Raw genomic sequence first — 71,523 nt, forward strand, 5'->3', positions numbered from 1 at the left:
GCTGAGCAGAGCTTTGTGTGGTAAGGCGGTAGGGAGCGGGAGGATCTGTGGAAGCCTCGACTTCAGCAGGGCCACTTTCTAGCCTGTGGAGCAACTAAGGTCAAATTATTTTGCTTCTGCTTGGCTGAGTGCTGTCCCCTGTAAAACAAGCCCAGTGACACTGTGGGGTGAAGAACTTTGAAAGTTATTGAAATACACTGTAACGACAGTCACTCTTCACCTTTTTTCCCAATCAGATTCCTGTTGATTTAGCTTTTATATGGCCACAGTGCTTCAGGCTGCTGTTCAATATTTGCATGTTGCAGTCACTGCTTTGATAACTTTGTTGTTTTTATGCTGAATATTTGATCATAGACCAGAGGAGGCTTAACTGGGTGAGGTCTGTTTTGACAAGGTTAACTGTAATGAAGGAAAATAACTAGGTTTGTCCAGGAGAAAGTCGGATGCAGGTCATGCAGCTAAAAGGTCAGTCAGTGACTTGACTCGGTTACCTGGAAGAATATTCCACCGGGCAGCTGCAGTCTTCCCCAGCCTTACTTTGTCCATAACGTAGGTAGGTCACCGCCAGCTTTGCTGGAGGCGGCTGGAGAAGAGCCACGTCTGGGAGCACAGAGCTTGCGGGAAGCAGGGACTGAGCTACGGCGGGAACAGCCCCAGCCCGTCGCGCTGGGGAACGGCAGCCGGGGCCGCCTCACCCACGGCCGCTTTGTTCCCGGCTCCAACGCGCTCCCGGGCGCCGCGGCCCTGCAGGCCCCGGCTGCCGCCCGCCCAGGCCCGGCCCAGCGCTGCCGGGCGCGGTTGTCCTCCCGCCGCCGCTCGCCCCGCCTTCCCCCCGCCCCGGCCGCTGCCCGAATCAGTGGGAGGAAGATGGCGGCGCTCATCCCCCTCAGCCAGCAGGTAACCGGCCCGGCCCGACGGAGCCTGTCGGGGCAAGGTGGGAGGGAGCGGCTGAGGGGAGATGCGGGTTTCCAGCCCCCGGTGGGTGAAAGCCCAGCGGGGAAGGGACAGCGGGGCCCCCCTCTCGGTGCGGGGCCCCCCTCCCGCAGGCGGGTGCATCCGGGGCCGGGTCGGCGCTGGGGCATTAGGCCCTGCCTCTCCCCGCGGCCGGGGGGTGGCTGGGCCCGCCGGGGGGAGAGGGGCGATGCGGGGCGGGGAGCAGGCCCCGGAGGTGGGGGGGGCGAGCAGCTCCCAGCTGGTCCCCGCTGCCGGGCCGGGGCTGAGCCTGCTGGGACAGGCGCCGGCCGCTTCTCTGGGGGCACAAAAGGCGCTGGCGCCCTCCTCTCATGGAGGCCCTGGAGCTGCCCACCTGGGGAAAGGGCAGGGCAGCACTGGAGCTTTCTGAACGCTTTCCCTTCCCGAGCTGCAGCGCCTGGGTTTGAGCTGCCGGCATTTGTGCGGTCCGGGGGTTCGAGGTCCAGGGCTGGGCTGCAGGATGGATGGGGCTCGTTCGGGACACTGACTTTGGACCCGTCACCCTGTTTTTCTCTTTGTAATAGGAGTAAACGCCGCCTTTAGCTGTTGGGGTGTCATGACTGTGCTTAATATTTGGGAGGTGCATGAGTAGCATAGCCATAGGCGCGGGTACACCAGCAAGGGACTCAGTAGATAGGAATGAAAAGGAGATTTTCACCCATCGACTGGAGAATGAGGCTTCTGCGGGAGAGTAGAAGACCCTGAACCTTGCAGCTTGTCTAGCACAAGGAGAGCGGCATGCCTCTGGGAAGCGGCTGTGTTTCGAGCTCTTGTTTAATGTTTGGTATCCTAGGGTATATTTTTGTGGTTATTGTTGTTACCAGTTTTTGATTAATTTCTCACTCAAATAATTTAAATCTGAACACTGTGATCACTGCTTATTCTTTTCCATATTCCTGTGAAGACAGTCGGTTTACTTATTTCCTTTAAAACAAAAGCAACACCACCGCACCACCCCCCAATGCCTTGAAATTAAAACTGTTTTCTACGCTGTAGTTAGGCCAGTCAGAAATTGAGAACTGCTATTGGTGGTTCAATTTATTTAAATATATTGATTTCTTTTTAATAATGGACTTTTGCTTGTGATACTCTGAAAATTTATCTTTCAGTGGAGTTATATGATGCTTGGGTAATATGAGAGCGCACTGCTTTTTAGCTTCTGAATAGCAGTAGGAGTCCTGATTAACATCTGTTTAATTAAATGAACATGTTTAGAAACATCTGAAAACATCCATGCACATACAAACTGTTATAAAAAGTTTTAAAGTGAAGTAATGTGATGCAAAATATATATGTAAAAGAAGCTATGGACTTGAAAGAGTTTGTTATTGTGGAACTTCTATAATACATTGGTAAAAATGTATCAAATATTTATTTTACTAGAAATCCTGCTTCTGTCTTCTTTAAAATCTAATTGGGAAGGGACTGGCATCAATGGTATTTTCTTTTGTATAACGTTTTATGTTGAGGGAAAAGGGCCATGTTCTGTGAACATACCAGTTTGACATTTTTCAACTCATTCAATGGAAGCATCCTATTTTTAAAACTTCTTTTTCTTATTGAACTGTCAAGAGTAATCTAGCTGTAATCAGGGCAGTAAACAGAATTTCCCTGGACGTGAATGAACTTCCTCTTTTAATAGCCTCAATTTCGTGATTACTGTAGAGATACATGCTAGTTATAATAAATGCCAGAAATGCTATTAAAAGGAATAGGAGAGGTTACATGTGCTGTAATGTTGAATCATGTTCACACAGAAACATATAAGAATATTGACATCAACATATAAGGAAGTATAAACAACATGAGTAATTTAAGTGTGTAAAAGTGTTTAATCATATTTGTTTTCATAAATTAATTTTATTACAGTTCTATTGTTCTATGAAGTTGTGGTTTATGAAAGAGAAGTGAGATGTCTCAGAGTATGCAAACTATTTAACATTTCAGCTCTCTTTGTTTCAACTGACTGTGCATAAAAACAGTTGAAGAGCAAGTATGTAAACTTGGAGTTAAGTCAAATCCACTTTCAGTTGTGGTTTATCTTTGATAACTTTCTTTTCTTGATTGTTTGACCACCTTATCAGTGGTCTTTCCACTGTGCCAGGCATGTTCAACCTACAGCCTCTGGAGGTTACAGAGAGTTATGTTAGAGATATTGGGACAGTGCAGATCATTTTGTAGCTCAGTCTTGTGAGACAACTCAGGATACTCGGCAAGTAGAGTAAGGGCAAAGGTAATCTTTCTAGGGCAGCAGCAACCTTTTGGCTCTCATCTTTGTGGAACACCTTATTTTCTTCCCCTTTCACAGTACCTATTTTCATCCATCATATGATGTGACAAGAGTGGCTGAAAAAAAATTGTGAAACAGGAGGACACCAAGGAGAGTAATTCATCTGATCCAGAGTTGTTTGCGGCCCTGAGATGACCTCAGGAAAGAGGCTGCTAGGACTGGCTTTATTAATTGTTCTGGTGGCAGCAGCTTATGGCTGCCTTTTTCCTAGACCTGCATTAAGGGACATGGAGACGTATCCGTGTGCATGTACTGTGTGTACCACAAATGCAGTGTAGCAGATCTGCTGTGAGAGTGCAAGTTTGAGACTTGAACTTCAGATTTGTACAGGAAATCAACTTAGAGGTCGGACAAGAAGGTGCCAGGGTTCTGGAGGGTGTTTAGGAGATGGTGTCAAGTGTTGATCATAGATGACATTTTGGGGAATATGGAGTAGACATAAAAACCAGAGGGTTGTTAAACTGTAAGTCAAACAACTGCTATGTAACAGGTTATATCCTTTGACCACTCATCAACTGTAAACTCTTCAAAATTATTTTCTCTGATTGCCAGCATTGACACTGTCTTGTGTAGGTTCTTTATCAGTAGATGTCATGAAAATACAGAATCTTCTTGAATGATAGTGTTGGAGTCACATGTGGTGATGGGTAGATAGGCAGCTGTGCTATTTTCATCACTTGAGACCATTTTGTCTGGTCTGCTTCATCACAGAGATACAGTCATTTAGGTAAATCAGTCAGAGAGGCTTTATCTTTGTAAAATTCTGCAAGTGAGATTGAGTGATGAAGTGCTTTCCAGCAGCACTTGGATGAATATATTGCTGTAGAAGAAACTTCACAGCATTTAAGCACATTACCCTGGATTCTTGCCACCTCGGTCAGGTAAGTCAGCTGTATGTCATAGCTGACAATATCAAATGAGGATGACAGGAATGTCTGGTGATGGGATGAGATCATTCAGTACTGCTGCTGGAGCGGTTTGCTCTGTATCTTGGTATGAATCCAGTCTCCATGTGCTCGAGGATACTCGGCCAAATTAGAGGAGCTTGTAGTTGGTCCTTGGCTAGTTTCTTTGAGCCTTCTGATAAACGAGAGGTATATAATTGGATGATAGTTGGCTGTAACATGCTAAATCTTATTCAGAGTTGGACAGACTATTTCCTACTTCCACCTTTTCTCTGAATGATTTGTTTCCTACTTTGGACAGGAACACAGTGCTTATCTATGCTGATCGTTTACCAGCCAGCAAAAATATGAGTCAGATATGTGAGTTATGGTTGCAGCTTTCTTCTGAACAACTGTCCAGCTTCTGAAGAGCAAGAGCTTCTAGAGTGCACTGGTGGAGAATGCGGTGGCTTATTTTGTTGATGGATATAAGTGAAGTACATTTAAGATGTTTAGGAAGATCTCCTGAAAATGCGTGCTCTTCTAGCCATGTAGAACAATTGATCTTGAAAGAGCTTGGTGTTCACTTGCTTTTGATTAATAGGGTTTAGTTATTTTTAATGTCTCGTTAAGTTAAGATTTTGCATGTTTATTGTAAACTTACAGGAAGATTCTCTTTGTGTAAAATAAAATTTCATGCTCTTCATTAATCTTTCTTTTTGATCATATTTCTGTATCCCTTCCCCTCAGTGTAGGCAGAACATCCAGAAGGCCATGTGGATTACAAGGAAGAAGGTAGCATTTGTGAGGTGACATACCAGTGATCAGTTAGTGCAAAATAATCATTCATCAGATGTCTGACTCGTGTCCTGGAGGTGGAGAGCAGTTGTCCCAAGCAGGCTTTGGGATGTTTTGACATCTCTGTGTCTCTGTCATTAAACTGTGTTTATTGGGTTGTTTTGTTGCTTGTTTTTTAAGGCCTTTGACTGCTCTAAGGGGTGACTTGAGACTGGATTGTAACATTATTGAGGCTAGAGAACCATGTGGGGGTATAATTGCATGTGGCTAGAACTCCTGTGGCAATTGTAGGAGGCAACTGAGAAGATGGGTGTTGGGGCTTCTGCATCTTGTGGCATTTTAGTTCCCATTTGCTTGGAATGTCAGCAAGAGGGAGGAGGAGTCTGCTTGTTTAGTATTCCAAAAAAGGCAGGGCTTACCTTTGTGCCTGCTGCTTTTGTGGAATGCAGTGATAACACCAAGCTGAAATCCTCAGTCAACATTGTCAGGGAATTGTGACATTTGTTAATTAACTATTCATTCTATTTATTAACTCTGTTTCAGTTTAAGATCCTAGACCTGAAAATGCATAAACGCAGGCATGTTTTCATACCAGGGCTCTGTGTCTGTGTGTATGTGTATATAATTGTCTGCTGAAAATATTCCGTAAGTATATTCACAGTGCAGGAGATAGTCAGGTCAGTGTTATGTTGAAAATTCTGCCTTTGATATCAGTAGTTCTCGAACTGATCTGAAATACCTTGGCAAATAGTACAAAGCTGTTTTACAAAACCTTAGTACCATGTAGTGTTGTTAATTAAAAGTGTGAGTATGAATGCTGGTGAATAAGAAGTTTTAAGAGGTGACAGTAGTCTCTCGGCTGCAAGTTTTGGGGTATCTCTGTAATCCACACTTAGGTTTCAAGTATCCAGTTTGAAACACAGCAAATAAAACATATTTTATATTTATGTTAGAAGAAATACACAAAGTACTATAGGCTTTTTTTTTTCCCCTGTCAATCCCTAAAGGTGCGCTATCTGTGATTGCAGTTAATTCTTTGTTTTCTTTAACATCTTTCTTGTTTTTCAGTTTTCTACTGGAAATCCATTATACGAAACTTATTATAAACAGGTAGGTTCTTGAAAAAGAACTTAAAACTAAAGGGCAATTTCATATTCCCCAAGATTTCCCTCTGTTTGCTTTCCCACTGCAGTGCTAAACTTCTGTAAATTTTCTCTGCTGAGCGATAATGCATGCTTGTATAACTCCTTTTGACCTAGAGACAAGAGACTTTTAATTTCTTACCTCTGCTTTCATGACAGACATGCCTCAATTGAATGTGAATTTGTTATCTTTCAGGTAGATCCAACATATACGGGGAGAGTTGGGGCAAGTGAAGCTGCACTATTTCTTAAAAAATCTGGTCTCTCTGATATTATCCTTGGAAAAGTAAGTTGAAGGAAAATTAGATAATGCAGTAATTATTTGTACACGTGCTTGACTGTAGCTGATGTTGAGCAGAAGGGGTTTGCAAGAAGGAATTTGGCGGAATGCAAATCAGATCCATAGAACATTAGGTTAACCACAGATTGGTAATAGCTCCAAGGTATTGTTCTGAGTTTCATAGGAATCTAAAAGGAAAAATTATATTTTGTGTAACATTTTGTTGCTAACTTGAGAATTAAATAACGTTGTATATCATAACTTGAAAGCTGCAACAAACAGTTCGAGAAGACATGCAACAGCCACTGTCGAGCTGAGTTAAATTTTATTTTAAAATTACAATGGCTTTTATTTTATATTGCCACAGATATGGGATTTGGCTGACCCGGAGGGTAAAGGATACTTGGATAAACAGGTAAATGAGATATGCCTATAGACCTCTTACATTACCTTCAACAGATTAGCCTTGTTTCAAGAAAACTGATATCAGTTGTAGTTATTCTTAGCTTTTTTTTTTTTTTTTTTAAGTTTTCATTTACAAGACGAGGCTTTTTTTCTAGCACTGCTTATATCCCGGTATATTACTTGGTGAAGCTGCTGGAGAAGTTTGAATCTAATTTTTCTGTCTCTTTTGTTTTGTAAATAATCAGTGTATGTGATTATATAGATACATAGTCATTGAGTCTTTCACAAATACAAACTATGATTTTATGGTTTATTTTAGAAGTCTTTCTTGCATGAAAAAATATAAACATTACTAAAAATGGCTTGGAATATCAAATATCAAGTTACTTGTAGGTATGGAGGGGTTTTTTATAACACTGTTGATTTTTAAGAAAAATTATCAAAATTTACTTGATTATGGGAGTGTCCTTAAAAATTAGCTTTGGGGTTTTCTGCTCTTTGTTCCATGTTATTGTAAAGTTTTTCCTGATTCATCTTTAAAAACAGTGGAGTAGTCACAATGCAGTAACTGAATGGGGCTATACATCTGTTGTTTCCATACTTTACTGAGTTGCACATGTACAGTGTTAGTAAAAATCATAAATGCGTTATTGGAGACTGATTTATACTGGTTGCTTTTTTTAATAGAAAACACGATTGTTTGTAGGGTTTCTATGTTGCGTTGCGCCTTGTAGCATGTGCACAGAATGGCCACGATGTTAACCTGAGCAGTCTGAACTTGACTGTGCCACCTCCTAAATTTGTAAGTAATAAGTATGTATGTATCTAAATGTATGTATGTATATATGTGTTATAGAGGTCAGGCTTTAGTTGGAATGCTGGAATAATCTTCTGTTTCGTAAATGTCATGGTTCTGAGACCTCAGGCTGCTGTCAAACTGTTCCTTAGAACAACTGCAGTCATGGCTGCCGTAGTCCTGTCTTCCTGAGTAATATGTACCGGCCCCTTCCTGGACTACAAAACTGATGCAAGTTTAAATACAGTCAGCTTGTTCAGGAAGCTGATGTGGCTAACTCTAAATTTATTAAAAAAAAAAAAAAAAAAAAAAAAAGATTAGTAGATTAGTTTTGGGCTGTGTCAACAGGAGTAAAGGGCATGACTGGATCTTTGCCTGCAGTAGCTGCTGTGGAACCTCCTTTAGCTTGTCTTAGTTCTGTGGGGGGGGGTACCTAATGTCCTCATCGAAGTACTGTAACAGTATGAATCAATATGACTTATTTTTTTATTTGGGTACATGTGCAGCCTTTTTTCTTTTTTTCAGTGTAGTTAAACTTCACATCTATAACCATCTCTTCAAGCAATTAGTAAGGATTAGTGACAGAAGTTTGTATTTTTATTTATATACATATAAATTAAAAATTCTTTAATTTTTAGCATGACACTAGCAGTCCTCTGCTGATCACACCACCTTCATCAGAGACTCACTGGGCTGTTAGGGTAAGTGTAAAAGCCAACACATTCCATCCATTCTTTAAAAGTAAATATTTTCCTTGTCAGTGGTTTTCCCAGTGAGAGAATTTTGTATCAAATACATTTCCCATTTCAGAAGTCCTCTCTTTCTGATAACAGATTTGTGAACAATAGAGAATATTGAACTGTGGTGTTATATTTGAAATAAGTATTAAACAAGCCTTTGACAACCCCTGGTGTGATGTTTTTAAGACACAATGAATTTTAATCTTCTGCCTGGATTTCTTCCAGAATCCTGGTAGTAGGCACTTTCATGTTTGTATAAAGGAACCCCACTGAGAACAGCAAAGCAATTCACCAAATCCAACCTGAAGTATTAATTTAAAGCTTGAGCTCATATGTTCCAATTAGTATTCAGTGATACACAGAATATATATCATTGGAAAAAAATAACTTTTGACACATACATGGGGATATTTGTGTTTAGTTAATTTTCAAATGCCAGCATTTTCCAAAAGGTAGAAATTTTATTAAATAACTTAAAATGCTGATTATTTTTTTTTCTTTTTCTACTTGCATGCTGTACTTAAGTGGGAAGCAAATTACGTGGGAAGAATAGTTTTTAGTTCTACAGAGTTTGTCAAAGTTTCTTTAAAATGTGGTCATCAGTGGCTTAATTAGAATGCACTGTCCTTTTAGAACAGTACAGAAACATGTCTTGTATGCTGCATGTTAAAATCTCTTAGCTATCATAACCTTAGCTTTGAAATCAGGCTCCTAAATCTAGCTCCACTGGGTTTACGTTTAAATACAGCATGGTGGCACTTGCAAGAAAGCTTGGAAATTTAGAATGAATACGTTACTGACCAGTCTTAATTTCTTGCAAGATCTCATTTTCAACACTCACACAGGCACACTTTTTTACTTATTCAGGCTATTTCTTACCAACTAGGTGGAAGAAAAAGCAAAGTTTGATGGTATTTTTGAAAGCCTTTTGCCAGTAAATGGTTTACTTTCAGGAGACAAAGTAAAACCAGTACTGATGAATTCAAAGCTACCTCTTGATATCCTTGGAAGGGTAAGTATGCTGTTTACATTTAACTAGTCTCTACTTAGCTGCTTGTAGTTGCAGTATTAAATATTTAAATGTAACTTATCAACATAGATCAGGTTTTGGCTGAGATTTTACATTAAGTGCATGCTATGAAGCAAAAACATTAAGTAGACTCTGAAGTCTTCCACTTAGAAATAATAATAATAGTAATTTGAGCCCTAGATTAAATTGGCTTCATTATTTCTGTATTCATTTTAAGAGCTGGAAATTTTTATTTCAGTTGTTTGAAAACAAGAAAAAGGTCTCCTAAACCATAATAGCTTTTATAACATTATATTCCACTGTTTTGTAATTTTTCCAAATACAAGTTGTTAGACATACCATTAAATCTATCCACTGTTTGTACAAGAGAACACTTTAAAACATCCTAGTTTATTGTAGCTGTCAAATTATCAAGTGTTTTTTTCATGTATATTTATAAATACTTCTGAGATCTGAGTTGAGTGCGTTCATTGCATATTTGCAAGGGGAGCAAACCTTCAAGTATTTTTCTGCTTCCATTTAAAATGTGTGTTCTTTAATGTTTTGCATATTGATATGAGTGAGAATGAATACGTTATATCTAAGAGCTGGATTTGTGTTATATACTTTCATCTCTTCAGGAAGAACTGTCTCTTTCTCTGTATTATCTACAAAATCTAAGTATGACTTGTTTTAATTCTATACTTGAATATTGTGAAGTACTCAGTCTACTTTGTTATTGTTGCGATAGAAATTCAGGAAGCTTTTTCCTGTTCCAGAAAAGTGTGTGGACAAGATAGGGGACTGAAGAAATGGGCACATGACTAATCAACTAGTTTAATTTTGTACAGGGGTCCAGTGATAAAGCTGGGAGTAGAGTTCAGATGACTGAGCCTCAGTCCTAGCTTTCTGTCTACTCTACTGTCTCCGAGTCATATTGATGATTAAACAGTGTTAGCTGATGGCTGAGTATTAGAGTACACATTTTGTATCTTTCCAAATCTCCTGCAAGTTTCATTGGCTGTAATTGACTTAATAATGAACTAAAGTTGATAGATGCTTAAATTCTCTTCCAGAGAAAATTCGGGGGTGGGGGGTGTCAGGGTGGGTGGATATATGATTTTTTGACTAAAAATGAAAATTAGAAATTTAAGAATGGAATGTAAACTAGAAATGTATTGACTTTTCTAAAATATTTTAAGTTTCTTATGAAACAGATTTGGACAATCTGCTAGCCCACACCCTCTGGACAATTCTGAGAGTCACCTCTGAATGTTTTTAGTCAGTCTGATTACTCCTTAATTGCAACATAGAAAGATGAAAAACTTGTCTGTGTTGCATCTGGAATTTGTTAGAGCCAGTGTTGATTCACGTTGCCAGAAAACTAATCCAGTCTGTTTCATCAGAGAAGGTTTAGCTAGGTCTAATATAACTAATATGGTCTTCACAAAAATCTATTAGGAGTCTTTAGAGAGCACGCTTAATACGATGTTGATTAAAGCACAAAATGTAACTTGTTCTCTAAATCATTGTTTTTATTGTAATTGCTATAGGTCTGGGATCTCAGTGATATTGATAAAGATGGTCACCTGGACAAGGATGAATTTGCTGTGGTAGGTTGATTTAAATTCTCAATTCAGTGTGTCTGCTAGAGCAAATCTCTCAGTTTTCTCTCAAGAGCTTTGCAGTTTCTCTGCTACAGTTGTCTGTTCTAATATAAATTGTTCACATGGAGCTATTAAATGATCATTCTCAAATCTATCTACTGACTATTGCCTGTGTCACCAAGATTAAACTTTTTGGAATTACATTCAAAATTATCTGCTCTGGTTTGCGTATCTACTCTTACTGTCTCTGTTTTACTAATATGTAACACACTGGAAAATCTTGTTGTCTTTTCTTCTAATTGTTAATGTTACCTGACCTTTTTGCCTTTGCAGGCAATGCATTTGGTTTATAGAGCTCTTGAGAAAGAGCCAGTTCCTTCACTATTACCCCCTTCTCTCATACCACCTTCTAAAAGAAAGAAGACCCCTGTCTTTCCTGGTGCAGTTCCTGTTCTCCCTGCAAGTCCTCCGCCAAAAGATAGCCTCCGTTCTACCCCATCTCATGGTAGTGTCAACAGTCTGAACAGCACAGGGAGTTTGTCTCCCAAGCACAGCATCAAACAAGCACAGGTAACATTTTTTTTTCTTTTTTTTCCTATTCCCTTCTTTTTTTTTTTTTTTGATATTAGTAAACTGCAGGAGGTAAATAAAACTGCTTTTTGATTTCTGTCTCATGAGCACTTTTCTGAAAATGTGTTCATTGTTGTGTTGTTTTGGTCAAGGGAATGAAATGAGAATGGTAAGACTTGAAACAGTAGAACAGGTGAATTTTAGTCAGAATGACCATGAGATGGTAAATTTTACAGGGAATTTTCACTTTATAGAAAGGTTTTATTCGGGTATCTGCTTTAATATAAAAGAAATCATTAATATACTTTCTAAAGCTATGTTATTGGCATGAGGAACTACTATGCCTAATTGGGTCCATATTTCCAAAGAGTTAATGCTTTTCAAGTAATGAATAGCTATTTATCAGTATTTATAATTCAGACAAAAAGTATTAAGCTAAAATATTCATGGGGAGAGAAGAAGTACCTATTTACCAGTCAGATTTGACTGTGCAAGATGTTCAGCACATCCAGCTCTGAATAATGTCATATATACTCAGTGTGTTGATAAAGACTGTTTATCTTCTTTTGAACATAAAACTTTGTTTTACAGCCATCTGTGAATTGGGTAGTACCAATGTCTGAAAAAGTGCGATATGATGAAATTTTCTTAAAAACAGACACAGACATGGATGGTTTTGTGAGTGGCCAAGAAGTAAAGGACATTTTTATGCATTCAGGTCTGTCTCAGAATCTCCTAGCACATATATGGTAAGAATTCCCTAGTAGCTCTATTTTGTAACTCACTGATCTAGGAAGTCAGATTATCTAACCAGAATTGTGATCTTAACAGTAAAAAAATAAAAACAAACAAAAAAACCCCAACCTCTTTTGCTTGTCCTGTTGCCATACTACAATATGTGGGCTATATGGAAAAACAAGGGAGAAATAAATACTCACTCTGCTTTTCTGGGAGGGGTGTATAGGTCAGTCTGTAAATTGTGATTATTTTTTGAAGTTCTGGTGCTCTAAATATTTTCTCAGAGTAATGCTGTTCTATTCAGTTGAATATGTCTAATAAAGTACTGCTCTGTTTATGGAATTCTTTCGTTAGAATAAGCAAGCTCTGATGAGGCTGCATCAAAAGAGAATCACATGTATATGCGTATTTCAAGCTTCTTGGTAAAGGAGAAATAAGCTTTTCTTGTTTATAAGTATGATCTATTTTTTACCAGGGCTTTGGCAGACACAAGACAGATGGGAAAGCTAAGCAAAGATCAGTTTGCACTAGCAATGTATCTCATTCAACAGAAGGTCAGTAAAGGGGTTGATCCTCCACAAGTGTTGTCCCCAGATATGATCCCTCCCACAGAGAGAAACACTCCCATACAAGTAAGTCATTACTTATTTGTAGATAATACTGAGCTTGTGTGCCTTGAAAGTAGTGGGATTTGAGTATTAATTTTGTAAATTTTTTTTTTTAATATTATGGCAAAGAATTGCCAATTTTTTTTTTTATCTCCTCTAACAAAATTCTTTTACATTTGAAAATATACATAAATTTTTAACAACACAAGACAGTAAGTAAAGAAAAACACAATAGAATAATCTATAAATAATGAATAATAATGCTGAGAAAAGTCTAGTATGAAAAATGCTATTTTGTCGCAGAGAAGTTTTTTTTAACTTCAGGGAACTGTTAAAAGCAACTGTTAAAAGTTGGTTTAGTTAGCATGTCCCTGACTGATCAGTACCAAATTCCTCCCATGAAAATGTAAAATTTTGTAATGGCTAAATAGAGAGTGATGAGTTCCTAGTTTCTGAGAATTGATGGTGGATTCATCCTTGTAGCATGACAGCCCGTAGTTCTATGTTCATCACCATTAATACCATTTTACTGGAGCACCTAATCTTTTACTGAACCCCGCTTTGTTCCTTTCCTCAATATTGTGTTAGTGTATTTCTGAAACTTAAAAGAATAAATACTTCTGTCATGTCAATACATTAATCTTTTCTATAAATTATAGTATTTTCCTTTACTTTTTTTACTTTCCCTAACCAGAAAGCTTTTGAGCTTCTAAATATATTTTAATTGTTGCTGTTGCTCTGGTCCTTTTAAGGTTTTTCCTATATCCTTTTTCTATAGACTCTGTCAGGTTACTTGACCTCTGTAGGAACTGAGATCTCAGCACTAACAGAAATGCGTCGTGTGAGTAATTGCAACGTCCAAAAGAATGCAAATTCGTTTATGTACACCATTTGTAACTTTAAAAAAGTTATTTTATTTCTACACCTTCTCTTGTCTTTTTGCTCTTGTGTTCTGTGACACTTGCTCTTGGCATGATGATAATATCACAGCAGTGTGAAGTTACCAGTAGTGGCTGTTGATCTGGTGATACTGCTTCCTTCAACAATTTGAGATGCATTGATCTGTCAAGTTCTTTGACAGGCAACTGAGTGTTGGCATGTTAAAGTTACTCGTGTACTAGTTCTCTGAAGCTGTGGACAATAAATATACTTTTGTGTGAGAGCTTTAAGCTTCCCATTATTTTCAGTTCATGGTATCTTTTTTTTTTCATCTAATGTGGTTTTAGCTGAATATAACATGAAATAAACTGTATGCTACTATGAACGTAGATTAGTTTTCTGTTCACGTCGGACAAAGAACTGTATTATCCTAACCAATCCAGCATCTCATTTTAACTTCTTTCATTATCATATTGGGTAATGCCTTATTATGATCCTGTAGTGCATATAGTACAGGTGTCTCAGCAAATCTGTATCTGGTCTGAAAATATAAAAGTGGTATTAGAAGCTTTTGATTTGCTGCCTTGAAGAATTAGTCTGGATTGTTGTTGTTTATGATTAATGGCATATTAACAAAAGAAATGCTCACCCAAAAGTAAGGGCTTAATTAACTTAGTTTAAATGTATATTCACCTATTGTTTCTGCAAAAATTGTCACATTTTACTATGCTGTTTGTTGGGTTCTTGTTTTTTTTTATATTTAATAAAGCCAAGCTTTCTGTGGTTATCACAGCAATCTCAAATTGAATCGAGCAAACTGTACTTTCTTCTTTTTAAAATGCTATTTAAGAATGGCAGGTCTCCTGATTTGCCATACTAGTAGTGAGTTCAGTGTTGCAGGTTTTGCTCAGTTGCAGTGATTGTTAGTTCTTTGAAAAAAAAAAAAAAAAATCTTATTCATAATATTGACAAATGTTGTACCAAATGCTAAGATCCTTTATTAATAACTTCTAATGACAATTTTCTTGTCTAAAAGTCAAGGGACACCTTTTGCATCTTCCCTGATCTACACCTGAGTGGTTGTAGAAATGACTTGCAGGAAATTGGATATAATTGCAGAAATTGGCATTAATATTTGGCAAGGCTCAAGAAGACTGAAATTATATTCTGATTTCATTAAGTTTCCTGGAAGCTTTGCTATTAACTCTAGCACAGCTGGGGTTTCAGTTTTTGAATTTTAATTCTACCATTGCCTGCAGTTTATTCATTGACACTGTGCATGTCCTTTAACTGCTGTGTATTTCAACTATCCCATCTGTTCAATGGGCACAGAGAAAATTCTTCTGTCTCACAGGTAGAATTGTATGGCATGCTCAGTGGTTGTTGCATAATAATTTAATGTATCTTAGAATTTTGCAAATGCATATAATGAGGTGTCCCACCTTTGTCCTCAGCCTTTTTAAAGGAAGATCTTCTGTCACAACTTGATGTTTTAATAGACCATTTAATTCTTAACAGGATAGTTCAAGTTCCGTTGGATCAGGAGAATTTACAGGAGTGAAGGAACTGGATGATATTAGTCAAGAAATTGCACAGCTGCAGAGGTAATAGTTGTGGACTATTAAAATCTTGGAGTAGAACCAATTGAGTATATAGCACTGATGTGTCTGCTACTTTTGTTTTCTTTTAGTCCATTTATCATTACTTGTCACTGCAGTTGGTGGCAGATCTCCCACTGATACCCTATAGTTAGCCAATTATGTACAGCCAGTCTGGATTCCACCAGATTGCTTTAGATTGATGATGGAACAGATAGTATTTTTTGAAGAATAATTGATATGTATACACCTTTACTCTTTTAAATAATATTTCAGAATATGGGCTGACATTTTTTGGCTGTGTGGTATTTCCAGAATAATATTTACTTGATTTTTGCATGTGCACATGTGTGTGCTTGTATTATTTAACTAATCAGGAATACATGTGCTTGTTTATCTTACAGAGAAAAATATTCACTAGAGCAGGACATTAGGGAAAAGGAAGAATCAATCAGACAGAAAACCAATGAAGTTCAGGTAAAAACTTTCTCATTATTAATTTTCCTTTTAATCTAAAATAACATATGGGGAATTAAGCATTGTTTCTTCTATCTTTCTTTATGTTGCTTCTGGGCAACTCTTTCCTCCTTTCACAGGCTTTTCCTCTGATTTACAGAAACATCTTAATTTTCCTCTTCTCCATCAGAAGCATTTTCTTCTGATGCTGGCTAATATAAGTAGAAGATGATACATGAACAGTTTGAAATGTCTTTTTATTAGTGCTTGACAAACACATGATTCAGGAAATCATTGCTCAAAGATTATTGGTTTTGATAATTAGGGTAGCTCAATTACGCTTGCTCTGTGCCACAGTCTTTCCATCTTGTGGGCACTGATTTGTTTCCTGATGTCTCATGCAAGTTTATGTAGAAACAAACCGTATGCGTGCAGGGAATAGCCTATATGACATAGAAAAATCTTTTGTGTTTTGCTAACCTTGTTGTCTGTGGTTGATCATTCCTATAAGAGCAGCTAAATGTAAGTTACAAACTGTGGCATTTTCCTCAGGAACTGCAAAATGATTTAGACAGGGAGACAAGTAACTTGCAAGAGCTAGAGGCTCAGAAACAAGATGCCCAAGACCGTCTGGATGAAATGGACCAGCAGAAAGCCAAACTGAAAGATATGCTGAATGATGTAAGGCAGAAGTGCCAGGAAGAAACACAGGTGGTGAGTGTACGTTAATTCTGAACCTGTTCAAGAGTATTGTGTGTTTTGTTGAAGGAAATTCTATTTATTTAACGAATAAGCTGGCTTTGTTTATTCATTTTGACCATAAATAGGAATTTCCACACAAATACAGAGGTCCAAGAAAGGATTTTGCTAACCTAAATACCCTTTATAATGGTCATAAATGGGGGACTGAACCAGATGTTCTGCAGGGGTCAGTTTCTACAGAAGTTGTTATTGTTCCATGAATATATGAAACATTTGTTCAACCTAATAAGGTAGAAGAGAAGCATTATTCCTGTCCCTTGAGACAGTCCATGGGCAGTGGTACATATTTTGATTGCTGTGAACCTCATCAGAATTCTGAGTTAAAAGTGGCTTTTCAGGGGGATACCATTTCCAGTGTAGCTAAGCATGTTATCTTAACATAGAAACTTAGTTTATGAGGTCATGTAAGAAAGTGAATAAGGAAAGTCATATGCAACTGTGTAATTTTAACTCTTGTCAGAGTTAAAAATCAACTTTATAATATTTGATAAGTATTTGAATGGAAAAGGAGCCAAGTTCTGAAAACTACAAGGTAACCACCTAAGAAATGCCTTTTAATTACCTTTATAATTAGTGTGGTATTTCTGTCATTTAAAATATAAATATTTCTTGGTTTTATTGAAATCCTATGTTCTTTTATCAAGGTTGTTCTGTAACATAATAGGAAGCATGCAGTTCTTCATATTAAGTTCTTGTTATCTTCCTTAGCAATTGATAGGTTGCTTTACAACTTTCTATTATTTATTATAAATTCATAATTTATTAGGTTACATTCATTTCAAATTTCGCTCTGATTTTTGTAACATTTTGTTTCAGATTTCATCACTAAAAATGCAGATTCAATCTCAGGAATCAGATTTAAAACTACAGGAAGATGACCTTAATAGAGCAAAAGCAGAGCTGAATCGCCTTCAGCAAGAAGAGACTCAGCTAGAGCAGAGTATCCAGGCTGGAAAAGTGCAGCTTGAAACAATAATCAAATCTTTAAAGTCAACACAGGAAGAAATAAACCAGGTATTCACTGTAGTTTAGGTAATTCCTTTTTTGCTTCTTGAAGGGCTGGGAATTGAACATCACCTAGAAAGATTATTTTTCAGAAGAGGAAGAAAAAATACTGGTTCATGAAATAAGCCTTTTTTGACTGGTGCTTAGTAGGTTAATTGCCAGTTTGAGTCAGGAAAAGTTCAGCTCTGGTGGGGGGAAGATACAGCTGTCTGGCAAGCATGTTTAACGAGAATGCAAGACTGATGACCATTGAATGTGTAACATACTAAAGCATTTTTCACTGCTTAGGCAAGAAGTAAACTTTCTCAACTTCAAGAGAGTCATCAAGAAGTCAGTAAGAGTATAGAAGAATATAATGAAGCTCTCAATGGGATTCACGGTGGTAGTCTGACGAATTTAGCAGACATAAGTGAAGGCCTTGGGCAGACGGAAAGAAGCAATTATGGAGCTATGGTAAAAAAAATTGCTGTTTAGTGTATTTTACAATAATCAGGTTTGTAACTGGCACCTGATCTGAAATAGTTAAGATGTTTGTTTAGTTGGCTTTTGGTATGTTAGCAAATACCGTGGTCCTTGCAAGGTAGCAATCTCCAGTGCAAGGCAGGGCAAAGATTTTAATGCTGGTAAAAAACCTGATTTCTGAGCTTTGGGTTAGATCCTGTGTTAGGTATTTTGTGCCTGTGTAACTGTAACTGTATGGATATGTAAGCACACTGTAATTATGGAAAGAAAAAGAAAAGGTCATGTTAACCCTTGATTTGTAACCTGTCATGTCTTTAGTCTCAGGAAGTAGGTAGGACATTATCTCCAGTTCAGGTGTTTCGGTTTTTTCTTGCAAGTTCTTGAGTCTACCAAGGTGACATCTTCTCTTGCTGCAAACTTCCCTTTTAATCATGTATTTCATTTTTTATTTCCAAAAGAAGCTACACAGGTTTCTCCTTTGCAGAGAGCTTTTTGTTACATATTTCAGTGAAAAACATACTCCCTTCCCAAAATGCATTGATAGTTCTCTTCTGCATAAACAATTCCTGCATCACTATCTCATTTCTTATGTTTTCTTTTAATCAGTATTTTTCCCAATTCATAAGATCCTCCATGTTCTTAAAGATTTTTCCAGTCAATTTCTTTTGGGTATCTATTGTTGATTTGGATATTTAATAATACTCAAAATCAGAAAATTTTTCATTTTTTTAAGCCTATTTCTTTGCTTTGAATGTAACAGTTGCATACTTGCTTGCTTCTACTTGCACGTGTACTTGGTGCTTCCTCACTAGGGGAACATTTTCCAGAATCCTTGTAAGCACAGTATTTACTGTGAATTTAGTGTGAAGTTAAATACATATCGTGTATAGTGTATTAATAAATATTCAGCAGGCATGCTACATTTATGCCCTGCTTTACACTTTCTCTGTAAAAACAAAATGCTTAGAATAAGAAAAGTGTAGATCAAAAACAACAATTGAGACACATGGGCTTAAAACACTTCAGTGCTTAGTTTCTGTGCTTGCATAGCTGGTGTAAACATATTTAATTTCCAGTGGAAATTTCCAGATGTTTCTCTTACTTGCGAAACCAAAGAATCACCAGTATATGTTCATAGTAAATATTTTAAACCATTGTGCTCCTTTCCTGTTTCTTAACTCTTCCTTCCTCTTCTCTCCCCACCTCCCTCCCTGCTCTTCTGAGAAGTATTGATTTAGACATCTTTATTTGCATCTTGTAAAGGGATGAAAGAAATCCCATATCTTTCTAGTGTTGAAGGCAATGTGAGTGGGTAGTTGTTATTAGATATTTCTTCCCTTCCGAGTTGAATGGATTTGACTGTCAGTGGAGCTCTGTTGCACAGGTGCTGTAGGCACATATGGCTACTGTGGCAAAGACTGATTTGATCAGAGACCCAAAACAGACAAAAATCAGGGGTATCAGATGCAAACAAATGCAGTGAAGAGGTTTCATAGCTTTAATTTGCTACTTATTCATGCAGAATTTTTTTGGAACCTGACAAAGCTATAGGTTGGCCTCTGCTGACAAACCTCTCTATCGTCAAAATGTTGGAGTGACACTTGCAGTGCCTTGTAATGTGAATCAGTACTTGGAGCTTTAAACTCAAGAATGAGTTAACAAGGCGCAATCTTGAGTATGACTACTCAGTAGTAATTTTTTGTATTTGTAGTCCAAAAATGATATGTGTATCCTTTCCTTTTTAAATATCTGTTTTACTTGAGGTTGAGCTGTAAAATAATTAGGAGAGAAGAATTTTTTGATAACGTGATGATTGGGCGTTTGGTATTAACGTGATGATTGGGGGTTTGGTATTTAAGTATTTGAAAATTAAATAATATGAGAAGCAGTTTAACCTTTTATTGTTATATGTATTGTTATCTTTTTATGTTCTGTGTAACCTCAGGCTACGTATTACTTTCTACTGTGTATTTACTTCTGCTTAGAAGTCATTAAATCAGAAAGTTTTTTAGGAAGTAATTTTTAAAATCATTAAACAGGAGCCAAGATACCATAGAATATCTGTTAAATGAAAGACTGAGCATTTTAATTGTGGTAAGTTGCTGTAATATTTCTCCTCTTAATTTTTAGGATGATCCGTTTAAGAATAAAGCCTTGATGTTTACCAATAATACACAAGAATTGCATACAGACCCATTCCAGTCAGAAGATCCTTTCAAATCTGATCCATTTAAGGGAGCAGACCCTTTCAAAGGCAGTAAGTGACCAATGCCTTACCTAAGACCTTGAAGACCAATTGTTGAGTGAATTATATTTTCACAAACTTTTATCGTTTTGCTAAATAGTGGATAAAACAAATTATTTTTCTATTCTGCATAGGTGACCCATTCCAGCATGATCCCTTTGCAGAACAACCACCTGCTCCAGCAGGTAATAGCCCTTTTGATGACAGGACAGATGTGATATAAACTGTTTGTAGCCAAACACAAAGATTTCCAGGGTTTCCCCAGCTTCAGATTTTTGGTTTGCATGTGGGATCAGAAACCTGACAGGGTGTGCATTCAAGATCCATATGTTAATAACATGCACGTGATTCTTTATTAAGTCCATAACCTAAATATAAACATGTACTTGTTCAAACTTAATAAATACCCTGTTTGGAGTGGTAGGGAAGTTTATTTGGTTTACCAAATCATTGTGCATTTTTATAAGAAAAATTACATTGGTATGAGGCCAAGTATAGAATGGTGCATTATGGACCCACTAGGGGTGGGTTACATTCTAATTTCCTTTTAATATTCCTTCTAGATCCATTTGGAGGTGATCCATTTAAGGAAAGTGACCCATTTCGTAGTTCTGCCCCTGAGGATTTCTTCAAGAAACAGGTGAAGAGTGACCCATTTACCTCAGATCCATTCACAAAACCCCCCACTTTACCCTCAAAGGTCAGTAATTTTTAAGTCTACACATGATAGATTTCTTTACTATTGACAAGCTTATTGTCTGAAAGCTAAAAGGAACAAAATACCACTAAATACTTTTCTCCTAACTGATGAAATATCATTAGTTTTATTCTTAACATTTAAGTCTGAGTTGTTAAGGCAATCAGCAGTTTGTCCTTTCCAGTTCCATGATAATGATGTATATTTACTGTGAAGGTGCAATTAGGTGGTTTGGGTTTTTTTTTTCTTCTCTGTTGGGGATTTCAAGCCACTAGCATCCACTCACTGACACCATTACCTCCATTCGATCGATATTTCTATTTGTGCAGTCACATAGTGAATTGGATCGAGGAGCTCCTCTGGCTAAAGGATTACTGAGCCAACACAGTGGAAGGACTGCACAGAACACCTTTGTCAAATGTATAGTCACAGTTCTTAAGCTGTCCTTACGTGTATGTGTGTGGCTGTTTGGCAGGGGGGATATGAATTTTTTGTTTGTTTTTTTTTAATTAATCCTTTCCCTCACTTTTATGGCTTTTGTTGACTATTGCCACTCAAGTGTTAGAACAGTATTCCAGTACCAGTCAGTGGGAGGTTAGTTTGTCTTGCAATATAGGTTTGTACTTAGGTAACCAAACTGTTGGAAGAGCAACTGTGAACACTGTCTGTTTAAAAAGAAGCAATATACAGACTCTCTGAATTAAAATTCCTGACCTGAATATTCATTTTCTGTTGCTTAAAGACTGAACACTTCTGGGTGTAACTTCTTACTTTGCCATCGTAACTAATGTTGCTTGTATTTCAGTGTGATACAATTTTCACTTGAATCTGTTTCACTTGAAGGTACTTGGTGTTTTGTTCAAGGCTATCAATAGCCAAATGTGCTAGTAATGCAAATTTCATATGATCGGTTGATTTTATCCTACTATATGTCCACTGAACAGAGTGGTCTGAAATTGAAAATAATTTGCCTTAAAGCAAGAGATTTTGATATGCATAAAAAGACAAGTGCACAGTACAGCAGAACAATAATTATGTATATCTGTTCTTATTTAGCCTGACCCTTTTGAAAGCAGCGATCCTTTTACGTCTTCCAGTATCTCTTCAAAAGGTCCAGGTAAGAAGAAAAATACTTTCGCATGAAGATGAATAAGGAGGTATCTCTTTATGAAAGAAGAATCAAATGTAAACGTTGAGAATAGAGATAGTGTCTTGTGAACTGTTGGCAAATACTGTTGTGGTCTTATTACAGATTATGAAAGTTAAGTCTTTGCATACACTTATATACTTCACTCTTTTTTATTTTTTTTCCCCCTCCGTACAACTGGTAGAACACTTACTGTTTTGCGGAGTACTCTTTTAAGATCTCATGCCAGGTCAAGATGCAAGTGTTTTTTAATCACCTGCTCAATTTTGTACTTCAATGGCACAAAGCATTCTTCATAATTCTTAAGTACTATTTTAAAAAGCTTGGGTTTTTTTCCTGTATCTGTTTCAGATCCATTTGGAACACTGGATCCATTTGGAAGTGGTGCTTTCAGTAGTGGTGAGGGATTTGCAGACTTCAGTCAGATGTCAAAGGTAAAGGTTACAAGGAAAGCAACTCTCCTTTTAAAAATGTATGTATAGATACTTTTTTTGTTTAAGGATGCGATATGATTGGAACTTCTCTGCTGACAACCCACATTGTTAATTTCTTTCCAGTCAACCTCACCAGTTACTCAGCAAAGCATTTTCCATCTCAGATATGACAAAGTCTTACCAAGACTGGTAGATTCAGCAGGGATAAATCAACTTTTCAGAAACATTTTCAAATACCAGAGGAGCGAAAAAATAACTTCTGGTTTTTACTTGTAAGAAAAGGTAGTTGTTGTGGATATTAATACATTTCAGTGTCCAACCTTCCTCTAAGGCCTGAAGTCTGCCTCTTGGATACTTCATCTCTCATAGTATCCTGACTTACTCCTAAATTTCTCCATGAGTGCAGGGAACTAGAGGATGGTGGAAAACATGGTGTGCTGACACTTCCTAGCTCTTAACAGAATTGCTGTTTCCTTGGTTTCTTGGTATAAACTGAGTGTACATAAAATAGCTCCTTACCTCATCTGGATCAGTCACAGTCTACTGTTAGCTTTCTGAGATGGAATTTGGAATTTACAGTTGTCATCAGTTGCTGAACCTTTTACACTTAGTTCCACAATAATGCTTGAACGTTGTAAAGTAAACGTCCAACTAGAAAATAGATTATCATACCACTTTGACTAATTAAACACTTGGGTGTTTTTTCTAACTTTCCATGCTGTTTTCTTTGGGAGTTTTAGCTCTCCACTAGGTGGCAACAGTCCTTACAAATATTGATGTGTTTGGCTTGAATTGGAAGTTTTAGCAAAAGTCCAACTGCAAGCTTTAGCTTTGCCTACAAAATTCCTCTTTCTTCATTTCAGGATGATAAATTTCCCTGCATGGCATAATTTTTTGTGCCTTTTTTGATCAATAGGAGAGTCCTTCACGAGAGCCAGCTGAATATAGGAAACATTAAAAAATACAGTTTTGGAATTTTCCCTGTGCTTTTACAAAAAAGACAAATAGCTGTGTGTAACCTAAGAAAACCTTGGGGAAAAAACTGTCTGTTCTGCAGTCTACCATGTTTCTCAGTTTCTGTCATGGTTCTGTTTATCAGAGTAAAGGCCAGACTGCAGTATGACCGTTCATTGCCAAATAGCAAAAAGTAGAGTTTTACTTCCTTTTATTTTTCTCATGAGCTTTTTGCTAGGACTAAAAGTTCTAGAAAAGTACATAAGTGATTAAGAGCATAAATACTTTTGAATGTTAATGAATTCCTAGCACCTCTGTCAGTGGGCGTTAGCCTCTTTACAGCACTGACATAATTCTGTAAATCTGTCCTCATTTTTTAAGTTAATACTTTTAGTGAGTTAGCTTGTAGCTTTCATGAAACAACACATATCCTACAATGTGCTTACATTCTTTTTCTTTTCTTTTTTCTCATGCAGTCAGTAGCTTCAGACCCCTTCGCCTCCTCTTTTGGAGGGATGGGATTCTCAGACGACCCTTTCAAAAGCAAATCAGACACACCAGCATTACCACCGAAGAAAAATGTCCCTCCACGACCGAAACCACCCAGTGGTAAGAAGGTTTTATTTTTTTTAATAGCCAGTTCCCCCAGTTTTCTGTATATTATTGGACATAAAAGGACAAGCTGACAGTCTTCTATCTCATTATCTTATATTCCAGCCATGGAGGAAGGTATGAAATTTTTAGTAAATTGGCAGAAATTGTCAGTAAACCAGACTGGAACTCTTCAGACTGGAAAACAGATGATTAGGGGGTGGTATGACAGGTCTGTAAAATCACTTGTAGCAGGGAAAAATGGAGAAAAAAAATTTGTCTTTTCCAAGTAGAGAACAAATGAGATTAGTAAATGCCACCTTTAGAATAAATAGAGGTTTGTTGTTATACAATACTCTAAATTCAGGATTTGGTTGGTTTGGGGTTTTGTTTTTTTTTGTTTTTTTTTTTTTTTTTCCAGAGAATATGGTGAATACAAAAATGTTTAAATGGACTTAAAAATAGAACTAGATAATTCTTAGAAAAAAAATCCAGTAGGGGCAACAGGGCCTACCAAAAACCAAAGTACTGTCTCTGCTCCTGTGTTGCTGAATGTCTGCAAGGTAGTCTGAAATATGGCTGTATCTTTACCTTGTTTTGATGTTCGTCCTGAGGCATCTGCCACTAGATACTAACAAGAACAGGGTACAGGGCTATACAGACCTGTCCTGATCTGTCCAGATATGATCATTCTTGCATTCACGCATTGCTGTGTTAATTAAATATAAACCACCTCCTGAATATATGGCTTGTTCCTATTTCAAGTCCATTATGTATAGAAATTCATAGAGACATATGAACATCCTGAATTGAAAATAAGATCTGTTTTAATGGAGATTCAACTTCTACTTGTTTGCCCTCCCTAGAGTTGATTTTCAAATATTCAGATACCAGTGAAACTGCTTTGAGAACTGAAGCTACTTAGAGCTGTTCATTTCAAGACTCCTTTTAACAACTGTGGAATAGTTCAGTTAGTACTAGCAGTGAACATATAGTTGACTAAATAAAAGCTGAACTCTGCTTACGAATAGGCACATAATTTTGCACCAAACATGTGGGTTAACATCTAGTATTCTCATGTATCCACTGGCAGTGTTAGGAAGTGTAATACAAAGAAAACAGATCCATTATTAATGTCTCACTGTCTAAATATGTGGATTGTCTACCTTTTTGCTGTTGCATTTGGGAGCAAAACATGCACCCTGCTCTCATCCTGTTTATACCAGGTATTGGCTGGTTTTGCAAACCAGTTATGCTAGAACTAGCTCCTTGGATAACATGAATAGTGCTTTCTATTACCAGGGTATCCTGAAGATGTCCTTAACTGTCCCCTAGATTGATCCAAGGTTTGGAAAACATTATTTAATATAGTAGACTTCTAAGCAGGCCATTGTAGCAGCGTTAGTTTGTTCCTGTTATTATGATTTTATTGCTCAAGGGATGATGTTGCACACTAAAACCCTGAAATCAAATTATGAGGTTCTGTGTAGGTGAGTATTGATGAAAATTTGTCAGGAAATGCCCTAGGATTGTGGAAGAGTTCTTGAAGTTGTCAGTTACATGCTTGCTTTGTGTAAATATTTTCTACTAGTAAGGTACTAGAGAGTCTGTAGTAATTAAAAAAACCCATAATATGTAATGTTGACAAGTATCAACTAATAGGACACAAATGAATAAAAGCAGAAATATAAAAGCTGAAGGTAATCTTTCTTGTCATTGTGAATAATGTTATTTTTCTTTATTTGGTTTTCAAGGAAAGTATGTAAGTGGACACCTTTTTAAGAAATGTCTACATAAAATAATTTAGTGTTTAAAGAGCCTATATAAAGTTGAATGAGTCAAACAAATACTAAATTTACCTATATTGTCTCTTTCATGTGGTTTCTTTCTATTTCTTGTTCGAAACATGATTATTCCTAGCAAATACAGTGTAATAGTAGCAGCAAAGATGAGAAATACATGTTGTAGGATTGACTCACCTACATGGGTGTTTTTTTTTTTTTATTTGTCTCTTCCTTCCCTCTTTTGTACATATTGAGGAATTTTGGAGAACCTTTAGGTTTAATAGTTTGTTTTTAATTTAGATGTGTGCACTCAGCCTTTAATCAGTCTTTTAAAAAATTTGTTTAAATGTGTCCCTTCCCCTCTTCTTAGGAGACACAATATTTGTAACGTTCCACTGCTCTACCAAAAGCAAATGTTGTTATGATAAAATAGACTAAGGAGGAAACAAAGCAGGGTTTTTTTAAAGCAAATGAGCCTCATGTGCTTATGCAGTTATACTCCTCCCTTCCTTCCACAACTAAGACAATCTTCAGTGGTTACTTAAAGCATGAGAAATTATATAGTAATATACTGTGATTCTAGCAAGAGATACAGGCATAGAAGTGTGTTAGAAATGGGAACGCTGCTCAGAAAACAAACAACAGACAAGAAACTTCCGTTGTTTCTTACCTTTCTTATTGGTCTGTTTTAATTAAAAAACAAGTAGGTGATAAAGATCTTGCTGAAGGATGAATAAATGCTAGTTATTACCAGACAAATCTATAGCTTGTCTTTCTGTTCCCAGTTCGTACTCCTTTTAGTAAAACTGTTCTTTCTGTTGGGGAGAATTTTTAATACCGAAAAGCACTTGTGTGTTTTGCTTGCATTTTGTTAGGTAGGTGCAATGAAGATGTAATATAAAGCTTTAGTTGTCCTCAACATTCTACAGTCAAGTAGAAAACACTAATAAATATTTTTGCAGAGCATTGAAAGCTGTCTCATTTCCCAAGTAGTTGTTGATAGGGGAAACTAGCAAAATCCATCAGGGAGTGTTCCCAATTCAATGTTTTTATATGTGCAAAGTTTTTTAGGAGTTATGTGACATACAGGCATTGTCTGATCAATCCATCAAGGTATTGCAGGGTGTCCTGGGTGATCCCATCTTGCCCACATGTCTGTGTTTTCTCCAGATAAATGAGGAGTTGTGCATCAGGTATCATTTCTTCACAAAGACAAAGGCAGAGCAAACCTTTGGAACTGAACATAGGGACAGGGAGACACTTCAGACATAGCAGCTGTTTACCATTTAGTGAAGGTCAGGTCAAAAGGCATTCAGATGTACATTGAAAAACCTGTAAAAGGAACATGTAGTTCAGATTAGCTGCTCTCATATAAAGGCTCTGGAGATGCTCTTCATACCAGGTTTAAGGGAACTTCACTGCTGCTGCCACTTTGTCAGCAGCAGGATGCACTGGGTAGTCATTGTCTGGCCTTGTAAATCCTGACCTATTTGCTGGCTGCTTGTAAAGTGAAGAGTGGTTGGTTGTTTTGGTTTGTTTGTAATTAGTCGGTGTCTGTTTTTTCAAAGCTTGGACACTGAGGAGCAGCTATGCTCTGCTTGACTGTATTAGAAGATACTTCAGTTCACAGCTCTCTGTGGTTGTTAGTGTCTGGCCAGGATAGGCAAACACTTACGGTGTGGAATGGATTAGACACCCTTGAGATCCATATCTTTCCCTTCTCGAAAACTGAGGTTAAGAGAAAGGATGACAAACATCAGATTATTTCCTTAAAGTTGTATTTTAGGCTGTATCTGAGGCTTATATTTGTTCTGCTCTTCATAGATCATTTGCCTTCTTTCTCACTCTGTTTTGAACCAAAGTCTTTCAAGAACTTTTAGGCGTTACAGAGTCTTAAACTGATCCTTGCTTGGTCCCAGAGAAATTTCATGTTTGTTTTTCCAATTAAATGCTCTACTGTGTTTTTTCAATCTAACTATTTAAAGATAAAGTGCAGAATCTTTAAAAAAGAATTGGAGGAGGGCTAATAAATCAGTGAATAATAGAGAATGACAAGGATAAGGTGTTTCAGAAGCAGCAAGCCTGGATACCAGTGTGCATCAAAGCTCCAACACATCTATTACATGCAAAGATTTAAAAAATCATTATCTCTGTCAGTGGTTTAAGATTCTCTTTTTAGGTTGAGGAGGACTAGCTAAGAAAAAGCTCTTTAGCTCTTCTGACTAGACTGTTCTAATAAAACCCCCCCAGGGAGGCATGTGCATGCTCCTTCTCTTCAGGAATGCACTCATAGTCCATGAAGTTCCTAATGGACATTAGGTTTTATATAGCTCCCCTGGGACTTGGCTAAAGTAATTTGATGTTCACCAGGTGGTACTGGAGAACTTGAAGGCTTCTTCAGAGAGAAGTGGAAGGTTTTCTGTATTTATTGATGCTCTATCTTGAATAATGCTCAAAAAGCACCAAATAATTATCTGTATATAAACAGGCCTATGCTTTGCATAATGGACAACATTATAAATGGAAAACAAGACGATATCAATCACATTAACAAAAATAATAGTAGTGTATATTGACATACTTAAGCAAAGGTGCATTTTGACAAGGTTCTAAATTACAGTGTGAATTATTTTCTCAAGCTGTTCTTAAACATAACTAAGTTTTGTAGATTTATAAGTATATTTTAGTTTCTGTCATAGAGGATTACCTGCAGTGTTTAGCATTACTGAACTTCTGGTCCCTTTATATTTCTTACACTGGTTCTTGGGTTTAGTAGGACTTTTATGTAATTAAGAATAAAAAAGTCTGAAAGAGCTGATACACTGAAACCTGTCAGTTAAAATGGTTTTTGTAAGTTCTCACAGATGAACAATTATGTTTTCTGCCGTGAGCTGCAGATTGAAATCAGTCAGAGTTCACCGCTAACTAGTTTCTAGGTAAAAGTTGTTGATTACAAAAAGAGAGAAACAGATTTTTTTTCTTTTTTTTTTTTTTTTTTTAAAGTACAGGAAGTTGCTGTGTGGGTGTCAGTGATTGGGTTATAAGTAAAATTCAATGCTCTAGTGCTTTGATCGTGGGACCTACTGCTTTTGCCCCACCCTTACCACTTCCTTTAAATGCAGCACCATGCATTCCACATTGCGGTTATAACAGTACTGTTAACCAGTGATATTAGTGGAAGAACCTTCACCACTAACCAGTGTGTAACCTTGAACGTCTTCTAAATTTTTATTGCTTGCTTATAGTGGTTTTGACCTTTTTAACCTTGAAAGAATATAAAAGTCCTGAAAACACAGGAGGCAAATGGACTTTCCAATTCGTGTGCTTTCCTCTTGCAATGATTATTTAATAAACCCAGTTATTTTTATCACGTTAGCTTTATTTAACCTGTGTAAATGTTACAATTCACATTAAATATATTGTATATTAGTGACTAATAGAGGTGATAGGTATTGTATTGATAATTAACTTCTTCAATACTAATGTACTTTTAAAAATTCTGTTTTTCTTTGGGATGCCAATACATAAATAGTAGAAAGATATCATATACCTTGGAATTCAAAGGACTACATATTGAATTCTTCCCATGTAAGAAAGTAACTAGTGGATTTATTTAGCTGCTATTAGAAATATAAGTATTAAAATAAATTATATTGGGAAATTACTATTCCAGACTGCACACAGTGAGTTTGTCAAAGAACTTTGGCATTGTTTTTTGATCCATTTATTCTTTGTAGCTCTGATGTATGATGGCAACTGAATTTATAGATTGGCATTTCAGAGGTTAGTGGTTAACACCTCTGTGTTTGAGTTAAGGACTTCAGTTATGTTCTCACATTGTTTTTATGTCTGGTAGTGGTTTTGAAATATCAAAATATTGGAAAAAAAATCTTGAGAAGACAGAATAGGGGACTAACCACCCTGCCTTGAATTAGGAAGTATGATTCTAATCCCTCAGAGATGCCTGGCTTCTGTGGAGCACCAGAAGACCTCAGTACAAACACAAAGGTTTGCACAGTATTTAGTATGAGTGACTAGAAATTGTTAGAGAATAATAGTAATGTAGTAATAGTAATAAATTTAACCAGCCAAGCTGTTAAGGCTCAGTATTTTTTACCAAATCACAGATAGCAAAACTACTAGATATATTTTGCTGTCTCACCAGCAGTCAGAAAAGGCCCCTACTGACTTCAGCAAAGTCTGACTGATCAAGTCCTACTTTTTTCATCATGCCAGTTGGCAGATAAAGAGAAACAGTATCTGAACCTGTTGATGGCTTAAAAAAAAAAAAAATGTAAAGGGCTCAGGGCTTTAAGATCTATTAAATATCTATTAAGATCTTCAGGGTCTTATTTTGTTGAACTAATCTGAAAACTCTTTAGCTGTGATGCACATTGTAATTCATCATCTATAGAAATAATAATTTCTTAGCTTTGGATGAGGATCCTTCTCCCTTTCTTCACAAGTGTGGCTGTGGGTGGAGATTGTTGTCAGCCCCAAAGAAGCTAGAAATGCAAGAAAAATCCAACTCCCAGAGCAGCTTTCTATTCTGTTCATATGGTGCATGGACCTTGAAAGCTAAATTTAAGATAAATTTGCCCACTTAAATGCTCATAATTAAGAATATATACTGAAAGAAAATATTCTGAAGGCAGTTTGACTTCAGAGCTTAGTGAATACTGAGATGGGGTATGAACGCATATTCCAGGCTTGCCTGGACTAGGATTGTCTAACTAGAAGCTTTTGAGCTAGACTCACTTTGTGAGATGTCTTTTGCACCTCTTAAACTGTCTGAGATGCCTCTTACTACTCCTCCTCTGCATAATCAGATGTTTAATGCTGTCAGGCACCACTGTGCTTGCATGAATCAGAAGGGCAGTGCAAGCAGCTCACGGAAAGGCGATGTTTGTACAGCCCTGTTGTGCTGCTGTCTTCCTTTGTATTTGATGCTTCCTCCTCTTTTATGACAACAATAAATACAGTTCTTTTTCATACGTGTCACTTCTCTAAATTTAAGGCGTTTTACGGTTTGATTTGTTTTTATCATTTTAGACTTATTTTTCATCTATAAAGCAGTACAAGAGCACTGTCAGTTCACATTGACCTCATACTGACAGTTTTCAGTGAGGAAGAAAGAGCATAGATCTTTGCTGCTCTTTGAGTTGGACATAAATTTTTTTTTTTAGCAGTGTTTGTTTGCCTATGCTGTGTCTTCAACGTCTCAATTAGATTAAAATTAAGAATTCACAGCTTGTTCAGTATTTTGCTTAAAAAAACATGCACACCAAAGCCTGAATGCTTTGTTGTGTGCATTTACTGATTTAATTTCTTGAAATCAGATGATGTCTTATGAATACTTAGTGTTTAAACACATCACTTTTTTGTGGCCGTTCTTTTTGACCTGCACCATGTCCAACAGCCCCAGGATATGATTTTGCATAGATATTTTCTCTGTGTATTTAGTGAGATAATTTTAAGAAGAAAAAGGCCATGTTAGGTATAATAGATGTAATTAGGAGTTACAAACAAAAGAAAAAATTGTATTAATCTGAAAAAAATGTAAAATATTCCCTTGCATTTGTTTGCCTGGGCATATCCAAGTTGTGGGGATCAATCATTTGCTCTAGAGGAGAGAGTTCTGTTCTTTATTTGCTGTGTGATCACAGGAGTACAGGAGTGTTATGTTTATTTCTGAGCAGTACCACACACCTGTTTCCTTAGAACTTCTTGAGTACCCAGGGTTATTCACAAGTAGCACAGTGCCTGTTTACCTTTATTTTTTTGCCTCATTTGCAGCCGTGAGTGAAAAATTCAGCCTCAAAGTTTGTGACTGACAGGAAAGCTTTTTTTATTTTTCATGCCTTCTAGAAGACCTGACAGTTGCATTAGAGCACAGGCATCCCTTGTTGTGTAGGATAAATGACTCATGGGTGGAGCACCTGCCCAGCCACAAACTAAAAATTCCATTCACGCTTTGATTCTGTTGTTTATGCTGATCTCTCACAGTAAAGATATTTCAGTACTGATTGTTGAAAGAGGTTGTTCAGCATCTGTTTCAGAACAGATTGTTAGGCTGCATGTATAACGATTTCTCACCTTTCAAGAAGTTCATCGTTTTCAGAATATTTCTCTTAGACTAAGGTTTTGAGAGTTACAGGTTAGCTGAAGGTGCAAATTTTGCAAATACTAAGCAAAAACAGTTTTGAGGGTGTTTTTGCATAGGAAAAATTCTTCCTTCTGTTACTAATAATATATGTTGTGATTCTGTGCAAAGAGCATTATTGCCAGTTAAGTTTGAAATCCAGTGCAGAAATACCCCCTGTTGAAGACAAATACCTCTGAGTATTTTATAGAAAATTGGTTTTAATATAACTAACCTTCAAGCACATTTTGAAAACTAGTAATCATTTTTCTGTAAGTTCCTAAAATTCAGAGTTTATGAAAGTTTTATTCTGCATCAGTGGAAGAGCTGGATAATTTAGCAGGATGGTGAAAAACATGCTGAGTAAGTTAGGAATGATACATAAATTTTGTAAAGTGTCAAGTGAAAGATGTGCTGGGAGGCACCTTACATATTGCACAGCCTCCAGAGTTTCTCTAGAGTAACATTTCTTCGGCCATATAAAAGATGTGAGAGGTAGAAACCCTTGTATTATATGTTCAAGTATAATTGCAGGTATGGACTTAACTTGCACTATCACTGCTTATCCTATGTAGCACAACTCTCACTTCTTAAAATGTATTTTTCACTTTAGAAAATTTCCTAGAAAGGAGTACTTGTTTAGTGAATGTTTAAAGTCGTGTCAATTCAACTCTGCCCTGTTTGCCTGTGAGCATGCATAATCCAGTCTTCAGATACACAAGAGCATGCTGCTTCTCGTAGCTCAGTAAGGTACTCTTCTAAGCAGAAAATTAGGACTATCATTGAAACATAGAATAGAAAGAAAACTATAAATGTTTCACTTCATTGTTTCATTGTCAATATATTGTAATTCAGTAAGAGAAATTCTGTAATTGCACCCTACCAGTGAGATTATATTTGCCCTGAACTATAGATCTCAGCCCAAAAGTTTGCTGTGGGGTATGAAATTAGATAAACCCTTCATATGGGTGGAGTTCACTATAAGTTAACAGCATTTGCTGTGGTAAACCATTTTGTTCATCATCTCTTTTTGCTGAAGTGAGTCCTCGGTGTGGTTTGGGTGCACCACTTGGGTAACTGCTGAAACTGCTGTGGTTTCAGAATAGGACCTGTTTTGCTTTTTTCTGAACTTTTTTCCCCTGAAACTATTAGCAGAAAAATCAAATAAGGGTTACAACTGTTTGCCTGCGCTTTCATACTACCGTACCTCAAAAACAGTGAGCAGTATCATGTAAAAATGTAACATTTTCCAGTGAATATAAGATCAATGCAATCTCAGTTACTGCTGAGAGTATATTTTGCAATATTGCAATTTTACCAATGTCCTTCAGTTCAGTTGGTGACTTTTTAATGTGGTTTGGGTATTTTTGCTTTACGTTCTAGAAATACTGTACCCACATTCTTGACATACTAAACATGGGAATACAAAAATCTTTGTGTACTTAAGTATGCACTTATTGCACTGGGAGATTCACACTTGGTTTAAGCCAGCAAGGATGTCAGAAATATAATTCTGGTGTCATTATTACTAATTTGTGGTTAATAAATGAGTAAATTTGAACATCTAACTGAACCAAACAGACTTCTGCCAGGCCTTGAAACTATGTTTGCTGAGTGTCACAGGATAAAACAAACTACAAGCAATGTGCAAAGTGTAGTGAAAGAGGGTTGATTGAGGGCTCTGTTGTGAGTGCCAGGATTGGGGTATTCAGCATGGGCACTGCCCTGAAAATTGCTCTGCTAAAGAGAAATCTGATTTTATAAGGGTTTCCCTTTTTCACCTTTTCTTCAAAATAACAGAATTATAGCCCTCTTCTATTCTTTAGCATATAAAAAACTGAAGAAAATGACACTCAGTACATAAAAGATTTTCAATATTATTAGCAGTAACTCTAGTATTCATGGTGACATTTCCTCTACAGCAAAGTTATTCTTTGTGATCTGTTGTGAAGATGAAGCACAAGAAACCCTGATGCTCTGCGTATGTTCCAAAACCACTAGGGACTTTGTGCAAAAACATTAAACAGGCCACCTAGAAAAAACAGGTTTGCTGAGCAAATACATTGCAAACCCTGCATTTGTATTAACAGTCACCGATTCCACAAAGTGGTTTCGACAGCAAAAGATTTAACCTAAGAAAAGGGCAGCTTAAAATGGGTCATTTTTGCCTCTATCAATCAAAATTGGTTTGGGGCAATACAGGGTGAAGGATACTGGGGGAAATTTGCTTGCTAGTAACTAGCAATAGAGGAAAGAGGAGAAAAATGTAGAGGGCTCTTCTTTTGCCTTGACCTTAAATTAGAAATGCAGATACATTAATTCTCTTTGTAGTTCAAATTGAGTTGCTCTTTTATCTAGAGAATTACAAACAAAATGCTGAGTTACTCATCTCTTACAAGGTTTGCTTAGTTCTCTAACATTGCATAGCAGTGACTGAAGGTGAGATTTCCTAAAGGCCGTGGTGATGAGTGGAATGCAAATGCAGCACTCCATTTCAGAGAACCAAATGTGGCCTCTGTTGGTAGGAAAGTCAGTTTGAAACTGTGGTAAAGGAGGGTCCATGCTTGTAGGGAGAGTAAATGCTGCTGGTATTTCCTCTATGTTTTGTCACTTCCTTTCACGAAGGACAAATCATTGGTCTGATCTGCCTGTCTTTAGAAGTCCACATGTGGTTGGTAATATATGTATCCATATATCCTTACCACATCTGTTAACCAGGATGGAGCATGTACTGAACCATGAAAAATAGTACAGGAGTGAACTTCAAGAGATCACATTTATCCTCCACCTTCAAGACAGCTAAACCAGAATGATTTCTAGAAACCATTTCTCAAACCTCATGGACGTGGTGACAGAATGCAACAAGTTCCATAGGCAGTCTTGAGTAGTCTTAAGTTTTAAAGATGTTACAGATCATCTGATGTAAATCTCCCTTGGTAAAATCTAAATCCATCAGTCTTTTTCTTGATGGAAGACTTGCCTGCAGGACTAAGATCAGGTTCTCCTTGAATACTCTAAAGACTAATCAAATCCAGTTATATCTTCTGCTGCTTGTGCCTTGTTTTCTGTGCTTCTTTCTGTCTGCTTGTTCAGCCTTCCTTGCTCCCCATTTCCCCTGAAGCAGCGTGCCTGCAAGTGGTCACCTTATTGCACCCGAGGCCCAAGTCTGACATTAGCACTGCAGTAATGCAGTAAGAGTCTGCACAATTCTTTCAGCTCCCCTGTAAATGTGCACCTGGCTGAGTCTGAGGACTGTCGGCCCCTGCGCCCTGTGCAGTCGTTCAGGAGGTGCCGCCAGCGCGGTGCGGAGCCTACTGATGGCAGAGGGCTGTGTCTGGCAAGCCAAGGGCAAGGGAGGATGGAATTCTGGCTGGCCCCTGGGAGAGGAGAGGCTGAGCTGTGATTTAATGGCAGGGGAAGTCAGGCTGCTGGATAGGTTATTTATTTAGTGCAAGCTTCCTGATCCTTGTTTCCCTTTGACAAATGAGGTTTTCCACAGATCTGAGCAAATATTATAAAGTTCATGAGCAACTACCAAAGTACCGTTTAAAAGCTATTCAGGCTGTGTCTTAGACATGTCAAGTACATACTCTGAGATTTGGGGTTTTGACTCCATTTCTCTGTGCTCTCCTACTATGAGTGTCCCGATGTGAGTAAATTATAAGATTCCTATTAAACTATGGTTCAAAGAATTGGATGTTTCAAAAAAGATAGCTTTATTAATGCAAATAATATATGTAATTCAGGTTATTATGCAGGAAGTTGTAAATATTTGTTTCTTTTAAAAATGTTTCTAGGTTTTCTTTTGTCAAGTACACATTATAATCAGGATTGTTCATTGAAGGAGTATTTTCCCTGGAGGCTAGATTGTGTACCTGTCAGGAGCCATCTCTTCTTTTAAGAGGAAAAAAAAACTTCATTTCTCTCTCTAGTTATTTGACCTAACAAAATAGTACCTTTTGCAAGGGAAATTAAAAATTAACCATTGAGGTTCTAATTGCACGAAATAAAATGTATAGCCATTATTTATGAGCATACACAATAGTTCCTACGTTTTAGTTTGTTATTGGGGTGGAATATAAGAGCAAGCAGTCACCTACAGAGGGTGGGTTGCACAGCAAGCACCCCAGCACAAGGTGATTTCTTAATCAGTCTCTTTTCCCTTGCACTTGTGGTGTTAGAAGGACAAACCTGTTGCAGAAAAAAAAAAAACAGAATGCATCCATTCTGTAAAGTCACAAATAAGTTACTATTTAATTCTATTTAACATGACTCATTATTTATCTTTAGTGATATATATTTTTAAGTATTTTGTCTTTTATATAATCCCAAACTTAAACTTGAAATGTCTCTAATCCTAAAAAATGAACTCAAGTCATACTTGGCAAATTCTTCTGACAACATGTCTTTATATTGGGTTTTATAATTTAAAATCTTGATGATATTAATATTGCAGTGTGTACAAGTAAGATAATAAAATCCATTTAAATAAAACAACTGCTTGAGATGATTTGCATTGAGAAATGAATGCCATTATATTTGGTTACATTTTAAACCACCCCACGAAGAATGGATGATGCCAAAGTATATCAGCACAGTCTCCTATTTAAGGTGTTTGCATTGTCCATGGTAAGTAACTTCTCTTTTTCTCCTTTTTTTTTTTTTTTCTTTTTTTTTTTTCCTAAACTTTCCAGGTAAAAGTACTCCTGTAAGCCACCTTGGGTCTTCAGATTTTCCCAAGCCCCATGATCCATTCCAGCCATTTGGGGCTGACAGCAGTGACCCGTTTCAAAGTAAAAAGGGGTTTGGGGACCCATTTAGTGGAAAAGATCCATTTGCTCCCTCCTCTTCAAGTAAAACTTCTAAAGACTCTTCCTTGGGGTTTGCAGACTTCAGCTCTGTAAGTTAAGTTCATTGTCTCTGAGCAAACCACTTTCTGCTCTGCTTGCAGCAATCTTGGGTTTTTGTTTTACCTGCAAACCTACTGTTCACTGGCTTCTGTCTCTTAGTACCTTCATGCTGTCCTCATTGTTTTTGTATTAATACTTCTGTAATAAAAAGGCATTATTTCAATAAAAAAAGAAGTTTCATACTAAATTTTAAAGGGTTTACTTGCATTTAAATTACTTTAGTACAGTGTGCCTTTACTCACAAATTCTTTGTAGCAGAATCTGTGTATTGTTTTTGTTGCATGGAGGCTATTTTGTAAATTGATTTTTGGGAGCCAATGATGTAAAGATTCAAAAACAATTGTTGAAAACATTTATATAGCAATTTCACCATATCCTGAGAAGCAAATCCTTAAAGGGAAGAATTCCATAAAGTATTTGTAATTGTTTGTGAAAAAAGTTCTGACAATCCTGTCACAATGTTTGCTGTATATGATGGAATGTGGTCATAAAGATACGTATACGAGACAGAGATTGGAAATTTAGCTGTTAAATTTTGTTGCAATTACTAATATTGTAGAAAAGCCCTTGTTAGAGAAAGAAAACAAAATTGTTTTGTAGAACCAATACAGAAACATCCATACTGCACTCCGAAGGACAGTATCAGAAGGTTTGAAAGCAAAGCCAGGTACTCATTCATTAAAAAACACCAGGGTTTCTAAAAGCCTGACTTTGTGTTTAGTGCTGGCAGTTACATAATTGAATTGGAAGTCGTTGTAAATGTAGTAGTAGTGTGGTTCTTATTACTTCCATGAGTAGATAGAAATCTGTTCCATCCACAGCCTCAGGCTTCTTCTTCCTTTCATGTGTTTTTGTTCTGTCACATTGCCATGCAGTAAAATTGCCAACTTAATCTGTTACTTAACTCTGATGGACACAGTTCAGTGTTCAACAAGTGGAGATCTTTAAACTGAATCTTTCAGGTTGCTTATTTTTAATGTTTTTTTCCCCTAGCTATTAGTTAATAGTAAATGTGTATCACTTTCCTATTTGATATTGTTAGTTGAGGTCATCTGTGCATACTTTTAGCTGGCCTCAGTGCTTTAATTTATCTATGATACTGAAGACGTCAAAGTTGAAGATACTATGTATGCTTTACCACAGTTAGTACTAGCCTGTTGAATTTGCACAGTTAAATTCTGTGATTGTATACAAAATGGTGACATTCTTAATAAAAATAAGACATAAAACTTGCTTTATCTGAAATTTCTTGACCAACATCTAATTTCTTCCTTCAGTGAAAGACAAATAATGGACTGGAATGACTGTTACCCAACTATTGTTGTCTTGCTTTACAGACTGCATTTCTTAAGTTAAAAGTGTGGCTTACACTGAGTGGTTGCATCCAGTGATTAACCAAAATCTCTGATCCCCATCCCAGTGGGTGCTCTAGTGCTAAATTTGCTGTGCCATCAGGTTTTCAGGAGATGAGATTAACTTTAAGGAAAAAGCAGGAAAAATGAGATCTTGAGCAGTTGCCACTTATAATTACTGTTGGGTGGCACTTCATCAAATGAAATTAATTTTCTAATTGGTTTTGTGAATTGCTTTCTACTGTTACAAGAAAAAAAAAAGTGTTAACTGAAAAGAGACTTGATCCCTCTTCTTTTCAGTTTGCTGGGTTTTTTCTTCTTGCTTGCCTGTGACACAGTTATGTTGCTACACTTGATAATTCCTAATCCTTCTGTATGAAGTCTTAAGTGTACTAGTTACCTTGTAATCAGCAAGAATATTGTTCTTCTCTTTGATGTTTGGGAAACTTTGTTCATAATGGAAATTAAAAGCAATTTTACTTACAGAAGGTTTTTTGACACATAGTTTGAGTCCATGGAATCTGAGAACAGAATCAGCATAGTGTAAGTTTGAATAGGTGAATTACCTCATTTTTAATTGGAATTTTCTACTGTTGCAAATGAGTAGCCTGAGGACCTTCACTGGATTTTAGTAGAACTCTAGAAAATTTGGCTTTTTTTTGAGATCCTGGCAAATTCCTGCACTTAGATTTTAAGTATATTCTCATTGCATTCTTAACTTTTCCACTGGCATTAAATATGATTCTTCGAACAAAGCAAAGTCTTTTAGTAGCTCATATTTCAGGTATTTCTAGGTTCCAGCTTCAGTTTATAGAACAACAAGAACAGCGATCTTTCTGCCAACAGAAAGCATTTAAATTTCCAAGAAACAGAGCACTTAGAACTAAACTAAAATTTTTGTCTTAATAGAAGCTAGTAATTTAGTGAACACAAGTCAGTGTAGCTTTTTGTATATTTGATTAGTTTTGCTGCAGTCTGCTGTTTTCCTCATTTATGCCTTGGGTCTAACTGTACTTCTGAAAAAGAAAAAAAAAGATAGAGGTTTTTAATGAAATGACAGTTATGTGATACATATTTATAGAGTTCTTGAAACCTGGACATATGCAAAAAATATGTTATTGTATTTAATGACTTGTAATTCAGTTACATTACCTTTTTATAGGCAATCTGTGCAAGAATCAGTGGCATTAATGAACTGTTGAACTGTTGTGTATTTCACTATCTAATGGTCAGAGTTATGTTCCTGAAGATTTTACTTTATGCTAACCATCTGTAATAAGGCACATCCAGATTTGTTTCCAGTGAATCACTTGCCTATTTTTCTTTTTTTCTTTTTTTCTTTTTTTTTTACTCAGCATTTTTAACCACAAAAATATAACTTGTGTACCATAAACAAGTTATAATTGGGACTCTCATAAGCTTTGGAAGACTTATCCTAAGATGTAAGCTATATAAGTAAAACTGTTTCCTCAACATTAAAAAAAAAAAAAAGACACCCCAGAGAGTTTGACCAAAGCTTATTGTATTTCTGAAAATAGTAACTGTTCTTCTCCATCCCATCTATATGATCTTTTTGAGTTCTTGGAATAAGTGGAGAAATTCTGCTTTCATTTGAGTCCGTCTTTACTGTATTGTGAAAAAAATAATCTATTTTAAAATCTTAGTGAGCTTTTAAATCTTACCAGTCAGTTGATGTAATTTAAATGAGTAATGATAGTAGGTTTTCTTAGTTTTAAAAGTAAAATGTCATAAAATCTGTGGCATTTTTATTGTATTTCAATAACATTGAATGCAAAGGTCCTTATCTAAATTTTGATAGCAATGAAAGCAGAGCTATTCTTTGAAGAAGAGTAATTTTAAAATAGTCCTCTTTTGCATGAAATTATCTGAAAAATCATATTGCAAGAAATAAAATGAGGAATTGTGAGCATTCAGAAACCCATAGATAAAGCATAATTTAAATTATGAGTAAACAAGAATTGGATCTGGGTTGAAAGAAATTCAAATAAATGCATTTATTTTAAAAACAGGAATTATAGCTGCAATGCAAAGTGGAAAAGGTGGGGGTGGGGGCCATGACGTAGTGTATATGCAGCTGGGCATAGGTCTAGCACTTAAAGTTGCATTTAATACTCAGTTTAATATTTCAAGCTTGCATGGAAGGGTGTAGCTGTATCAGCTATTGCAGCGGCAGATTTCACTGTGTTCAGAGTTACTATGTTGTGGACCACAGGGCAATTTTTGCAGTACACATTCAGCTGAAATTGAAACTATAAATTCCATGTAGTTTTCTCTTCCAAAAAAACCCCAAATAATATGTTTTCCTGAACATTCAAAATAAGATAGTACAAAGCAAATTTTAGAAGTGGGATATAATGCAAACATTTCCACGCAGCTGTGCAAATGCTTCTGTTAACATCAACCTCTTCAGCAAACGCTCAGATTAAACAGCAACGGATTACATTTTAGTTTTTTAAATTGTTTTGATTTCAATAAAGTATTGTAATATTTTGTGCAAAAATTTCAGACAAGCAAACGTTTGCATACTTCAGTGGTAAATACTGGAATATAATTTGGGAATAGTTTTGCTGTAGTGTACTTAAATGTGTTTTGGGAAGCTCAAACAGGCTTAGAAGCTCAATGTTATAATGCATTATATTTCCTTAGTGTTCTCTGCTGAAGTAAATTTGATTCTTTTACATTATTTCTTACTAGAAAAACTCTGCATGTATTATTTGAACAGTAACAGAAGCACTTTTTGTAACTTTTGATTTGGTGATGAAACTTCCCACAAATCAGCAGTCTCCAGAGTCATTATTAAAACCTTTCACCCTTAGCAGGAAATACTACAATAAAACTCTCTGCAATGGAGTTGCACAAGAGTAAATAACACTTTTTTTTTTTTTTTAACCAGCTATTTACTATTCTTAAAAATGGATGTAGGTTGCTATGCTCCCAAACCACTAACTTGTTTTTTTTGTGTTTGTGGAGTTTTTGTTTGGCTCCAGTCCCCTGGCCATTTTCATACACAACTGAGACATGGATGCAGGGACGTGCAGCCCAGATGGGTTAGTTTCCTGGTGGGAGGAGGAAGAAATTAAGGAAATAAATTAAAGGATGAAGTGAGGAAATCAGTGAGTGAATTTTTATCTTAATCCAGAAGAACTACCCTAAGACAGCTTGGTATACTTAATTCATATATTTAATAAGTCTAATTCATTGTACTTTTCACAAAATTTCTTCTAGCTTTTTGGTAAAGTTATTAATTTATTTTCCATTTTCATTTTTTAGTTTGGAAATGAAGAACAGCAGCTGGCATGGGCAAAACGTGAGAGCGAAAAAGCAGAGCAAGAAAGACTAGCTCGATTGCGGAGACAAGAACAAGAAGACCTTGAGTTGGCTATTGCACTCAGTAAGGCTGACATGCCAAACTCTTAAGTAGGGGTTCTTTGGCTCCACCCTGTCCAAGTGAAAACTTTAAACATGGTTTTTATAGAAATACTAAATTCTTGGTTCATGTTGTGAAAATAATTTTAGTCACCTTCAACTCTAAACAAGACTGGCTGGTTACGTCAAACTGGGCTCTGTGTGGCTTTTCAAGTGCATAATATGCAGGAAACACTGTATAAGCTGTATTATATGTTCTAGATAAAATTTACTGCTTGTAAGAAATTTAATGTATGATCCTAAGATACTGAAAGCAAAGTTTCTTTATCTCAAAGACAATGTTGCATATAGTAAATTGCAACTTGTGAATCTGGCTTTTTATTGCCTGAATTCCAATGTTTTTTTTGAGGCTGCAGTATGAATTTCAAAGAAAATGTCATAAAAATATAATATTATAGAATTAGCTTTCACTTGTTACATTTATTTAATAATTCATGGTAGACTAATCAGTATGTCATCTGCGTTATCTATCTCAATATCTTCAGCATAAATTCATCATGAGATGGTCCCTTTTTATCCAGAAGATGTGGCTTTTACGAAAGAATCTGGCAATTTATATATGATGAATGCAAGCATAGTGAAGTTTATAAAATATTAGGAATTTGAATCCTCTATAAATGAGTAGTTCTTCTAATTTAAACATTGGTTTGCATTGAGTTTTAATAATTGTATGTGGTGATGTAAAAGAGGGAGTTAATTTGGTTGTAGTAAATTGGAGAAATAATTTGGCAATTAAACCATTATGTAAAATTTTGTTTTATCTCATAAGCAGATATGACTGCAGGATTGTAATACAAGGTTGAGTGCTGCTTTCATGTAAAAGCAAGCAATGGAAAACTTAATGAGCTTGACCAGTGTTCATCCCTACAACTCGTTTTACCCTCTTTTGCTCCAACCGCCACAACATAGGCCATAATATTTGTGTTACCCAGTTGACTGTGTGAGACAGTCCCTACCTCTGTTTCTTTAATTCCACCTATCTTATATTATGGGGTTACAGATCAAACATAATCTAGCTGAAATAAGGCCAAGTTGAAACAGACTTTATTTGCCAAATAGATGTTTGTGCGTAAGTTATAGAAGTACTGGTAGACTGGGTTGGCTTTAAAACACAGCTTGCTGTCGTAAGTCCAAGAAGGAACAGGTTTTATATACACCTGTAGAACTCAATACTTCCACCTGGTAAGGATAACACATAATGTATTTTACATGTCATATATAAAATAAGTCCTTATGATAAGTCTGTGAATTATTTACTAAAAATGCCTTTTCTGATTACAAGAATTCTAAAACTTAAGTTATCTTTTGCCTTGGACTTTTATGTCTAAACAGAGTAGGCATCTAGCACAAAATTTTAAACTGCCCTTAATGTATATCTGCTTTCCTATCCTTGGTTCTGTAGTAACACAAAGTTTAGCAGTCTGTCTTTTTACTGATGCAGCCCTTATCTTAAAACACTTTCTCTATTTTTTTGAAAATGTGGTATTCCCTCATCATCTGTAATGCATTTATATTTTTGATGTCCTTGCTTCCTTACTTTTATTTTTCTTAATACAGAGATAGTGCCTGTTCACTGAATGAAAACAATCTTTCCCCATTCTGTTATAATTGCCTTATTCTGGATGCTTTCCCTACACAGAGATAAGAAACAGTTTGGATCATTTCAATCTTCTTAGTAGTTTTTAGCTGTGAAATGCAGCTAAAATGAGGCATGTCTTGTCTCAGGCTTCTCTAAGTAGGTATATGGGTGAGTGCCTGTCTGCGTATGTGCGTACACACGCATAAGCACACATCCATCCATTTACGCATGCAGCAATACATATGACAAAACTGAAACCCCGTATCTCAAAATGCAGTTTCAGGAGTCACAATTCCCTGTTTGCTGTGTGTCTCCTGTGCTAGTGGTACTACAAATAATGTGAATCTTTTAATTCCCCTCAGAAGGGGAGAAGATGCATTCTGGTATCAAAAACAACCATATAATGATCTTGAGTATGGTCTTTTAATGACCCCTGTGGAATGCAGTAGAAGATATTTCTAATTTTACAGAACCCAATTTGAAATCTCTTCCTACTGTGGTGATTTTTCTCTAAAATATGTTAGATTAAATGATCAAAGATACTAAAATGTCAACAAATTATCTTTGCTGTTGGTGTACAGGACTTGAAGTCTCTGAGAGCACACTTCAGTCTGTGGCTAACATGGGATAAAACTTTTGCTATAAAAGAGCAATTTTCAAAGTTGAATGGCTGCAGGATTCTCAGTGAAGTTACACAAATTGTATCCATGTGTAAGATTCTCCTTTTCATTTTCATTTGGGCCTGAGTCTTTGTGGTATCTCTTCTGCTACAATAAAACCCCATTCATACATAGTGCCATTTTAGAAAGGAAAACCACTTTTGGACGACTACTTGGATGATGTCACTCCAGTGGGATGGGGTGGATGAGCTAAATAGCTTGATTCATTTTCCGAGTTATGTACCATAACAAGACTTTCTGCTACTTTGCCAGTGCTCTAAAATACTGTAATTTATAATGCTTCTAAGTCAATGAGTCGGTGTTTTCAAGACATTCAGCAGAAAGCCAGAAATGTGAATTAATCTAGCATTCCAGATAGTGTTAGAACTAATTGCTCGTTTTCCTATTTCCTTATTGACTCATTCTTCATATTTGCTTGGACAGTAACAGAAGATTAAGCAAATGAACAAGGACACTGTCCTCTATGCACAGTGTGTTAGATTTAGTAGCCTTAGGTTTACTGAAACACTCTTGAGTCAAATTTTTAGACACTGCAGTAGAAGAAAACTTAGCTGTGATTTCTCCCCATTGTATTTAATACAGTTTTCCATATAAAAAGGAAGATTATCCATGTTCTTCCCTTACGCTTGTAACTCAGTGTTTTGTATAATACCTGCACTTGTTCTTCTAAAACAAAACTTTTATCACAAGACATTGATCTTCTTCCTCCAGAACAGTGAAATTTAAAGCACAAATAGGCCTGTCACTATTTGGGCAGAGAAAATATGTACAATGCAAGATATGTAAAATGTGAGTATACACAATGCATATACAGTGTACATTGAGATCCATATTATATGTGTCTATGTGTGTATATATATATATAGTGTATTGTATAATGTAATAATAGTGTGTGTATATACTACCTATGTCCACATACTATGTCTAGTATATAGTTACTTGTGCTGTACATAAAATGTGTATATACAACGAATATGTAGAATATGCATATATATTCTATATATTAAAGCTTGTGAGTATGTATGTATTCTCTAAACAGAGATGGATACAGAAATGGAATTTTTACAGAAATACAGATTAGATCATGGTTCTTAGAATTTCAAAGTTCTGGTGAAAGAAAAAAAAAAAGGAGAAATGACTACTTCTAATGAATTTGTTTCAAGATTACTTCCATTGGCATGAAAAACTGTGTTCTAGCTGTGCCAAGTGTAAGAGAGAAACCTGGCAGAAAGTAGGTATCATCTGCACTGCATGTGATTTCACATTCTTTTGAGTTTTTAAAGTGTCTTTTTGAAATGCAGGCTTAATTTCTGATCTTGCATGTGATGGTCGTGTCATCTTTTCTTTTTTCCCTAGGCTGAGGCAATGGTTTTTCTCCTACATTTGCTTGTAGTTTTGCTTTTTCTCTTTTTTTCCCTTTTTTAAAAATAATTTTTAAGGAGCTACTCCCATACACACATACACCCCAAACAGTCACACGCTAAAGTGGAAAACATATTTCTCTTGCTTCATTCCAGTTATATAGGTTGCACATAATTGTCATCTGGATTTCAGCTCTGTTTTTCCTCCATTTCCACCTTTTACTTCAGGAGGAATGACTATCCATTGCATTCTTGGCTTTGAGGAAAGAATGGAGGTGATTCTGCTTTCTACTCGGATAAATTATTAGACTCTGTGGCACATTGAGCAATCACAAAGTGTTTAGTAGGCTTTTATAGTGGCACATGTGTGTTTTATACAGAGTATCGTCACCGCTGGAATGACTCATGGAAAACCATGAATTGCACACAGCACCGAGGCACAACAGTTAAAACAGGAAAGACGGACAATTATTCACGTTGAACCTACGCACGCAAACTTTGCATGTAGGACACAGGTATTGAATTACCCACGTTATCCTTTATAGACCAGTATGCTCACATTTGCCTCGAGTGGTTTCCCTAAGTTATATTCAAATAGTCTTGTTGTAAAACATACCAGTCATTCTGCAATAAAAACAGATGCTCATAAAAGTAGTACTTCTACAATAATGCTGTATGAAATATTTTTATATTGGCAAATTTTTCCTTATGAAATCTCTGCCCTATGAGGATCATTAGTCCTTACTGTATTTTGTTTCATGTAATGTGCTTTCAAAGTGTAGGAAATTCCAAGCTGTGTCTGACTGTAACTTTTTCCTTTTTTTTTTCTTTTTTTCTTTTTTTTTTTCTTTTTTTTTTTTTTTTTTTAAATTCTTATCTGTGAAATCTGTTGTCAGAAATTTTGTAGAAATTATTTTGTCATCTTCTGCTCAAAAATAATGCACTTTTCTTGGATTCTTCTTATAATCCTTTTGGGGTTACTATTTCTTCTTTAGTGTTTCTCCATTGAGAAGAGTATTTATTCTGTAGAACTGAGGCCCAGGGAATTTTGGTCCAAGGTAGAATTGTTGCTTTCCCTTGTGTAAGAGTTTGATTTCTCCCTTCTTCTGTGTTTTATTCTTCCCTCTCAGGAATTTCATTTCTGTTTAATCCACATTTAGAGTTGGAACTCTGTTAAAGTGAATTGGTCTGTGCTAATAATGATCTAGTTCAAATACCTTCCTACACCGGTGGAACAGCTAAGTTTTTGTTGTGTGTCAACCATTGCATCTCTTTGTAGACTTCACAACAAACATCTTTTCTTAGAAAGGAATTTTGCTTGGAGTATGGTGGAATCATAGAAGATTTATTTTTAGAGTAAATATGTTAACTATTCATTGACACACCTGTTTTATCAGTTGATATACTGCTCTTTTTACTTGAAAGTTTTATAAATAAAGGCTAATTTGTTATAAAACGGAATTTTCATTTTTCCAACTTCTGCCTTCCCCTTTAAGTTTAACTTTAAAAGGAAAACTCCTAGTGACTATGGTTCCTTCTGCTGTTACAATTATAGAGTGCTCTTCTGGTGTCCCTTTTAATATGTCATTCTTTAGTCTGACCTAAAAAAGGTGAAAACACAAAGTGGAAACTGCAATGTTGACCTAAATTTGACTAATATCTCCAAATATGTACATGATTGTAGTTATATTTATCTTTCAAATATCATAACAAATTGAAAGGTATTTTAATTTTAACCCATCTCGTGTGTTTATTGTTTAATATAATAAGAGAAATGTTATTGTTTAATATAATAAATGAAAAGTTACTTTTTGGAGCTCTGAGACTTCAGCAATCTTTCTTTACTTTTTTTTGTCCATGATGTCACAAGCTTTTGTGTTAAATTTGTGAATCTTCCTTCGAACAACTGTTTGATTCTCTCTGCTGAGATCTTTTTTTCTTTTGCCTGGTGCCCTCCGCACACTGTTTTCCCTTCTGTCCTTCCCCTTCTTCCTTGTCCCTGCCACATTTGGTCTGTACAGACCAGTCAGAAAATCCAATGCCGCACCCTTTCCAAAACAATTTGTGTGCCGCAATGCTAAACATCCAGGCAATTTATTCTGGGAGGGGTTAGAGAGATCACCAGAGACAAACCCTTTCTGCTTGCTGGAAAAACACACCTCACTATCGTACTATTTGGCATTATTCACTTTGACTCATTATTCTCCCATCTGTTTGTTTTATTTACTCTGCTTCTGCACTCATTGGCATGGTTAACAACAGATTGCCAAGGCAGGTTTCTCTTGAAATTGCTCTCCAGCAATATTTTTAGTATGTTGGCATTTTGAAGCCAGGATTTGACTGTAGCGTGTCACAGGCAGACACAACTTCCTACCCAACTGTTCTCATCGGGTAATGCTCCTCTTCGCTTACAAAAACCTGGGCCACGGCTCCGTGTTTTGCTCCCACTCGAGTTTTTGGAGTCTGAAAATGTACTCATTCAAACACCTGCCCAATCTCCACTGTCCATGCCTGATCCAAAAGGACTCCCCATACCAAGCAGCACGTAGAGGCCAAGAGGCTCTTGACTGGGAAGCAAAGCGTAGGCATCCTGTTGAGAAGAAACATTTACAAGTGGAAACTTGAACATAAAGGAACTCCAGGCTATGAGCCCAGCTGTTAAACCTCAAAAGCAAATGTAGCATTTGTTGACTGTACCTAAGTAGGACCCAAGATGAGCTTGCGCAGTGAAAGGGAGCTCTCGGAGCCCTTGCTGCCCTCCGCACCCCTGAAATCGCAGTCATATTTTTCTTGAGGAGGCGCTACTGGGAGAAAATTGCTGAATCTCCTGTCTGCTGTACATGACTATCAGTTTAGTCACTCTGAACATCTTTTACCTCCTGTCTAGTTAGCATTTTATTTACGTAATGACTGCAATTAAAACTTTTTATTGATGCTGATACAGCATTTCTTACACATGCTATAGCCTTCCCTACTGATGAATTCTCATAACACTATTTCCCAGCTGCAAACATAATATATTTCTACTGTTTAACCTCCCATAAATGTCCTCAATCACAGCTTTCCAGAAGGGAGCTGTACAGAGGAACAAGCCCTGTGCTTTGCCCAGCCCTTGCACCCACAGGAAGGGCACCCAGGCATCCTATGTCGCTTGTTTTGCAAGTGCTTGCAATATAGAATGATTAATATATCAAAAAAACACTTATGCTATCATCATGCATGGGCTGTAAAAAAAGTGGTTGTTGGGGTTTGAGGATTGTTTGTGTGTTTTGTTTTGTGTTTAAGCCTCGGGCTCAGTAGCTTCTCACCTAATATATTAAATGTCACAGGGGATGTCCAGTGTGATATTCCAGATATTTCCTGATGACATAATGATAGGTTAGAACTCCAGGAATGCTCTGAGCTGTAAGAAGTGGAAAAAAACAAAGTAAAAATGAATTTAAAGGGATTCCTTATCTAATTATAAACCTGTAATAGGTAAATTAATCTGCAATTTCTGTGATGCTGAATTTATGCTTACTACAAAGGGCAGAATACTTTTAATTTGCTAAAAGAGAGTATAATTGGAGCAAGTAAATAAGTAGGTAACTAATGCTAACTATGGTTACAGATTAAATGAAAAAACTTTGTTGCTCATGTTCTTCTTGTGCTTGGAAAGGTAATTTTGGTAAAGTTAATATATCTTCATTACATAAAGCAGTGCATATGACTCATTTTTTATGTCTACATAAAATATTATGAGATCAAATAATTGTGGCTGAAAAGTCAGACCTCAAAAGATTAAATCAAGTCTATTTTCTGCCTAACAAGTTTAGGATAAATCCCTGCCTCCTCTTCACACTTCAAGTTTGGAGTACTACTCTGTGGCAGAGGCTATTCCCAATCTCAGCCTAAATGATGCAGAATTGGTTTGGGATCAAATAGTACAGAGCTTTAAGGAGTCTCTGGGAATCAGTAAGTTGAGCCAGTTACGTCCAGGGCCCGTGAACTGTGTATGGCTACGTGCTTTAGGTTACTAGTGTTTGGCTTGTAAACCTCTTCCTCCAAATCTCTGGGAAGCCTGTTTCTGAACAGAGCTGTGCCTGAGCCCGGCTCTTCAGCCAGGGCAGAGGGGTTGCTGCAGTGCCATCGAGTTTCAGGAGCTCTAACCGCTCTGCTCTTGGCACGCAGGATGAGTCCTGGGCAGGTGGGACCTGTTACAGACCCAGCTGAGAGCAGCTGCCTCAAGGACACTCAGGAATTTTAAGGTCTGTAGATGCCACCAAGTATGTTTCAGATGTTAGCAATGGGGATAGCTTTCTCCCTATTAAATTACATGGGGTTTGGATTAAATGTTCTTTATGTTTTCCCCCCCCGACGCTGCTAGTTACCATAGTGATGGCTACATGACTTTGTTTTAGTTGTTTTATTTAAATATAGCAAAAGAAATTGCTAGAGCTTGGGATTCTGGCTTCGAAAATTCAATTTAAGAAAAGTCTAACAGCTACTCTGTGTTATAGGTGCACAAAATAGCTTTAGAAACCACAGAGCTTCTACCACAGAAAACCACAGAACCGCACAATCCTATAATTTGAAGAATGGACAAACTTTTTTTGGCACTTCTTGTGGACGGAGGACCAAATTTGAGAGCAAGTCAATGTTTTCAGGCAGTTTGTAAATGGCTGTGAGTAACCAAGGACTCACAGGCTGAAATCCCCCATCCCTGCACGAGGTGAGCTATGGGCCAAAATTAAAGCTTAAACTCCCCCAGCCGTGATCATCTGCAAAACTGCAAATCTAAAGTGAACTTCCAGAAAAGCCAGAGGGTTTCTAGTCCAGCCTTACACTTTAGGGTTGAAAAAAAGGATTTGAAAGCACCCTGCTCAGAGGGTGGTGGTGTGGTGCTGGTGCTTTGCAGGGTGCTGCATCTCCCTCGAGACCTGGAAGGCGGCAGACACGGTCCTGTTCTGGGTGCTGTTTCAGCAGCAACAGTCTCCTTGTCACGGTGTTTTCTGAAGATGAGTTCCCATGTACTGCAGATTTAACTGACTCTTCTGAAGTCAGCAGGTGAGAGAAAAACCGTTTTCAGAGTAGTGAAACACAACGCTCTGAAACCCAGTGTGGAATTAACTGACTTTAAACAGTAACTCCTCTGGATGGTGTCTCGAGTTCAGAAATATTTGCTAAAACTTTCACTAGGAACATTGTGCAGGATTTGCTAGTTTCTGTACTTAACGTGCTCTATCTAATCTGGCAATCTATCTTGCAAGTATAGTGAGCCCATCACTGTGGTATTTTATAAGAATATGTGTGAAAATCTTGTTTACAACGGACTCTACATTTCCTCCATCGGGTTTAACTACAACTTCTTTTTTTTTTTTTTTCTTTCCCTAGTGTGTCAAAATGAAATCCAGGATAGCTGCAGATCGAAAGGGCAGGTTTTCACTGCATGCTCCCTGGGAGGCATCTGGGATTATGGGTCTTTTGTGCTAATTAGAACAAATTTACTTAAAAGATGATGGTCTATTATTAGAAAACTTTGCAGAGCATTAGTGATTTCCTGCTGGCCAGGGGAGGCTTGGTAGATGGGTGGAATCACATCGACACATCTTTGGATGTACTAATTTAAGGCAATTTAAAAAAAAAAAAAAAGAAAAGAAAAAGTTGAAAATTACTCATAATAGAATGTGAGATGAGATCAGCATCTCTCTATTTCTGCTACAAGATTATCTCAAGATTCAAGAACCTGCAGTTTCCTGTAAAGACCACACAGAAATTATCATATATGTCCTCCCTTAAACAATTAAAATAAAGTTGGTCATGAGCTTTTATCAGTGTTTTGTGTCCCCTGCCTGTCCCCACTTTGAGAGGCCTGTATTTATATATTTTTATATGTTTTGTTTTTTTTTTTTTTTATGTTTATATATGAGGATGGCTTTGTTTTATTTTCAGTTGAGTCGCAACAAATCTAAAAGCTCAGAGGACACAACCTGCTCATCTTTACATGGTGAACAACACACAGCAGAGCATGTCTCCACCGTTCATCATGATTTGAGGGTGGTTTGGTAACATGGTATCATGCAGATAACAAGTGCCTTCCCTGATGACCTTCTAGTGAGCAGGAGCAGAGGTAGCAGAGGTTCTGAGCTTTACAGCGAGACAATTCACAGGAGCAAAGGGAAGCTTGGACGTCCCCCATGCAGAGGTACCGGAGGAGGAGCACCCATTGCGGTGGGTGCTACAGAGGAGCCACACAAGGGGGGTTTTTTAAGGGTTGGTGAATGCAGTGCCATTTATCTCTGCAGGCAGGCACTGTGCAGCGTTCTTATGCTTTGTGCTGGTGCCCTGGCTAGAGCTGTCTTCCCCCCTTGTAATTTGGGAGAATACAGAAGCGCTCAGACCGAAGATCCACCGGGTCCCAGACCCTGCCTCTCATAAAGGCCGAGAGAGATGGCTGGCAACGAGCAGAGCCGGATAAGCGCGTCGTGATGCTTCCAAACTGTCCCCCACTGCTGGGGAGCTCTGTCTGGGGACCCTCCCGAGCCAGATGTGGGGCTGCGTGCTGAGGGGTGGCCGTACCCACTGCAGTGAGGTGTCAAACCTCCACGTCTTTTTTTAATTACGTTACAAAAGAGGGAATAATTTAAGATTGCACTGTATCGCTGAAACCTGGGAGTGACTAAAAACATTGTCAATTCTTCAGAAAGAGCAAGGGAAATCCAGGTGACTATGGAATGGTAAGGGTAAGAATTAATTCCAAAAATCATGTTCTTAAGGTTATAACCACCAAAGGACATGCTGAAATACGAAAATCTTCGGCTATGGGGAAAGAGAAGGAAATACCTAGAACTGTTGCAACAATGAATGTGCTAATTTTAGAACATCTTTAAGTCATCCTCACTTTCTGGAATTAGATTGTGCAATTTTTTTCTAGCAAATAAATGAGTTTTGTTTTTAATGAAGAAATGTTAAGTCTCCCTTATATTTCACTTTGAAAGAGCTATAAAAGTGAAATGTGGAACTCATTCTTCCATGTCAATGATTAGAAGCCCAAAATACATCTGTTCCACATGAACAACTGCAGCCTTTGCTTTCACAGAAGAATAGCTATATTTGTAGTTACTTTAAATGTATTCCTGTTGATTTCATTCTTGTGTATTCTAACTTGTAAAGTCAGAAAAATGTCACAACCTTGATTAAAATCAAGTTCCAAGTATCCAGATGTTGAGGAAAAATGCTTCAATATTAAGCTGAATCTGCATACTTAGTTAACAGTGATTTTGTTCATAATTAACAGTGATTTTTTTGTTCAAGGCTCACCACTAAACCATAGCTGTAAAAACAGAAGATCCTCATCAGAGCTTCAGAGTAATTGCACAGATACACTACTTGGTCTTATGATCTCATATACAGCTGTGGCAGAGCTTTTCGGGGGGGCTCATTTGACTTGTTGCAACTATTTACTGCTGTAGCTATTGCAGTATCCAGCTTATTTGAAATTAGTTTTCAGAATCTGGATTCCTGACTAACTTGTTTTCCTCCAAAATAGTAAATATCTTTCTTAACTCCTGAAATCTAGGTGGGATTAGAAATTATTAAGTGAATTTAAGTTTTGGGGAATGAGTTATGAAGGTATTTTAACCTGTGTTGTGAATTTATGTTTAAATTCCACTACTGTTCTATTGGAATTCTGCACTGAGCTCTTGAGAGCAAGGATAATTTATGTACAAGAATGCCTTAAAATAAGCCTCTGTAATTACAAAAATGCAGTGTTTAAATTTATAGTAAAAACCCACACACTGCTGGCAAAACTATAACTGCATCTGGAAAACATTAAGGATGCTATTAAAATAGTCTAGCATAAACTAGAAATGAGACTGAAATTACAGTGTTGCTTACTTAACCATTTTTAGGAAGTATATTTTGAATATAATCTACTTTCCTATTTGATTTTTTGATAAAACACCGTACTGTATCTTGTTTACTGCTGATGATGAATTACATAATCTGTTGTCTGTTTTAGAAAAACCCATAACTCGGATTTTTTTAAGCATCTTCTTACAGTTGTTGATAATTTAAAACATAATGAGGTAGTTGTTGGTCCAGCCATCAAGTAAAAAGTAACAGGGAGATCTCAAAGGAGAATAAAAATCACAGCAATTAAAAACTTATTTTATTAAAAAGATGAAATGTTTTCAAACATTGAAAAATTACGCTTTTATAAAAACAGAAATAGGCAAAATACCCATTTGTCTACTATTTACATATACAATATTTCTCATTGTATAAAATTATTTACAATATATAAAAAAATTACAGTAAAATAGGTTATTTTCTTACAAGACATCAAGCCCTGTACTTCTAGTGTAGATCATGGCAAACAAGAATATTATTGCACCTGTGAAACAAACAGTCTAACAATAGGAGTGTTCTCTTAGCCATGCCTTCAACTGAGATCTAAAATAACATTGTTAGCTACAGTAACATTCATTTAATCTCTTCTAGGGTCAACTTCAGGCAGTTTCCATACAAACATTGTCTCGTAAAGCTTAGGACTGGGCAATGAGAATCAGAAAAAATAACATATTTACAGCTTCTTCTATACAACCTGTATGGAGTCTTATGGAGTTTACCCTTCACAGAAGCTGCATAAATAACCCCTATTCTCCTGACCGGGCCGGGCAGGCTCACTGATACGGTCATGTCAAATTCTCTGCAGGAGATGACTGGCTAAGTCTCCTTGTGTCAAATCCTCCTCAGCTTCCATCGCTAGAGCATCGGTGCCTCCCTACGTAGTACCAGCTACAAGTTTTTAACGCGTCTGCACCTGAGCAGTTAAATAACGTCCACTGTTCGCAGGTCAGAGTCTCCAGGGCTACATGTGCCGTTTCATGTGCAAAGCCAGGTGGTCTGACCTGGAGAACGCCCTGTCGCAGAGGTGGCACTGGAAGGGCCGGTGGCCGGTGTGCTTGCGATAGTGACGGGTGAGTTCGTCGGAGCGAGCGAATTTCCAGCCGCAGCCTTCCCAGTTGCAGTGGTAGGGCTTTTCACCTGTTGGAGAAATCACAGAGAGCGTGACTCAGCGCGGCACTCCCACGTACAGCCGGCATCACATGCTAGGCAACCTTCCGAGTTTATCTCAGTGTACCCTTTTATTTGCTACCAAGCCCTTCTACGACAAGATCCAAGTGCTTTTAAACCAAACGAGACTGCTCTAGTAATTCGAACCTATACCTGCAGTGAAAAATCTTCTAAGCAAGGGTGTTAGATGCCCTTCGAAAAGCTTTGCCCCACATATGCATAGGAAAACAGACATTATAGATCTGACCACCTGTCATAGCCCAACTGTGACTATTCCTGGTCTTTAAGAGACTGCAGGGTTAAAGCTCAGGCTGCAAACTGTTTGACACAGGCAGCTTTGGCAAGCAGCATACCTTCAGATGAAGGCAACCAGCCCTATTTACCTGTGTGTGTCCTGAGGTGGGCCTTCAGGTGCGAACTCTTGGTGTAGGTCTTCCCACAACCAGCGTAGGTGCACGTGTGAGTGGCCGTCCTCTTCCGTGGCCAGGACCGACGTCCCCTTTTTGGTTTGGAGTCCAGCAGCTCCAGAGGGGAGGAAGGAGGGGTGAGCATGCCTCTGGGAGCGGAGGTTTGTAAGGGCAGGCTGTCCTCGAAAAGGCCAAACTGGGAGGTGTTCTGGTACTGGAGATGGGTCTGCGGGTGGTGGAAGCCGGAGGCTGGGTGGTAGCTTTGCTGGAAGGACACGGATGAGGGGCACAGCATCTGCGTGTGGCAGTCATTCACCATGAGATCGTCGGGGCTCAGCGGGGGCGTCTCTGCCCCAGGGATTTGGGGGGAGCTGGCCACTCGGGGCTGCTCATAGGCCATCATGCAGGTCGCATTGCCCTCCTGCTTGATCTTTGGGCAAGCCTGGGGCACCAGACCCAAGACTGGTCCATAATTGTCCATGTCGGGCTCGGGCTTAATGTTCTCGACGAACTGCGGGCCCCCGAAGCTGGGTGTCACGAAGAATCGCCCGTGGACGTTGCCGGGAGGGCAGTAGTTGGAGTCCATCTCAGAGCGGATCATCTCCGGCACGATGCCGGCGTTGTAGGGCGGGGGGCTGCCCTGCTCCAGGGCACTGTAGCATCCCGGGGACGGGTTTGTCTGGTAAAAGCCGCCGCTCTCCCCTTGGGCAGGGGGATAGTCCCCACCGGCTGCGCCTTGGCCGTAACCGTCGCTGCCCATGGAAAGGATAAAATCCAGCACGTTGTTGAGATCTTCATCTTCTTTGCGCGGGGAGAGGCCGCCCCAGGTGCCAGCGGGGGTCTTGGCCTCCTGGTCGCACTTCCACCTCTGGGGAGAAAGAAAAGGGAGAGGGTTAAAGGTGGCGTTTGGAGGGGGGGGTGGGGGGGAAGGGTGTCGGATTTAGGGAGAAGCGGGGCCGCGGCACCGCCGCCCACCCGTGCGATGAGCCGCGCCGGCCTCAGCGCGGAGGCGGGGGGGGTGGGGGGGGGAGTGGAAGAGACTCACTTCGTGGAGGGTTTTCTCGCGGCAGGGGCTGGCGAAGGTGGCGAAGGAGGGCAGGATGGTGTCGCTCAGCGCCATGGTGCGGCCGGGCGGGACGGCGGACGGCGCGGCGCGGCGAGCCGCCCTCCCCACCTTATAACGCGGGCGCGGGCGCCCCTCAAGCCAATTGCAGGGAGCGGAGGAAACGCGTCCCGGACGGGGCGGGCGGGAGGCAGCGGCTCGGGCGCAGCCTAAATTTAGCCCCGGTATAAAAGGACGCGGCGGCGGCGGTCCCAGCCCGAGCGGGGCGGAGCGGAGCGGGGCCGGGCCCGGCACGGCCGGCGGGCCCCCCTCGCTGCCTTCCCCTCAGCGCGGGGCTCGCCGCCGGGCCGAGGGGCAGCCGTGGCCGTGGCACGGCCACCCCCCACCTCAGGCCGCTTGCCTGAGGGAAAACTGAAGGGTCCCTGCCCCCGGGGACGCTGAGGGACCCTCGTGAGCTGTGAGGGGACACTGAGGGGTGTCTGGCTCCCCTGAGGACACTGAGGGATGAGGGGGCCCCAACCCCGGGGACACTGAGGGATTGCCCATGGCATGAGGGGGATCATGCGCTGAGAGGCACCGCGAGGGACCTGCTGTGGGGTGGGAGACACTGAGAGGTCCCTGCCCTGGGGACAGTGAGGGATTGTCCCTCACATGAGGGGACAGTGATGGGTCCAAGCTCCAACAGAGACTGTGAGGGACCTGCTGTGGGATGGGGGACACTGAGCGGTCCCTGCCCTGGGGACGCTGAGGAGGACACCATGAATGGAGGGGTTTGATTCCCCCCCACACCTCACAGCAGCTGCCCCACGACCTGGCCTCATCCCTGGGACGTGTGGTGGGACCAGACCCAGAAAACGAGGCTGGGAGCGGAAGGTGTAAGGAGCACAGCAAGGGAGGCAGATGTCTGGCTTCATGTGGATTGACACACTGGTGGGCTGGTGACAGAGGGCTCGGCTCCGGGCACCCCAAAGGTCTCAGACCCATCTTGGTACTGACAGAAGGATGTTTAATGCCACTCTTCTATGGTCTCTGCTGGAGACTTACATTTAATGGAAGTCCAGGTCTGTAGCAGAGTTTCCATTTGCTGCACAAAGATTGCCAAAATCAATGTTTCCCTATGACATTATGAGAGAAATAATGCAAGTAGCTTCTGTGATCTCCTCTGGTTGTAGCCAATTTATGGTCCTGGGTTGGATTTTTCAGAAGGGAAGTCTGTTCTCCTCCCTTACCTTGGCCTCTAGCTCAGATGCCCAGTCTGAAGGAGCTATTCTCCAATAATTTTTGATAACATGCCCCAGACTCCTGTTTTTGAGGATCACGGCTGCTTGGCAGTCATCCAAGAGCAAAAGAGCCGAAGTGGCAATTCTTAACGGAGGAAAAATGTTGATCTATCACAGGATAGACTGATTCTTTGAGAGTCTGTTCAGAGAAAGAGCTATGCTTTCCCCTTACCTCCTCCATATTTCCTTTGCAATCACTTCTAAAAGGATTTCTAAGTGAGATGGAGATCAGAAGAGTGTAGGAGAACAACTCTCACTTTTATGTACTGTGTGCCCCATGAGGGGAAAGAGCAATGGCCCTTGGTGGGCTCTGGTTCTCAGAGGCATTTTGAGCATGTTCGCTAGAGCCCATCCCAGGCTTGTGGCTGTATGCAGCCATCTCAGGAAAGCACGGTTGCTAGGGTGAGTAAATGATCTTTTCAATAGCTACACATGTTTTAAAATAATGAATATCTCTTGTTTAGTGTTCTATACTTTTTATTCTAAAAGTTCACAGGATGGCCAGGAGGAGCAGCCAAACTTCTGTGACTGCAGCAGAATCAATACACTGAATGCATGGTAACGAAGTACACAAAGATGTATGACTCATAGCTATGTAATGTCACACTTGTGTAATCTTTCAATGTAAACTCTTTTCCTCTAATAAAATGTTAGTAAGTGCACAATACGTATATATGGTGCTGTGAGTCAGCCAAGAAAATATACTCTGATGAATTCAGAATGAATGTGAATGTTCCCTTGATAACACACCCCGAATGTCTGTGTCAGTTTATGTGCTTGTGATTTCAGCAACAGCTATAACAAAATATTTTGTTTCTAGGATATACAACCGTACGTGTAGGTTTCACTGAGAAGCTCCAGCCGAATACTGTCTTCCAGTAGGCACTGGAAGGACATTTGTTTATAGCACTGCACTGACTCTGTCACCTAACTGTGTTTTTTCTTTGCATAAAAGAAACGTGTAGTGGGTAGTGAGAATGAAAGCCAAGTGCACAAAATAATAAATTCACTGCCTTTAGTCTCTTTGTTTTCAAGTACAGCGGGTAAGCTGAAAAACTATAACTCAGCTAAACCTGGTGAGACATATGTGAGAATTTATTTATGTTGTGAGTCACTAGTTCTGCACAAATTGAGTACAACTTTGCCATGACCTTCCACTTGGTCCATGATCGTGGTGGTGACATTTTCTGGCTCTGCTGTATGCACTGCTTATTTTAAATACCCAAACCCAAGACCCTGGCACTGATCTCACTTATGGCAGCATAGATCAGGAGTGATGCCACTGGTGTATAAATGTGAAGAATGTGAGATTAGAAAGTATTTGTTAATCTGCTGTGGGTAGAGGAGAGCTAAATGATGTGTGTTTTGTCTTCCAGCCAAAGTAAACATAGGCTCAACCATTTTTGTATGGCAAAGTTGATTTTTCTAGGTGTTGCTGCTGATCTCTGTTGTTGCTTTTACATCAAGAGAAACTTTTTAAGGGCTTGCAATCAAGATTCCACATGTTAATTGAAGAATCGAAGCTGGAGCTGTGTGATGAACTGCACCCATGGTGAAACTCTGGATGGGTTGGTGACAATGCACACGTCACCTGTGTGCTAGAGCACTCTGAGTCATTACAGAACTCAAATAAACAAACAAAAAGCTCCTTTCTCATGGGATTGTTCTCAGAAAGTCCTGACTGCACCTAGAGCAAAGGTAATAATAGCAGGGTAAACGAGCTGAGAATGAGACCTCTTATCACCACTGTTCAAAATGACAATACTAGTAACACTGCGACCAACCACTTCATATTTAAATGAAACCAGCACTACCATATGATTTCCCTGCCTGTACCTCAAATTGCCATAGTTTTGTTGATGATACTTTTGTGTTTTTGGTTTTGTTTTTGCTGGTGGTTTTTTGTTGTTGTTGTTCGTTTGTTTGGGTTTTGGTTTTGTTTGGTTTTTTTTTTTTTGCTAATTTAAACTGCCGATTCTGACTTAATACTTTTAGAGTCTGCTTTCAAGAAAGTTGATAAAATGTAAACAACCACATAAAATCAAACATACAGGTATTTTTTGGAGACACGTGTTGATTTGGGGAGACTGATTTAATCCTGTAGGTCTTTTATCTGATTAAAGTAACATCATGAATTAAGTTGATAAAGGAGTGTTTTTGGCCAGATCTGTCATGGCTGGAGCTTGTTCCCATTTGGGTATGTAAAGACAAAGGTAAAACTTTGTCTCTTTGATAAGCTGAAGGGGTTCATTAAGTTTGTAGTGCGACACATTTTCCTTTAATATTCTTTGTGATTCTCCTCTGAACTATGCATATTTTCAACATCTTTCTTTAGGTCTGAGCACTGGAAACTGGAAACGTGGAGCAGCAGACAAGTACAGTCACCCCCTCTCTAGCCATGGCCTGCACTCGTGCACTTTCAGCCGTTGCGTTGCAGGGAAGGTCACCCATGAGTAACTGTTTCACAAAGTCCTGCTCTCCCCCAGCTCTTCCATCGCATCTCATCTTCCCAGCCAAGGCCACCACCACCATGTACGTATGGTCTGCACTCAGTGCTGGCTTGAGTCTTTTTGACTAGATTTAATTTATGGGAATGCTGAAAACAGAACACAGGGGGCGTGGGAGGGAGACTGGAAGGTGGAGCAGAGCCCTGGGAGGCCTGGTGGGAGTACTGGGGGGCTGTGGTGCAGGGCTGGGAAGCATCATGAGATGCTCAGAACAACTGGGAGGAATCCAGCTTATTTAGGGTTGCGCAGATGGAAGGTAGAGACTGCAAAAAGGTACCACAAAAAGAGGCATCTGACAATTGCTTTCTCCAGCAGCGCAATTTAGCTGCCCCAATTTTTTCACCTGTTGGCCTAGGTAGGAACCTATTTTTGTCTAATCCAAAAAGCAGAGCTGCTTACATTTTTCATTCCTAGAAGTATAGCCTTAAGCATGTCTGTATGGCCATGTGTGGTGTTTGTTTCTGCCTGGATAGCGAAGCAAAGCAGTTACAATAATTCTTTAACAATGGCATGTTCTTCAAATTATGTTGCACTTCCTTGATCTTTGTCTTCTAGGACTTTATCAGTAACAGTTGCTGTTTTCTTCCAGGTCATTGTTAGCAACATTGAATGGTAAGTGATGATAAAAAAAAGATCAAGAACTAATAAACCTGCTTGATTAAAATTTAAATTAGATTTCAGGATGTATCAGCTTGTGTTTGGACCAATTCGCATGTGCACACCATATTGATTTGTCATGTTCTTGTTTCTTATTATGAAAATCATGCTGCACGTGAAAATCACATTCTTATTGTGAAAATCATGCTGTTACATCAGCACTGCTGCCTTACTTAAAACACCATTGTCATTAGCTAAACCATCTTTATTTATAATTCTTTTTATGTATCAAGCCCTCCCAGTCTTTTGCCTGGGTTTATATAATGCTGACAGGCATATCTGGGTCATTCTGTTTACCCTGTTAAAATCTTGACATAATATTAACATTCTTCAAGTCACCTGGGGCTTCCCCACTGTTCTGAAAATGATTGATAATAAACATTAACCATCTGGATATGTCCTTAGTTGGTTCTTTCGAAACACTTACTTATAAGTTACCCAGACCTGGCAACTTAATATTGTTTGAGATGAGTAGCAGTTGTTTTAACGTCCTCCTTAGTTACTGGAATGGAAAGTATTTCAACATCATTATTGTCTGATATGAATACAGCATCTGGCTTTTTCCCAAAGAGAGAACAGAAATATTTCTTAGCACTTCTGCTTTTTCAGCACGATTATTGACACTTCCATCATTTCCATTTATTGTGATGGCAATCTTAATTCGTTTTAGTGAAAGCCTTATTAATTTAGTTCACAAAGATTAGCAAAAGTCAAGCACTGACACTTTCAACCACTGCATGTTTGAGCTAGACAGACTTCCACTGATGCAAATGAGAAAATAAGCTTGCAAATGAGAAATTCCTTTCAATAAATGTCAAATTACATAAAGAAAACTTCTCAGAAATATGCAAGAAAATACTGCATGCAATCATTAAAGTACATTCACAGTTCAGTAAATCATGCAAAAAATCAGCTGTTTAATTAATTTAATTGAGGTAAATATGTATTGTTACTTGAATTTCCTGTGTGACTAATGACAGCATTCAGCTGTAAATGATTTTTTGTCATTTTTGATTGTGGGACTCTTCAAATGTAAGCAATTTTTGCCAGTCTTTTAATTATCAGCTTTGATTAGGTATGTACTTGTGTTTCTGCCAGCTTTTACTGATGTGTGTTGAATGTACATATGTTGTATTGCAGATGTCTCTTTCAGCTGTCAATTAAAAACACATTTGATAGATCTTTTTTTTTTACAGAACTGTGAAATGATACCACAGTTTCAAAGACTCTGCAAGCGTGTTTAATGGTATCAGTGAAACTGCTTAAAATATCAGTCACTGATTATGACTGGCAGATTTCAGCTGTTGCCAAATACTTTTTATTACATAATCAAATCTCTAGTTAAGAAATGGGCAATAAGGGTGTGGAATAATAGGAGCATAGGTCAGAAAGTACCTTTGTGGTTTCATTCAGAAAAATTCCTATTAACAAAAATGTAGTAGCCTCCACGAAGTCAGAAGTTCAGTAAAATTAAACTCATTTAATTTGGGAATATTGTGGGTGTTACACTGTGAAATTTCATATTGGTCACATCTTTCCTGGTCTGCATTTTAGGAGAGAACTTATATAATTGGAGATGACAGGAGAAAAAGTAAAATGCTGTCTTATCTCTTATGTGCACTAGGGACAATTAGTAATGTAAGACATATGAAGTTAACTGGTTTTAGAAGTGAGAACTGTGTTTGGGGTTTAATTAATGCAGGAAAAAAATCTGTTTGAGGGAACTTCAAAGAACTAATCAGATGCACTTTTCTCTCTTTTTAATTTGTGAGATCTGTTGCAGTCTGAGTCAGCACAGCAGATGCAGATGGCCTTTTTAGCAATTTTTTTTGTCACTTTGAAGTTTGCAGGTTTTAACTGGGGGAGGGGGTAAGAGAAGACTGGACAAAGCTTAAAACCAGCCACAAGAAGAGAATTACTTAGAAGTGAGGAAGGCTTTGGCTCTTTTTCCCTCATTGACATGCAGAACATCTTTATAGGTTTTGGTTTTATCTGATAAGTGGAGGTTTATTCACCAAATTTACAAAGTAAGAGTTCATACAGGGTGTAGGTTGGAACGCCTTGTTTAACGTGATGAACATGTGGGGTTTAGTTCTCATTTATAAAATACCTTCTTTGTACTGCACCTGTATTATTTATTAGTCATATGTCCTGCAGTTGAGTAATGGGAAATACTGGAGCAAGCATTTCATTAACTGTGACACTGTTAATTGGTATTGCTCGCTGCCTGGAATTACTTTCCCTGTTTGAATACATGGAAGTATGAATCAGAGCTGGGTGAATTAGCCAGTGAGAGGAAGACAGGCATCTTTGCATGATAGGCTGCATGTATAGAGCAGCTGATCTCATTTGTCTTCCTGAACCATGAAGTCCTTTTCAGACTTAGATCACTGAAGTATTCAGAATGGTATATATTTTTTTTCCAGGATCACAATTAGTTATATCATTATGATTAAGCTTTGAAACTTCAGTGGGGTATTTCGGGACAGACTTTTTCTAGGCGCTTACATCCACTGTTGTGACCACTTTTTTCTTGAGCTATTAATGCCTGCCTTTTAGGGTATTTATATATTTAAATTCCTGGATACATCTGACCTGAGGAACAGTGCTTTGTGTCTTGTAGAAAATGCTTTCTATTCAGAAACGAAACTTCAGCTTATTTTTTCATGCACCTGAAAACTTACTCCAAATTGCACAGCTGATAGGCCTTCAAGGAATGTCACACATTGCTGACAATAAGGTCTAGGGGGGAATTAAGTGCCAGTCATCAGGGTTGATACTGAGCAAAATTATGAATACTTGGTGCTATAGTATATACAGCAATTATAGTTTAAGAGAATAATGCTGTTGAAATCGCTTGAACGGTTACAGCTATTCTTGAGCAATAAAATGCTTTTCAAGGGACAGCCTAATACAATGCAACTTTGTAGAATGAGTTGTGAAATTTTCTTTTCATTTGCCACGTAAAGTGCCAAATAAATGTTTGCAATAAAAATACAAGCCTGGGAAGAATGTGTTTTGCCAATTACAGCATAATGTGGGCTACAAAGAAGTGTTCAGAATGGAGTTCAGTATGGATGTTAGTGTCAGGTTACAGCAGGGAAAAGGGTGCATTAATTTGCCAAATAACCAGTATGTGTTTTATCCCACATTTGCAAGGAAAATCATTGCCCTTGAAAGAAAAGAGATGGGTCTAATTCTATGCAAAATTAATTCAGTGAGGAGAAGCAGGCAGTCTTCTGCTTGGTGAGAAACCAATGCATGGGGACTCCAAAACACTGATTGAGGGTGGCCAATCCCTTCAGCTGGTGGTTGCCACATTTAGCTCCTCCAGTTGGCCAACACTGGGCAAGGGGGGGGCACAGGGTGGGATTAAAGCTTCTGTAGCAGAAGTGGTACAAGCCGCATTGGGCCTGGTGGTAACAATTTAGGGGGCCCTTTCTCCTATTGCTCAAGAGCTTGCATGATTCACCCTGTTCCCTTTTTTAAGTTTCATATCACAGAAAACCGAGTTATTTTTCAACATAACTTTTACTTCAGCCTAAAGTTAGATACCGAAACACCGTGTCCGTAGCTACAGTTTAGCTGAGCCTGACGACGCTCTTGAAATAAAGCCTAGGATCCTGCTTGCTGAAAACATGCAAAATAAGAGCTATCTTGTGCTCGCCTTCTTCGCGGACTGTTTTCCGTCTCCTTCTGCTTAAAAACCACCTGCTCCGATGAGATGGCAAAGCGTCTCATTCACATGAAATCAGCTCGAAGCAGCCAGCCAAGAGGCAGCGGCGTGTATGAGCGAGAGGGGATCCTTTGCAGCCTTTATATACCAGAGTTATTTTTAACCACAGCCTCCATGCTTATTACAGTGTTTCCTCTCTCAGACGCTCAGGAAGCCCACTTGGCTCTGTTTCCTGCTAACATGCGGCCCTGGCTCACAAAATCTCTGAGAACAACAGGCCTGAGACTGCTCGGCTCCATTAAAAAAGCTGGCAACTTTTCAAGCCCTGACAGAAAACCTTTGAAAGCTCTGGATTTCCTCCAGCTAACGTATGAGGCTCCTACATCGGTGACAAATTAGACTGAAACAGCACAAAATGCTCCTATGTAAATAGCCTTTTTCTGTGTTCAACCTTTTAATAGTTCAAACATTATTTATAGTTATTTCTCTGGATGGAAAAATATTTTTATGTTTTTCCAAAGATGGGTTCTAGTGAAATGTTTTCCTTGTTTGTTTGTGTTTTTTTTTTTTTTTTTTCTTTTCCCTTCAAGATTTTTGTGACAGTTTTCTTAGGCTCCAGGAGCAACCTTTCCTTCCTGGAAACCAGGACAAAATGGCTGTTGTGCGTTCTTCAGTAAAAGGCCTGTGTCCAGTGCTGAGCACAAGTCTCTAAACACTGCCATTCCTCATCTATTAAATAATAGTTATAACAGGCACAACTGACTTCTGATTTCCTGAGGGACAACAGAAGAGGTCAGTTGCACTTTATCGGTGCCTTTGCCCATGCGTTTTAGGCATGTTAGTCCTTCATATTTTATTTTTTCTTGCAGACTTTTTCACTGCAATTCCAAAGGGACTCCTGATTCCAAAAATGCTTTCAAGTATTGAAAGAGATGTGACCTTTGATGCTGAGAATGCTATTTTCTCTTGAGCTGACGTTTTACAATATTCTAAGAAATCTTACCATGAAGTGACTTCTCATGTCTGTCAGTAATAATGACTTGGAGTCATAGGTGATAACTCCAGAATATTAGACTTATGTGATTTTCTGATTTTCTAGGAGTATTTCCAGTAGTATCACCTTTATCCGGGTCAGCATCACCTTAAGTGTTATTTATTGCTCTGGGCATGAACAAGAATCATCTGTAGCCTCTACCTGGCCACTCTAGTCCCAGTGTTTATCTCAGACACTGGAGGGACGAGCATGGTCATCGGGAGCAGGTTCACTGGAGCAGGAGGATTTCCCTGACCTGTCCATTTTCTTGCCAGCTGGGCAATAAGGTGTATTTATTCTTCTTCCCTTCCACCCCCCAATTTTAATCACCCACAGCTTGAGCATGTAAGCTAAGCAATTGTAGGGTTCTGTTTGTACTTAAAGGAGAGAGTGATGGAGAATTCATCCTACCCTGGGAAGATATGGCCAGTTCTTAGACAGCTAAAGGCCACTGCACTTAATAGTATTCCAGCTCTACAGATTTGTGGAATTCCCTCCTATTTTCTTTTTCCTCCTTAAGGGATTCTCTTCAGTCCTTCAGTCTCTTCAGTTGCACCCTGAACCACTAGGTCATGCCTTATAGAAAGAAAAAAATAATTCTTCTCTTTTTAAGGTTGACCATCTCTGTTGGTTTTGTATGACAGCAGCATTTTTACCCTCTGCCTTTCCCTTGGATCTTGGCTATTGTGTGAGAGCCTCAAATGGGAAAGGTCATCTATATCATGAAGAAGAGAGTAAAATTAGTGTCTGTTTTACTGGTCTCAGTAACACTGCTCAAGCAGCTGTGCTTTGCTACACCAGTGACAATGAAATACTGAACTGGGAGCTGGGTGTATCAAGCCCGATCTTGAATGAGTAACTACCACCATCTCTCAGATGACCCTTATTCTGATTGAAATCATTTTACTCCCAAAGTTATCTACATTTCACACAGATGTGGTTAACTTTTGCAGTTGAAAATTATTCTTATGAGAAAAGAAAAATGTAAACAGTTTCTAGATGCGAAAGAGCTGAATCCCACATTTTGTGTCTTTTAGCAACTCTTTCTGCTGTTCATTTGTTGCTTGTTTGGGGCTTTTATCTCATATCATACCTAACCATTGCGCTTTGGCTGTGTGAGGGGCATCTTCCTTTGAACGAATCTTGACAAGCAAGTCTTTTAAATTCAGTGTATCATTTTGGCAAGTGATCCTTATTTTACAAATGTAAGTTTTGTAGTAACAATCATAGCTCATAGCATTTGCCTGCGTAGTTTATGGAACAAGCGGTATGCAATAGCAGATTCACATTTATTTTCAGGCAGGAAACCAAGAGTGCAAAAATGCATCATGAACTGAAGGGTCAGGGTTAAGCCTTTTTAAAAAAGAATCAAGGTGGTTGGGTTGCGTTTATCACGCGCAGTCAAGCGGTCTAAAATTGACTTGTTTTGATGCTATTTGGAGTTCACTGTAATGAAAAACTGACTTTGTGCAGATTGACTTTCTGCGTCACAGCCTGTCTTGGGATAGTAATACCAACAAGGACAATTAGTTTAACTGTCGTTCACAATTGCTGTTTGTTTGTACTTGGTGGTTTATGGTAGAAACTGCAGGACAGCCTTCCACTCGAGCTCTTGCCAGTGGCCTCAGTAATTGCCCACTAGTCACTGAAGGACAGACTCACCAAGGACTTTCAAAGCTAACTTACCCTCCTTCAAATATAACTGAAATTTATAGCTAGCAGCTTCTAAAATAACTCACATCACTACCACCTCCAAAAACAGCTCTGGGACCATGTGGCCTTGTGGTTATGGCTCTGGGGTTGTGGTGATGAAGTCAGAGATTCAAATCCAGTTGTAGGGAGATAAAAAGCTTCAAAGAAAGCGAAACTGTTTTTGCCTTGATTATGTAGAAATAATAACACCTAATTTTACTTACACCTGAAAAACAAAATTCATGGCTAAAAATAAGGTATGGTGCAAAATACCATGTCATGTCAGGAGATGCACTGTGGCACTGGTATGAAGAGAGATCATTGGCATTGACATGTTAGCTTCTCTTGGTACTTAATATCAAGGTGTAGGATGATAAAAGTCAAGGTCTGAAGCCTCCACTTGCAACACAGTCAGAGACTAACGAGGTCCACTGTATTTTTCAGTGTAGCTTTTGGCTGACTGACTGTGGGCTTGGGGTTTGAGATAGGAAACGACTTTGTTTCCTTGCCTGCTTAGAGCTGCAGAGAGGTTTCTCTAAGCTCTTACGGGCTATTTGCAGGGCATAGAGGGAGCTGGATAAAGAATCCCATGGATGCTATGCTGGAAATTGTGTATGCTGGAATAGTTGTACAACAACTAGTAAATGTAAATAGAATAATAGCTGTATAATTGTACATTATACAGGCTCAGGATGGACAAGGTGCTTCCTGCTGTTAGAAAGCTGCTTTCCTGGACTGCAGTGTCTGTGTCTTGTCTCACATTTTGGGGCTCTTCTGCTGTGGGGTCCTGCAGGTTTTAGTGAGTTGTCAGGCAGAGCAGACTTGCTTCAGGTGGAGGACAGAAGAGACTGCCACTGTGGGCTGGCCAATGTTTCAGGACCAAAATAGTGTCCTGTACAGGGGTATGTGTGTGTTTATGCACACACACACATATGCACACGAGAAGTATTCAAGTGCCTCAGGCCAAAGAGGAACCTAAACCTGGGCTAAATGTAATTAAATTGCTGAGTTATTTGGCACAAGGAAGCACATAGGTCTTTTCATCTGGAAAGCTCTGACTTCCCTCTCACTCTGCAGAATTATCACAAAACCATTGCTATCCTGCTGAGTTGTTCCTACAGCCTGTTGATATGTTTCTGGGGGCCTTGCTGAGAAATCTTTGAGGACTCACCTCCAAAAGCTGGACTAGCTCCAACACTGGCTTTTGGAGGAACCTTCCCACCCTCCCCCCCAAAAAACCCCAAACTTGTGATGTTAACTTTCAGGTTTTGTGTCTCTCACTGATCCTGGACTAAATTCCCACTGTTTACTCATGGTATGAAAGGATTTTTAACTTAAGCTGAGAATGAAAGTCAGGTTAAAGTCTCACTTTGTACGTAGAATGTAAGTCAAGGCATATTTCAGGGCATAAATGTCTACAGAATCTCTGCTATGGATCATAACAAGAAGAGTTCCATGGTGCTATTAATCCTAAAAATAGCTATGATTGGATTATTATGACATCTAGAAGCCCCAAGTGAGCCTGTCACATTTTTCTGATTTATTTAGTAGCATTTCAATGGGAAAACATAGTGATGATAATGAGCATCAATGGTACATATTGTCTATACAGTGCACAGGGAAAATCCCAAACCTGATTCATCAGTGACAAGTTTGGCAGATTATTTCTTGAACTGCATCAAGATTTAGTCTACAGTAGAGACAAGCACTGAAGCATTTACAGAAAGAGAACTGATATTTCCGTTGTTGGAATCCAGTGGATATCAAAGATGCCTTTGAATTTCTACAATTAGAAGGAGCCAAATAAAAACCAAATAATTTTCCAAGCAGATGGCCTTAGCCCTCAATACCAAAATTATCAAACTCCCTAAGTAGTGGTTTTAAGATAGATGTTAATGGATCTTTGAGCAAGAAGCATTAGTGATCTGGACTACAGCAACATTTTAATTAAAAAGTTGTACAATAACAGACTCAAAATGTAAACTTCAAAACATTTAAAGCCTAAATTACCATGGGTTAAGAACTGGCATTGAGTATGTAATTTTTAACATTCCAGACTGCCTTCATTATAGTTCAAGAAGCCACAGAAATACACCGTTACGAGCCAGGAATAGTTCTTCCTTTTATTTGGAAAGAGAATTACAGAGGGAGCTATTGGGAACTGAAGTTTAGTTCCTAAAGCAGGAGCAGGCTACAATATTTTTATACACAACTGCAACCACAGACTTGCACTCATTCAAACATGCCGGACTAAATGGTGCCGGCTGTATAAATACTCAACACTAAGTTAAAACACAGGTTCTTTTTTATTTCAGCTTTGAAGGTTTATCATGCTATTTCTACTTTTGCAGTATCATTTAAAGTCTAGATGCCTTATATATATATATATATATATATCAAAAAAAAAAAAAAAAAAAAAAGAGTGCCAGTAACTTAAACCTACAAATTAAGACCATGGTTCTTCAGTAGGTTTGGAGAAAGGCTGATTCCGTTCTGGTCATTGTTGATGGACACAATGCTTGCTTTCATTTGAGAACATGCGCTTAAAATTACAAAGTAAATCCTTCTGGTTTTGTTGTAATTTTTTTTTTCCAGCCAGTTACTCCTCAGCTGCATCATAATGCTCATATAATCTTTTTTTTTTTTTCAGAAATTGGACTCGCATAACTTGTTGGTATGCAAAATATGTAAGGCCCCAGTCTGCTCTGAATTACACCCATGCAAACCGTTGAAACTTAAAAGGGAATTTAAAATATGCATGAGTAAGGAAAACAAATGGAGCCCTCAATTTGCAAAGTGCTTTGAGATCTTTAGAAGATCGTTGTATGTTTTGTTACCTGTGCCCTCAAGACAGGGAGGGGAGAGGATCTGGTACTTAAACGAGGACTGTTGAAAACTAGGTTTTATCAGTGCTCTTGATAAATCAAAAGGGTAGGAGCAGCTACTGTCCCACACTAATGTTCTAAATTAACTATAATAATTAATTAAAAAGCTCTAATGGAAAAATATCCTAAATCTCAGGGCTTGTCAGAAATCAACTGTTGTTTTGTTTTGCCAAGAGCTGTAAATAAACCCTACATGAACAGACATGAAAGGACTTTCTAGAAGTGGCTGGCTGAGATAATTCCTCTCAGGAAGCTGCTGAAGAGCAGCAGGGACTGGCTGCCCTCGCGTTTGCCGTCTCTTTTCCCCGTGTTGTTATAAAAGAGGGGGAACTGATTTTGCTTTGTAGCCTTCGTGGACTTGGACACATGGAGCTGTGCTTCTGAAGCCTCAATTCTGGGAGCGAACATTTTTACGTACTTTATAAACTGTTTTGACTATTTTCAGATTGACTATTGAACCACAGTGGAAGTGTATGGATTCAAGATATTTCTGGTGATTGTGTAACTGGAAAAAACTGTCCTGATTTTAAAGTATTTTTGGCATACAAGTGAAAGTAAATAAGCAATTTTAGAGACTCACTGGAAAGTAATTGCTCCTGCAGGAATCTAGCTGTGCCAGGAACTCTGGCAGATGCACTGAGCCCTCACTATTAAGCTTCAAATGAAAGCATTTTTTTAATGCTAAAGATCAAAACCAAGAATATATAATCTAAAATGTAAGGAATTTGGAAAGAATGGATGCCTGCGAAGGGAAATGTCTAAACATATGAACTGCATTAGGAGGGAATACAATGGAAGAAAAGCCTGATAAGCTCCAGAGACACCTGGGCTGGCCATGCTGGGAAGCACGAGCTGCGGTGGCGGTGACATGGCCGTGACGCTGGCAGTGAGGGTGTCGAGAGCCCAGAGCCGGGTCTGGGAATGGAGCTTCCTCCACCCATGGCTCTGCTGGGACACACAGACCTCCAGGGGTATCGGCGGTGATCCTGGGCTGGTCAGCCCTGCAAGAGCTTGGACCAGCTGAATTGCTGATGACAATGACATGGGAGCACGCGAGAGCAAGAGAAGCTCCTTGTTTTGGGTGATGGTGAACCACCGGGATGGCAACCTTGAGATAGGAACAGTCTGTCCCTCTGCTTCCATCCAGTGATTCATCGGTGACTATGAAAGAGTCATAAAAGCACCACTGTCAGCTAATGTGTCATTAAAGGAAGTGTTCTGCTTTTTTTTTTTTTTTTTCCTAAACAAGAAGTTAACGAAGTATTATTTTTCCCTGCCTTCATGCTGTAAGCTGGCATTTCAAAGGCTGAAGCTACTGTCTTTTTTTGTTGCTTCACTTGCTCATTTTGAAGCTGTAATTGAATCCACCCAGGCTGGTTTGCAGGCCTCTGAACTGTCAGTTCTCTCCACGGCTCATCTATATAAAGCCCTGCTATTAGCTCCAGCAGCTTAACAGTCGATCAGTAAATCTCAAGGGGCTGTGGACAGCCACATACTCTGTAGTAAAGGACATGAGTGGCTTTGAAACTGAAGCCACCTGCAGAAAAATTTAAAGAAATGTGCTTGGCCAACCCCTTCTCTCCCCCCAAGATTTGTTTTTCCTCTTCTTTTTTTTTTTTTTTTCTGACCAACATTTGTTCAAGCTGCCCTTTTTCTGGGTTCCCAGCCTGGGGGCTATAGCAAAACAATGATTTTTTTGTGGCATAGATTTATCCTGGATCCAAAGAAGCTTAAGCCTGCCTGAGACACTCAGAATACTTCAGTACAGGATGGCAGATGAAGTAGTGCATTTTTAATGCTTCAGGATGTATGGCTTTGTCTTTAACATTTGTATCTGGGTTCAACCAGTATAGTATCAAAGTATTAAATCAGCCATACGAGCATTAGCTCTCCACTTACTCTAACGGGACAGTCAATTCCCTTCTGAGATGCACCGAGA

At 38.5% G+C, this 71,523-nt stretch overlaps 2 protein-coding genes across 11 annotated transcripts; one reads left to right on the plus strand and one right to left on the minus strand.

Moving 5' to 3' along the window:
- Window positions 1–844: 844 nt before the first annotated feature.
- Window positions 845–46,780, plus strand: EPS15L1 (epidermal growth factor receptor pathway substrate 15 like 1). Of its 10 annotated transcripts, XR_004407308.1 has the most exons (26): window positions 845–897; window positions 6,013–6,054; window positions 6,283–6,372; window positions 6,734–6,781; window positions 7,478–7,573; window positions 8,206–8,268; window positions 9,194–9,319; window positions 10,870–10,929; window positions 11,257–11,493; window positions 12,085–12,242; window positions 12,707–12,863; window positions 13,618–13,680; window positions 15,237–15,322; window positions 15,721–15,793; window positions 16,325–16,492; window positions 17,351–17,548; window positions 17,828–17,992; window positions 20,132–20,258; window positions 20,381–20,431; window positions 20,810–20,946; window positions 22,000–22,060; window positions 22,442–22,524; window positions 23,955–24,087; window positions 36,690–36,895; window positions 41,249–41,391; window positions 41,549–41,632. XR_004407308.1 is itself a non-coding variant. In XM_032994704.2 (25 exons), the coding sequence occupies exons 1-25, from the start codon at window positions 868–870 to the stop codon at window positions 41,693–41,695; spliced, it is 2,805 nt and encodes a 934-aa protein (XP_032850595.1). In that variant the 5' UTR covers window positions 845–867; the 3' UTR covers window positions 41,696–46,780. The 10 variants fall into 10 exon arrangements, 9 of the variants coding, with proteins under 9 accessions (XP_032850595.1, XP_032850598.1, XP_032850596.1 ...); XM_032994704.2 differs by lacking the exon at window positions 41,249–41,391 and having other exon boundaries at window positions 41,549–46,780; XM_032994707.2 differs by lacking the exon at window positions 41,249–41,391 and having other exon boundaries at window positions 20,810–20,886; window positions 41,549–46,780.
- A 6,674-nt stretch (window positions 46,781–53,454) lies between these two features.
- On the minus strand, window positions 53,455–55,964 carry KLF2 (Kruppel like factor 2). The gene is made up of 3 exons (XM_032994731.2): window positions 55,837–55,964; window positions 54,768–55,659; window positions 53,455–54,354 (listed from the first exon to the last, which is right to left on the minus strand). The coding sequence occupies exons 1-3, from the start codon at window positions 55,909–55,911 to the stop codon at window positions 54,179–54,181; spliced, it is 1,143 nt and encodes a 380-aa protein (XP_032850622.2). The 5' UTR covers window positions 55,912–55,964; the 3' UTR covers window positions 53,455–54,178.
- Between the last annotated feature and the right edge of the window lie 15,559 nt (window positions 55,965–71,523).

This window comes from Tyto alba, unplaced genomic scaffold (assembly GCF_018691265.1).
Source record: "Tyto alba isolate M040663 unplaced genomic scaffold, T.alba_DEE_v4.0 Super-Scaffold_20000042, whole genome shotgun sequence".
NCBI classification, from domain to species: Eukaryota; Metazoa; Chordata; class Aves; order Strigiformes; family Tytonidae; genus Tyto; species Tyto alba.

What these genes read in the sequence shown, in the direction of transcription:
- EPS15L1 (XM_032994704.2), top strand. Translation starts at nt 868, where the DNA reads ATGGCGGCGCTCATCCCCCTCAGCCAGCAG. An exon ending in CTCTTGATATCCTTGGAAGG is followed by an intron (nt 9,320 to 10,869) that starts GTAAGTATGCTG and finishes TAATTGCTATAG; the next exon opens with GTCTGGGATCTCAGTGATAT. An exon ending in AGCAGACCCTTTCAAAGGCA is followed by an intron (nt 20,259 to 20,380) that starts GTAAGTGACCAA and finishes TATTCTGCATAG; the next exon opens with GTGACCCATTCCAGCATGAT.
- KLF2 (XM_032994731.2), bottom strand. Translation starts at nt 55,911, where the DNA reads ATGGCGCTGAGCGACACCATCCTGCCCTCCTTCGCCACCTTCGCCAGC. An exon ending in GCGAGAAAACCCTCCACGAA is followed by an intron (nt 55,660 to 55,836) that starts GTGAGTCTCTTC and finishes CTTTCTCCCCAG; the next exon opens with AGGTGGAAGTGCGACCAGGA. An exon ending in CCACCTCAGGACACACACAG is followed by an intron (nt 54,355 to 54,767) that starts GTAAATAGGGCT and finishes TTTCTCCAACAG; the next exon opens with GTGAAAAGCCCTACCACTGC.